The sequence below is a fragment of the Urocampus carinirostris genome, chromosome 4 (genome assembly GCF_059441175.1).
Source record: "Urocampus carinirostris isolate Australia breed hairy pipefish chromosome 4, RoL_Ucar_1.0, whole genome shotgun sequence".
Taxonomy (NCBI): Eukaryota; Metazoa; Chordata; class Actinopteri; order Syngnathiformes; family Syngnathidae; genus Urocampus; species Urocampus carinirostris.
Genome location: NC_142352.1, coordinates 51,939,494 through 52,000,441, shown reverse-complemented (window position 1 = coordinate 52,000,441; position 60,948 = coordinate 51,939,494). Strand labels below are relative to the sequence as shown.

The 60,948-nt window shown below is 42.0% G+C and overlaps 1 protein-coding gene across 2 annotated transcripts; it reads right to left on the bottom strand.

Moving 5' to 3' along the window:
• Window positions 1-904: 904 nt before the first annotated feature.
• On the bottom strand, window positions 905-28,639 carry LOC148368145 (delta-like protein D). Of its 2 annotated transcripts, none has more exons than XM_088333303.1 (12): window positions 28,532-28,639; window positions 7,564-7,872; window positions 6,978-7,038; window positions 6,348-6,605; window positions 5,193-5,253; window positions 4,958-5,088; window positions 4,274-4,443; window positions 3,973-4,189; window positions 3,709-3,885; window positions 2,880-3,618; window positions 2,529-2,790; window positions 905-2,438 (listed from the first exon to the last, which is right to left on the bottom strand). In XM_088333303.1, the coding sequence occupies exons 1-12, from the start codon at window positions 28,589-28,591 to the stop codon at window positions 2,433-2,435; spliced, it is 2,451 nt and encodes an 816-aa protein (XP_088189429.1). In that variant the 5' UTR covers window positions 28,592-28,639; the 3' UTR covers window positions 905-2,432. The 2 variants fall into 2 exon arrangements, with proteins under 2 accessions (XP_088189429.1, XP_088189430.1); XM_088333304.1 differs by lacking the exon at window positions 28,532-28,639 and adding an exon at window positions 7,992-8,361.
• Window positions 28,640-60,948: the final 32,309 nt, after the last annotated feature.

Here is a 60,948-nt window from a genome sequence, read left to right as displayed (position 1 = left end):
TTCCTATTTAAAATTGTGCCACTGATGCAAATACTTGGAAAATAGGTACACTACATCAAATGGCTGCAATATATACCGCATAGCCTATTTGTGAAACCGTTTAAAAAGACAAGCAACACTGGGATTTTAAACGCGTAACATTGAAACTCTTCAAATAAATTTTTTTTTGCATTTTTTTTTAGCTCATCCTTGTTTATTTTTAAGTAATAATGACACTTCATGTCAAATTAGTTTCTTTCTTCTGCACACCCATTGGCCATAAAATTACATTTATAATAAACCCAGTCTTGTATGACACACAGAGACACACACATCATAGTCAGACAGGGGCCACCGGGACTAGATCCAGACAGCGGTTTCCCTCTCCTGCTATAAATATCCCTGCACTTTAAACAAGATCTCACACGGATACACTCACACACAAGCACAGTTGCCCAGACACACACTCTATACTTGAGACAATTTCCGGAAAAACTTTCTTTGACAAATCTGTCAAGGGACTCAGCTAATCGAATCACAAGGCCATCTTAATATCATATGAGTACACGTTTATACAGTACGCACATGCACACACAAAGAGATGACTCTGTTCTTAGAAATTCGTGTATGATTATGGGGTGTATCTTTGTCTCATTTAGTGGTTCAGCAAGGAGACCGTCTTGTGCCCTGTTACACACGCAAACACGCAAACACGCACACACAAACACATACTACGACACTATCACTTTGCAACTAAAATAATCCCTCTATTTCTTGGATTGCATAGACTCAAGACTAAAATATCTTGTGGGAATCAAATTGTTTCCATTTATTTTCCGTTTTTCTTCACGGTTATTCACAAGACTGACTTTACATGATGTCCTGTATTTTGCCAAACGATAACACAAACATTGCAACACGAATGTATTAATATTTCCTCTTTTATTTAGAAAAAATATTGCATTTGATAAAAATGACAAAAATGCTCTGTACATACAACTTCTGTTTTAAATACAACACAGTCACGGTGGTCTCAAGTGCCTAACACATACATAGATACGTACATTCAGTCATCGATATGTACATATGTACATACATACATACATGAATACTTACACACACACAAACACACACACACACACACACACACACACACACACAAAAGTTAAAAAAAACAATCTAACATAAGTTACATTAAAAATCCCGCACATTCAAACACAAATAACAATAATTAAATTAAAATACATCTTTGTTTCAGTGACACAAAAATAAGATTAAAACATGAATCACTTGTTGCTAACCAATATAGAGCAGCGAAAGTTGATGGCCAACAGTTGAAGACACATGTGACCTGTCAATGCTATCACACGAACAAAAACACATACTTGTACATATAACCCCCATAATACGAGAGATATTGGTAGTTCGGACTCCTGTTTAATTTGTCATAGGCACATAACAGCGTCAGACCTTTAGACAAACAACTCAATAGTGGGTTTAAAACATCCCCTGAACCACATTTGATTACTTTTACCATTTTTGTGAGTGCTTGGAGTATGAATTGGCATTATGCCTGTGTATCTAAACCATCAGGGTCAGGGGCCATTATGGCCTAACAGGATCCATGTTTGATTGATTTTTGCTGTCACTTCTGGAGTCTTCAGTTCTGTGTGTTCTGCTAAGAACCAGCTCAGCCGACTGTCAGTGCTGCAGACTTAAAGATGTCCAGTCAAAACACAAAAAACACAAAACACAAGTTCTTAAAAATGCCAGTTATCATTTCGGAAACTGGCTAAAACGAGACTACTGTAATTTGGAAAGACTTTTACCCTTGCCAGGCTTACACTCTGTCCTATTCACAACTGCATAGAACATGCAATGTAATTTTTGACACTGTACTTTAATAGCCATCACACATGGCACAGTACTAAAAAAGATAATTGGTCAGTTTCATTTCATTTCATCAGTACTCCAAAAGTACTACACTGCTCATTCAATTTGTACTCATTGGTACTACTGTATTTCATTCATCAGGACATCCATCTTCTTCATCAAAAGAAAATGTATGGATTCCACCTCGATCCAATTTTGTATATGGAGTTTTTTCCATCATCCTTTAGCAAAAAACACTGGTTGCATGAGTGTGTTTAGTCCATCAATACTTTAAATTTCACCCCTGCCAGCATTTACAACAGGCATTAGAAATATACTTCAGAGTGCTGTGCATCAAGTGTGAACCTGATTTCCTCAATTGAGGTCAGCAATGTCCAAAATTTACTGATTCAGCACTGGTTTAGTAGCACTTAGGTTCCAATGTCCTTCAGTAAATTCCAGGGAACAGCATCAAACCGTAGGAGTAAAACCTCCCAGAGACAAGCTGAGCTGAAATGCTCAGGGTTAACGAGGATCACCATGGTCCAGAGGGACCTGGTGGACCTTAGTCCAGATGGGTATCATACCTGAAAGACAGAAAACATTTTTCTTTTAACAAATGTGAATATCTTTACAAAGCTTCATCGACACTGTTTAGCAAAAAAATTATGCCTCACCTCTGTAGCTATTAAACACTCGTCTTTCTGATTGGATATGACGTACACAGACTGGTACTTGTTGTCTGTTGAGTACTGGTACTTGCTCTCACCATTGGCACTGCAGTCATATTCTACTTCGCATCTCAACTGGTCTTTGCCATCAATGGATGAGCGGTATTTATGATCACTGGCAGCATGGTTGTTCAGATCGCAGGTTAATTGAGTCATGGTTTCGCTGCAACATGGCAACTCTTCCACTTGTTTCATTTCTGATGAATTACTGCAGGAGATAAAAGACTGTATATTATGAATCCTATTATTCATAGCTGAGCTTTATTTTATTTTTTAACATGTTTGACCACAGTGTACCTGTTTTCTATTTTCCTGCATATATCCTCTGTATCTGAATCTTCTGGCAGCTCATATATCAACTGTAGACCATCATGCTCCTCTTGTTTGCGAACACACACCTCTTCAGGCCTCAGTTCATGGACAAGATTGTACTCCGCACTGGAGTAGCGAGTCTTCAAGCCTTGCCTCTCTGATCCACCAAGTCCATTAAGCCCACTAATCCCACTCAAACCACCAAGAGAGCCAGTCAGTTCAGAATGATAATCAAATTTTTTGTTGGTGTTTTTAACAGACGTTGTCATCACTGTTACCAGCTCCTTGTCACTACGGAGGCAATTGTTGGTAGTTGTCAAATTATTCATAGTTTCGTGGCTGTCACTACGGATGCTGTCACTGTGATGACTGTGCCGCTCTTGCACTTTGACACGAGCATAGACGACCAACACTGAACAACCAATGAGAATCAGCAGAACAAGGAATACGCCAGCACACACAGCCACCCAAGGGAAACCGCTGTCGTCCTCATTGACATTATCAAAGCCTTCGCTTTCCAGTGAGGAATAACGTCTGTTAAGTCCTTTGACAACTGGCTCGTCATGGGGAACTCCGGGTAAAAGGAACTGGCAGTTGTGCCCACCATAGCCTGTCATGCAGGCACACACATAGCGGCCACCGCGCTGATGGCAAGTGGCTCCGTTGTGGCAGGGATTGTGAGCACAGCGTGAGATGGGCAAACTGCAGTTTTTGCCGCTGTATCCTGTAGAAGAATCCAGTTTTGGGAGTCTGTTAGTGTACATTACAAATGCAAAAACAACACTATGAAGCCATTTTTAATATCAAAACATACCTGGGGGGCAGGTGCACACGTAGCCATTTACTCCCTCCTGGCATGTCCCACCATTCAGACAGGGAAAAGACAAGCAGTGTCCAGGGAGGCCGCTGCTACTCTTCTCACAGTTGCTACCATAAAACCCCTCAGGGCACTGACAACGGAATGAGTTGACTAAATCCACACATTCAGCTCCTCCAAAGAAAAATGTTTTAAGAACTTAACATTAAATCCACCAATATTTGAGTCGTCAGTGTAGCAAAAAAGCAGAGAAATAGGTACCATTCAAACAGGGGTTGGATGAGCAGTGGTCTATCTTTTTTTCACAGTTGAATTTAGCATACCCCTGTGGGCACTGACAAAAGTAGCCCTCCTCCGGGTTGTCGACACAGCGTCTGTCATTGAAGCAAGGCCCATCCGCACAACTACTGGCACTCAATTCACAGTTGTTGCCATAGAAACCATGAGGACAGGTGCATTTATAGCTACCGTCCTGGTCCTAAATGACAAAGCAAATAAATGTTACTGTTTTGTTTCAGTTAAAGTTTGTTTTGACAGTTATGTACAGTTCGAATAAACTTACAGAGCAGCTGCCACCATTACTACAGGGGTTTCCAGAACATTCATTGACTACAATCTCACAGCTGGCACCTGTATAGCCAGGGGGACAGGAGCAAGTGTAGCTTCCTTGGCCGGTGTTAGTGCATGTGGCACCGTTGAGACACGGTTTGTGGTGTGTACAGTAGTTGAGATCTGTAAATAGCAATAAAAAATGTATATATTAGATACATATTACACATCACAGTTACATTGTAAGATTGTTTACAAGGAGCAGGGTTGGGTAGGGTTACTTTAACTTGATTACTTTCAATTACTTTTGGACTACTCCAATACCAAATATGCTAATAAAAGACAAAAGAAACTAAATATGAATAAAATTACTAAATTTTGTGCAGGCTTGGGGAGTAACGGAATACATGGAACGGCAAAAATGATGTTGGCAAGTTGTTTGATTTATTTTCATTTTGTTTCTGGCCCATTTTATGTTAGTTTTGCCGGAGACCAAAGAGATCAAAGCCAGGAGAAAAAGCTTACCACGTGTTGTGAGTCATAATTTTATTCATATTTAGTTTCTTTTGTCCTTTATTAGCATATTTGGTATTGGAGTAATCCAAAAGTAATTGAAAGTAATCAAGTTAAAGTAACCCTACCCAACCCTGACAAGGAGCTACAATTGCATCTAGATGAAAAAATCGTCGCCACTCGCCCTGGTTGCAGAAGAGGCCACCCCATCCTTCTTGGCAGTTACATTGCCAGGGTTGTTGGCACGTACCATGGAGGCAACCCGGGTAACGGATACAGTCATCACAGTAACGACCACTGAATCCCACTCGACACCTGCACCCCACCATGAATCAAATACTGTTAGAATCAGAGGCAGCGCAGGCAAACACAAATGTGAATGTCTATAATAAGGGATAGTAAGTAATTTCTCAGCTTACTTGCATTCTCCTGGTTTCTCACAGAAGCCGTGATCTTCATCGCAGCCCGGAAGACAAATGGCTGCGGAAAAAAAGAACAGGAAAAAGGTGAATAAAACAAGGTGAATTCGTCCCTTCAGACAAATTCACTCGTTCTCCAGTTTGTTCATTGCTTATCCAGCCATTTCCTTTCCCTGTTCACCTGTCTCCCAATTTGTCATTCTGATAGCAGACTCATAAAAACGCAGCTACCACAGAGCAAAACGGTCAAACTGTGGAACGAATTAGGGTGAGGAGGCCATTCTTTAAAAAGACTACTCACTGCAGAGTATTTAAACTGTAGCGTAATTTACCTTCAGGATTTAGCTGCAACTGTGTCTTTGAACACCCTCCCTGTATCCACTTTTTTGGGGGGTCCAAAGCGACCATAGCAGCCAACAAGCAGTCTGTATTAACATGGTTGCGCTCCAATACAAAAGCATCCCAAACAAAGCCGCCTTTCTCCCTCTTGACTGTGGGCTTCAGTCTTTTTCTTCTCCTCTCACATGCAAGCCACCCCTTTCCAACCGACTGACCACCTACACAACTGTACACCTATGGTGCCCTCTCACATCTGTTTCTTCTCTTTCTCCCATAATTCTGCTCTATTTCTGCTCCACTTCCTCTAGCATTAAGCATCCCTCCTTTCCTCCCACCGTGTCTCCTCTCACCCCCACCCTCTTTTAACCACCTCTCTCCCATGGCCAGCTGGTCTGTGTGGAGCTAACCACCGGACAGCTGCTCCATTGTCTCCTCGCACTGAGCAGCTGCCCTCTAAACAACAATACACAGCCCTGCTTAGCCAATCACCAGCATGGGCTGCAACAATGCAATACCCCCACTTGGCCAATCGGGGAGAAGGGTAAGAAGGCCCCAATGGTCTAATGGAAGGCACGCGGCGTGTAAATTACTGAGGCCGCTGGTGTTTGGGGATAACTAACTGACGCCTGTTGCACACAGGCACTGCATTAGGACATAGAATGGGGCAATAGCGGGGTCCCTGGAACAGTAACAACAGCCAAGTGACTGTTGGAATAGCTAACTTTTTAAGTGACTGCCAAATGGAGATGTCATAGGTCAGATTTTAAAGCATGTTTGAAGTTGATGCTGCATTTAAACAAACTGGTCAGGACTTACGTTCAGTACAGTACTGTCCCTTCCAGCCAGAGTTGCAAGTGATCTCGCCGCGGTCCCCACAGGTGAAGTGCCCAAAAGCATCTTCTCGAGGCCGGCAGAACACAGAGCAGCCCTCGCCGTAATAATGTTCGTCGCACAGAAAGCGGTAAGAGTAGCGCAGCTGCGTCCTGCCGGCTGTCTGAATGTCTTTGGACCATTCGTCTCCAACTGTCAGATGACGCTGAGTGGTGATGCGCCCAATGATGTGTTCAGGGTTGTCTAGGGAAATTAGACACATCTCATTGAGCATTTTGTGTGAGTAACTAGTATGCAAAACCCAACTGTTAATTCAAAGTAGCTGTGTATCAATGTTCCGCATATTGACCAGCACATTTTCACTCATAACTGCTCTTCTACCAAAATTAGACATCGTAGGTGTGTTTTCCTTACAAAAGTAACACAGCATGCACCATGAATTCTTACCTTTAATTTGTTTTTATAGACCTTTGAACCCAATATAAATTCAGTGAAGTGACATGTTATTATTTGCAGTCTGAATGAGTAGGTAAATTAAAAAATTTGAAAAGCAAAACGTCACAATTAGCGTGCTGGTGTGTCTTCAGATTACACTCCTGTCTGGTTGTCACCCACCTGTTGCCAGGTCCTCCAGGGAGTCTGTGTGCAGAGCCTCAATGATCAGTGAAAATGTTCCCTGGGGGAAAAAAGAGGAGAGTCAACAGCTGCTATGCCTGCAAAGCCGAATTAAGAAAAATAAAGAGGGGGGCGGAGACGCCCCTCGATAAACATCATAGCCTCATTGAACGCTTTGATTAGGGAGCAAATAAGGCTTAAGACTACCTGCTTCTCTTTCACGGCCCTTTCCAGTATCGCACTAAGTCTCTGTCACGAAGCAAACGCGGTGGAATTTCACACAGCGCTGCAAATTATATGCCAACTCGGAGGATGTTAAATTTCCCACCACGCCCGGTTGAAGAGAGGTGTTTGGTGAACCCCCCACCCCCATTACCTTCTACCACACAAACACATACACTACATTACAATAGAGCTTCTCACACAATGCTGACAAAGACCCTCGCAATTTTGGGAGCATCTGCTGAGTTTTACACCCAATGTGTTCTGAATGAAGCAGACGATAGAATATTGTTGTGTTTAAATTCCTAAGTGCGTGATCGCACATAATAATGACAACAAAAAATAATTTCAACTATTTTCTCACCGGCCACGTGAAGCCAAAATTGAAGCGGATCGGGTTGGTGAATGTGTCTGCGTTGGTCTCGGGCACTTGGAAGGAGTTGGAACCCAGAACTGGGGTCACTGCTCCGCCATATGTGCATGGTGGCTCAGGGGACACGTTGGCCTGATAATGCTTGAGACAGATCCGGAAAAAAGTCTTGCATTCGCACTGCTGGTGGCTTGGAAGATGCGTTGAACCTACTCCGCCACGGCAACAGTTGCCGTTCCCCGCCACCCCTTTCTTGTTTAGAAACTCCTGCAGCTTCAGCTCAAACACTCCCGAGCACAAAACCTAAAGTAAGGTGGTATTAGAAACAAGCAGGCAAACAATCATCATGCTGTCGTGCAGTGGGTGCGCGCGTAAAACACGCAGCCAATGCGGGTGACGCAGACAGAGGACTGCTTCAATACCTGGCAGGTGAAAAGCGTGAGAATGACAACCAAGGGCAGACACAGGCGTCCCATTGTGTTGACAACCCGTTCAAAATAAATGTGCAAAGCTCCACAGGTTACTTCGGCTCAATTCAAAAAAACATAGAGAAAGTTTGGTGTGTTCTTCCTTGAGTAAAACAATTCTTATGATCGTATTCTATTTTCCCATAAGAACCTCTTCAGATTCAGATTCAGATTCTGTTGTCTATTTTCAATTTTTTTGTCAAAAAATAATCCAAAACAGAATAGTCCTTTTTAGAAATCCTTGTTTGAAATAATTCCAAATGATCTTGTGCAAAAATGTGGGCGTCCTTGCTGACTTGATTGATGAAATCCCGAGTGAGTAAAACAAATCTCTTGCGGGTAAACAGTGCATGTGTATGAACGCTCTACGCTCCCGTGCAAGCTTTTATATCAGAGAAGTACACGCAGGGTAATAAGATGCAAAAAAGCCCCTCTGCTCCTCTTCATCCCCTCCCTCAACCACCTCAAGTCCGCCCCGGGGACATCACAAAAAAAGTGGGGGCTTTTTTTTTAGGTCCACCCCCTCCTCGCTTTTCTCTCAAAGGAACATACCAAATGGCTATGGAGAGCTGTTAAATGTACAACAATCCTTTGCTTCTCCCTCCTGTTAGCCCACCTTCTTTCCATTTACATTCCAACATTTTGTAGTGCTCTCGAAACCAAAATGTATGATAAGCCGACCCTGAATTTAGGTTTATACTGTAGCTGGAGCCAACCTGGTTGCACCCTCGGGGGCCAGGCGTTCACCATCTGCCGGGCCACATTCCAATAGTGTAAGCCCGGGCGCGGCTTTAAAATGTTCACACTCCACAAGGCCTGCTTTAATGGGCTTAGCTTTCGTTTGTGGCAGCTAGATGTGTAAGTTTTCACCTCGTCAAGTGCATTCACCCCGCTGACGGATGATATCAGCTAACCAGGCTTTTATTTGTTTAACCGATGAAGGGTCCCATAGATAGACTCCAAAAAGAGCGCAAAATATGTGTCCGGTATCTGACTGCGTCAAACCCTTGGGTGCAGGCTGTAAAAAGTGACTTGGTGGTGTGTCACTCGTGTGGCTGTTATTAAGGGACATGGAAGAGGGAGAAGGGGGGAAGCGTGTGTGAGAGTATGGAGGGGGTTCATACAGGGAGTAAATTTTTTTTTTCTGCTTTCAGCTGTATGGTAATCAAGCCAGCAGCACCTGCTCTGCCACAATAATAAAACACCAGAGAGAGGGTCTGATCTGATCAGGTTGGACAAAATTCCCGTTTTAGCATTCAATCAAATAATACGGCCCCTACACTCCATTTGGAATGAGTGTGAGGATGTGTGTGTTTTCCCGAAGAATTTGCACGTGTTTGCATATTAGTAAGAGCTTACGGTGGCAATTTTTCACTAAAGACTTCATTGTACACTGGTTTTCCTGTGAGGGCCACGTAACTTTTTCCTTCATACGTGTGTATGTATATATATATATATATATATATATATATATATATATAATGCTCGGTGGGTTCTTCATTAAGAAAAACAGTGTACTGCACAAATTTGGCCTTTATGGAAAAGTGACAAGAAAGAAGCCATTTCTTAAAGATATCCATAAAAATTGTCGTTTAAAGTTTGCCACAAGCCACCTGGGAGACACACCAAACATGTGGAAGACGGTGCTCTGGTCAGATGAGACCAAAATTGCACTTTTTGGCAATAATCCAAGACGTTATGTTTGGTGTAAAAGCAGCACAGCTCCTCACCCTCAACACACCATCCCCACAGTCAAACATGGTGGTGGCAGCATCATGGTTTGGGCCTTCTTTTGTTCGGCAGGGACAGGGAAGATGGTTGAAATTGATGGGGAGATGGATGGAGCCAAATACAGGAAAATTCTGGAAGAAAACCTGATGGAGTCCATAAAAAAACCTGAGACTGGGATAGAGATTTGTCTTCCAACAAGACAATGATCCATAACATAAAGCAAAAGCTACAATGGAATGGTTCACCAAAATCATATCAATGTGTTAGAATGGCCAAGTCAAAGTCCAGACCTCAATCCAATTGAGAATCTGTGGAAAGAACTTAAAACTGCTGTTCACAAACACTTTCCATCCAACCTCACTGAGCTCGAGCTGTTTTGCAAGGAAGAATGGGCAAAAAGATCAGTTTGTCGATGTGCAAAACTGATAGAGACATTTCCCAAGCGACTTGCAGCTTAATTGCAGCAAAAGGTGGCGCTACAAAGTATTCACTCAATGGGGCTGAATCATTTTGCACACCAACCTTTTTGTTTTTTATTTGTGGCCAGACAGTCGTAGGGCACACAGAAATGGACAACCCACTCGCTCATTTACACTTAGGGACAATTTTGACCGGCCAATTAACCTGAGCTGCATGTTTTCGGAATGTGGGGAGAAACCCACGCAGTTCTCCTGAACATGCAAACTCCACACAGGGAGGCTGCGATACCTGGAATTTAAATTTAAATAATAATAAGAAGAACAAGAATAAGAATAAGAATAACAAAAAAATAAGAAAAAGAAGAGGCTAAATAATAGTAATAGCAACAATAATAATATTAATGATATTAGTGAGAAGTTAAATAACAATGATAATAATAACAATAGTAAGATCCAGACGAAGAAGAGGATAAAGAAGATGATGAGGAATAATAATAATAATAATAATAATAATAAAAAGTTTAATAATCATAATGATAAAAATAATAGTAATCATAATCACAATAATAACAATAACAACAATAACAACAACAGCAGCAGCAGCAAAACGACAACAAAACAAAAAACGACAACAACGACAAGAAGAGTAAGAAGGAAAAAGAGAAGGAAAAGAAGGAAATTGATAATAATCAGATTTAGAAATAAATTCAACTTACATCCTGTTCATCGTTTGATTGGCAGATCAAGAAAGCAATATGTATACTGAAGCATAAAAACATGTCTTATTGTTTTAGCCTAACTTGTAAATGAAGTCTCTTTTCGGCTGATTTTTTTTTTTTTTTATAAATGTTATCGTGTGTTTTGGAGTACGGTAAATATTTTACTCTGTTGGATTCACTGGACAGTTCTGGGTGTAACAAGGCCATGTTCAAGTCATTTGATGACTGCCAGGAGACGTAATTGGTGAGCTACGCTAGCCTAATAGTTTTCAGGTATCTCCTTTTAGACTAATCCTAATGTTTCTGTCATGAGTACTTTTTGAAATGGTCAGCATATCTTGAATCCCTAGAGTTTGGGCTTTCCAATGATAGGTGGCATGACGTATTTCAGTGAAAGGTGACATCAAACAGACACATATTTGTTTTTTAACAGGAACGTTAAGGGGTAAAACAATAATTTGAAAAAGAATGGAACTTTAAATTTCTTTCTGTGAGGCTCAGTACCACATGACCCACTTGTTTGCGCCCCAGCCGCTGGAGATCCCTATTTTATATTCCATAGGTGTAATACCTGAGCAGTATTTCATATGAAAACAAATCTCTTAATATCCTGATTAATGTGGCGTGCCGTGAAAATGATCGCCCTCTTCCTCATTTCTGAGGTTTTTTTGCATATTTATCACAAAGATTTTACATCAGGGCTCTCAAACAAATTTGAGTTGGGGACCGCTGAAGCTGGTGTGCGGCTGACGTTGGGCCAAATGGGGGTTTCCACAAAAACTCCTCTGTTCTTAAAGGGACATAAAGGGACACTGTTTTATAAGTCATGTTTATTTGTATGGCCCTCAATCACAAGTCAAGTCATTTTTATTTGTATAGCCCTCAATCACAAAGAGTCTCAAAGGGCTTCACAGGTTATTACACAGACTATTTTTTTCAGACCATTATTACACCATCCCCTGATCTGGAACCAACATGAGGGCAAGGAAAAACTCAAAAAAACCCTCAACATGAGGAAAATGAAGAAACCTTGAGAAGGGACCGCACATGTGGTATCCCCCTTCCAGGATTACCAGACAGCAAAGGATGTTGCAATCACAAATAATAGAGAGATATTGTCCACGAAAAGTATAGGTTATTCATATGCTATAGCGTAGATGTGAGTCTTAAGCTTAGATTTAAACATTTCCACTGAGGTTGCAGATCGGATCTCAGGAGGAAGAGCATTCCACAGCACCGGTGCCCGGATGGAGAACGCTCTCGAACCAGGAGTGTCAAAGGGCTGCACAGATCACAGACTATTGCAAACTACAGAATGTTATCACACCACCTCCTCAATTAAAACCTAAATGAGGGCAAGGAAGAACGCAAAACCTCAGCTTGAGGAAATGCTCATTGATTTAGTTGTTCCTGTATAAGCCACGCTCCCTCCCACCTGCTGCTTACCATTCAATACTGGTGACACACAACCAATGTTCCCTCTAATTTTCCACGGCTCTGAGCGTTCACACAAAGTCGGTGAGCAACGCTTGAAACAACAGTGAGCAACAGCAATCCCAAGTGTGGCAACTAAGTCATTATCAAACATGTCCAAAACTTGACATCAAGTTACATTTTGCTGAGTTTCCGGCAATGCAAAAAAAAAAATTCACTTTTGAATGAATTGACTAATGTATTATTGCAAAGGTTGTACGGCCTACAGACGTCATTTGTTTTTACAACAATTCTTTCACAAGATTTCCATTTCTTATTTTTTCCTGGTATCTTTTGTCGCATAATACTAACATTTTTGCGGGCTTATTTAGTCAGTTTCACGATACAGAACTGTATTTAATCACATTTTTTAGTGGAAGTACAATGTTGGCAACAAGATTTGCTTGGTCTATTGGAAATTATTTGAATGCAACAACAAACCTTTTCTTCTTTTTCCCTGTTGTTTTTCTATTTTTTTTAACTCCTTTGAAAAAAATCTCATTGTGTTAATTTTTCCTAGCTGTTACATTTTTCTTTTTGTTCTCTATTTACTTTTTTCCATTTGTTTCTTTCTTTTCTTTTTTTCTGTCTTTTTTCTAAATTTTTCCTTCTTTTTTCTCTTCCTTTTGTTTCTATTTTCTCAGCTTTTCACTACTTTTTCATTTTGGTATTTTTTTTCTTTTTTTTTTCTTGTGCGCTGAGAATGTGCGGGCAGTGCGGGCAGTGCGCGATTGCGCAGCTCAGAGGGAACATTGCACACAACCAAATATGTGCGTATAAACTGATCCCTGTTTTCAGGATTTAATTTTATAGTTTTAAATATGGCTTGGATGTGAGTTTATATGGTAAGGATGCCCTTGCAACATCTATTGCAGCCTGGCCATTCTGGAATAGGGGATTACCTCATATCCCTTTTCACGTAACGGAATAAATGTAACGCCGTTACATAATTAGGGTACAAACAAAATGTATGCAATCTCGTACAGTTACATAAAAAAAATTATAGGTACAATTAGTAAAAAGAAGGATGACTTTTCAGGGTGATTCTTTTATTTAAAGTATGTTTACATCTTGACCCCTTTACTTGTTTGTAAACAAGTGTGACTGCCTAGCTGCGTTATAATTAAATTACTTTTTAAATGAAGTAACTAGTAACTGTAACACATTACTTTTCAGTAACTCACCCAACACTGATGAAAACTGTACAGCACACATTTTTGGGCAATATACACATGAGATATATTTTTTCTTCCGCCGGTAAGTATTTTTACATAACTTTTCCCATTTTCTCAAAAAGCAGCTAAGAGCTGAATCAACTCATTTGAGCGTGCAAAACACAGCTGTAACTTTTCACATTTTAGCCCGGTGAATTATTAATGGTTCTTCCCCAGCAATTACATCAGTCAGTTTTGTCTGTGAGCGATTAAGCTGCAAAATATATATTCGCAATAAGTATAATGCAATCTCAATAGAGAGCACTCCCTCTTCAGTCATTGATGAATTATTGAGATTTTTGAAATTACCCAATCAAATGGCGCAGTCAGAAGTTGAGTGAACTGCAGCAATCCAATATATACACCAGGGGGAATTGAATTTAGGGAGAGTGGGAGGTGTGTATTTGTTGCATGCTAGACTCTTCAACCACATCAGTACCTATTCTGATTTGGGGATATACTATTGTGCTATAAATTAAAGTAAAAAATCGTGAAAAGTGACATTTATGACAAGGATGTATTATTTGTTTTTTCAAATTGCAATGCAAAAAAATCATAAATTACATGAAAATACTGAGTGTGTTAATTGGGCTATGAGAAAAGACAGTGCTGGAATATGAAGGCTCAAAACTGCTTAATAATAACATCACTTAAAGTAAAAGTAAAATATATATATTATTTTTCCATCAGACATACTGAGTCCATTTAGGATTCTGCTTGAGTATCCCAAAATTAGTAAAGCCGAAAATGCAACAACTTTGTGCTTGGATGCAACTTCAAGGGCCTTTAACCTTAAGCTTTAACACCGTTAACTTTGCCTGACATACTGCTTCCATGTAGAAAGCAGTATGTGTTTAGCTATAGGACGCTGATTTCATTTAAGTAGTTGATTTTGTCCTGCTGCATTGTGAAGCAGCTCAAAAGATTACACAGCTCCTATGTGGTGTGTCACCAAATCCCCCTCTGAAGTCATTTCATTGTTTCACCTCCTCGCAAATATCAGCGGTGCCCTGTGCACCTCTGCCTTTGTATGCCATCAGTCATTCAACACCATGACGTGCCACAAATTTTGCAATTAAGCCTGCAAAGCGTGAAAGGGATGAAAAGTAGGCACACCCAGTAGAGGTAGGCGATGCTGAAAATTTTGGTATCGAAGTAAATTCACGGTAGTATCAATTTTCTTTGAAGTGTCATTGAACTTATATTCAATGTTCATGAATATACCACATAATGTAAAAAAAACAAGAAATGCAAAAAAATGATGTTACTGTACGGTACAGAGATTCATTAGCAAGAACACCTACGAAAAAAAAAAACAACAACAATCAAATTACAGTGGAACCTTGGTTTTCGAACGCCTCTCAGTTCGAACAAATCGGTTCTCGTCCAAAAATTTCGAAAAATTCTTGCTTCGCTTTTCGTTCAAAAAATCGGAGTTCGAACGCCGGTACGCTAGGGTGCGATGCTGAGCGGCGTACGGGTGTAGATTGCCCCCACTCCTCGTGAAGAACTGTTATGACGTGCGCGCGCACTTCTTTTTGCTTTCGCTTTAGAGTGTTTTAGCCCCTAATTATGCCTCCGAAGAAGGTCGGTGCAAGCAGCAAAGTTGCTACAGATGAAAAAAGAAAGGTAGTGCGTACAACTATTGCATTTAAGAAATAAATAATAACAAATTATGAAGAAGGTGTGCGAGTTCCCCTTCTTTCGAGGGAATAGAGCATGGCATCTGGAAACCTTCACAAAGGTAAGAAATCCTATTCATAATTATTTTCTTTATCCTTTACCCGGGTGCTAAATGACGTGTACACGACCTGATTTTTTTAGTTGTACACGTTTATGTTAGCGTAATCTTTCGTACGGAACAGGGTTCTGGAACGGATTATGGTCGAGAACCGAGGTTCCACAGTACAATCATTGAATGTAAAAGGTAGGTAAATGTCTTAGCACGCTTTTCCACTCATTGTGCCGATACGGTCACTGGACGCAGAATTAGGATTAGAATTTCCTTTATTGTCATTCATATAAACGTGAAACATTGTATGCATCGAAATTTGACAAGGCACTCCAGATAAACATGTAAAATAGAGTCTTTAAAGAGCAAAAAAGATAAAAGACTACTGGATGAAAAGGCAAAAAAAGGAGCCAACTAAGGTTGAGGAATTATTAATATCATATACAAAAGGACAATCAATAAAGGGGGTTATATCAAAACTATATAAAGCCCTGAGAATGGATCTCAGTAATGAGGACATGGCAGTTAGGGAAAAATGGGAACAAGAAACTAATGTAGCGATAAAAGACAACGAATGGGAAAAAACATTGAAAGAGGGACACAAAATAACCAACAGCCCGACTTGGAGGGAGTTTGAATGGAAAGTAAAAATGTGATTCTTCTATACACCCTCTATCACTTCAAAATATAAAAATACCTCAAATCTATGTTGGCGTAACTGTGGGGGGGTCGGAGACTTTACGCATATTTTCTGGAATTGCCCTGTAATATTAAATTTTTGGAGAAGTATCCAGAGAGAAATAAAATTAATTACTGGCTGGGAGTTGCGGTTGGACCCAAAGGCTTACGTAGTAGGAATTTTGCCAGAAGAATTACTATCTGGTCAACAGAAATATATACTAAGGGTAATGCTTCTGGTAGCAAAGAAAATGATCACAGTGTCCTGGCTGAAACCACAACCTCCTGACATAAAACAATGGAGAGACAAATTAAAGCAAATGTACATGTAAGAGCTAATGATATTCAGTTAATTGTGTATTTCTCTGTCTACTATGTTACAAATAATCCTGATGAGTTTGACCTGTATTACAATTAATTTTCTACTATTTTGTACTATTTTTTTAAACCGAAAGACATATATATGACGTCCTTGGTTATTACTACGCATGTGCGAACTTTGAACCGTAGATGTATGTGTGACGTCATTGATATTTTCTGCGCATGCGCACGCTTTTGAACAAAACCCGGCTGCACCGCGGGAAACTTGTGAGACGGGTGAGACTTTTGAATCCGTCCTCCCACTGCGCAGTGAATAAATTCTAAAACTACATTTGCCTCTCTTACTGATCACTTCAGTTTTAACCTATTACGAAAATATTATCCCTAACATTTTTGGTGCCGAAACCCGGGACGGTACGTAGTATTTTGAAGTTGAAAACGAAGAAAAACCAATCCATTCTACTGCGTGGTCTAGAACAAAGGAAACTTTGTTCTTTTTCGAGATCGGCTTCAGAGTCAGCGGCATCGTCAACAAACCAGGATCAAGTGATCGGTAAGAGATACATTTCTAATATAAAAATTTGGAATAATTCTAAGAACGAAGCCATTTTTATAAAAAGATAAAGTTGAATTGGCCACAGAGGGAAAATAGTGTTGGACGGGCGCCATATGTGGGCTTGAGAAGCCATTACAAAACCTTAGCTAAGTAAATACCCAAAAGGAATCAGAATAAAATACGAAGTATTTTAAATACTCAAACTTTTTGTTTGAGACGGAATAGGATTGCCTAGGGACGGAAAATGTCGACACTAACCCCACCGTGGGGTCGGTAGAGTGGGAAAGAAAAGTAAGGGGGAGGGGTACTGAAACGACCCCCCACTTTTCCCATTGTCCTTTTTCAAAAAGAGGACGGATCCCTCTGTGATAAGGTAAAATAAAATAAGGTTTAAGTAAACTGCATGGCTTCATAAAAAAGTGTACACGGTCTAAAATTAAACTAATTTTTTGTGGGCCCACTCTGTCTTGTCAAATGTTTTATGTTTGTTCAATGTGTAAATGTTTGTATTCTTTCCTATATTCTTATTCTTCTTGTCTTATATGTTTGTTTGAGCTAGCTTTTAATCGGCCCACGTAACTGAAAAAAAAATAATATATAGAAAAATACGAAGAAAATTGCCGCAAACGAGAAAGCGCGCGCATTTTTAAAAGGAAAAAAAGGAAGAAGCGAAGTGCACATTGCAACGAGAGAAACGTTTTTTTTTAAGAGTAAGACCGTTTAAAATATGTTGTTTTTGGGTGGAACCGAGAGCACATCGCGTTAGGAATCGAAAACGTTCGTTTTTGGGGAAATTGGCGGTTGACGCTAAGGGTGTACAACATAACGCCTGCGGGCCTAAGGGGTTCCAATAATTTTTTTTTTCGGTCCAAATTTTTTTGGGTGTTTTTTGTTTTTTTTTCAATTGGAAAACGATAAATTTAGGAGTGGTAAGTTTAGAAAACTTATGTTTGAGTTATTTTAGATGCGTTAAATGAAGTTAATGCCAGAATAACACTTACTAAAGATACAATAACAAAAATAAAGATAGAATATTTCGGTTTTCAGTTCAAAATTAGAAAATTAAGGACTGTAAAGACAGGGGGAAAATCAAATTGAGCGAATTGGAATGGATTAATTAGAGATAAAAGGTGTTTTGTACAAAATTATCGAAATAGAGCGAATAATTATTTTCAATGAATATGGAGGGAAAATTCATTGAGTGGAATAAAAATGATAAAATGACTCTTAGATCAATACACGTCATTTTTACATTTAGGCTGGTAAGCTAAAAAGGGTGTTAGAAGGTGCAGAAGGGAAAAGTGTTATGTTGGGAATGGATTGTTGGCAAAGCATGTAAGGAAGTTGTTAGATGATCCAGATGTGAAATTTATGAGTGGAATATGGACAGTGAAAGTTCGAAGTTTTTGAAGAAATGGCTGAAGAAAGGAAGTAGGCACGAAGATCAGATTGAAGGCTGAATTAGTTCACGAAAGGAAAGAAAAGATGAGGAAAGGAAGAGACACAAGATGTGGATTGATCAGAGCGAAAAAAGAAGAAAGGACATTGCAAGTAAACAAGAAAGTAAATCGTTAAGGAGAGGAGCAAGGAGAATACAAGTAAGAGATGGAAGGAATGTAAAAGGGAAAAGTTATTTAAAGAAAAAAATAATTCGCTGAAAATTGGATATGAAAAACTTGAGACAAAAGTATGAAAAACATCACATTAGTGTTTTTGGCCTTCCTCATTGTCTTGAAAAACACTATATAAATGCAAACAATTTATAATAGATTAGAATATACCTTTACCGACATAGTTACAAAATGGGTTAACATATTGTGACTGACAATAATAATTGGCATTACAATCCATCTTCAAAGTGAGGTAAAGGAACAGAGAAAATAAGGTTATAGTTATAATTGATACAATATTTACACAAAAATATTTGCATGTAAAAGGTTACATACAATTGAGGTTTGTGTAATATGCATTTGGTGAATAGACATCGCAGCCAAAAAAGTTGTCAGCATTGTGCAAAACATGTGACAGTATTTTTATAGATAAGCTATAAAAATTAATGGAAATTATTTAAAGGATGAAAATCTATTTGAAGGCAAATGAACATAGATATACTATACAAACACTATTTCGTTGCCATAATGGGAAATATTATAGACTACAGAAATATTGTCAGGGAACTATCGTGAAAACACTACAAAGGAACTAAAGTAAAGTTTGATTTTACAGTAAAAGTGTTGCACTAACAATGTTTTTGAGTTCTAGAATTTTGGTTCTTGTCTCATTTGGACTCAACAACCCGCTGAGGAGAAAATGGGAGGAAGAGCGATCAGGGAAAGGTAGCACTAATAACGCTGATGAAGATATTACATGGGATGAAAGATGGTAAGTGAAAAACCAATTTTTATGATATTAAAGGAATATGTCAAAAATAAAGGCGTTACAGGTGAGATGCAGAAAAGTTTTGTGTTCATATTCGGCCGGTATGAACCATAACTATGATAAGGAGATCTCATCTTGTTGGAGTCCATCACAGCGATCATCGAGCAGCGATTGGAGGACACCCTGAACTGGTTGCAAGCCAATTGCAGGGCACACAAAGATAGACAATTCACTAGCTCATTCACACGTAGGGACAATTTGGACCAGCCAGTCCACCTGAAATGCATGTTTTTGAAAGAGGTAAGTAAACCGGCTAGCCGGAGGAAACTAACGTAAACAATGAGAGCATGCAGGCTCCACACAGGAGCCCAGTGGCTGGCTTGGAACACACACACACCTGTTCCCAGGTCCTTAGTAATGCCGCACACGTGCTGGCCACTGTGCCACCGTGCTGCACACACATATAATATACACATATATAATATATATATATATAAATGAAACTATTTTAAAACTGAACTATAAATAATGATAATATGATAGGGATTTTGAATTCCCTGTACTAGCTTGCTAAAAGATTTATAGATCTTGGCAGAGATCTAAGAACCCCTGAAATTTAGTGATACAAAGATCGAAGTTATGAATCGGTGACATATATAGTAGATATCTGCGTATTCTTTCAGTTTTGATCATCAAATTATTAATTTATTTTCTGCATTTGTTGATGGTAATTGCAAATAACAGGCTTGTCTTTTTTCAATTTTTCTACTTTCTGTACTTCTTTCTTTAACATCTTAGTACAACATAATTCGTGATGTCAATCATCAAAGCAATTGAGCCGTAAAAGCAAGCTCTCTTTGATGAATTGAACAAGGAAAAAAGCAGTTTGTCTAATAAAAAGACTGACCTTCGCTCAACAAGAATTACCAACAACAATGACGTAATCTCGAAGCGACGAGATCTCGTTTGCTAAGATCAGCGTGCAGGAAAATAAAACTCGTACAGCAAAACCAAAATAACGATTAGGCTTGTAATGTGTTAAATCTTTGTTAAAGAGTAACTAAATGATAATGACAATTTAAAGGGAAAAAAGTTGCGTCCCCAGCATAAATGATGTGGGGAAATGAAAACAATGAGTGTATAATACAAGATAACTATACAGAATAGTTTAAAAAGAAAGAATATTTGAGTAACCGAACTAATCATTTCTTGTTGAATATGCGAATAGCAAAAGGGTAATAACTTTAAGACATGTAGTTTTGCTCCTGATAAAGCAGGGACAAAAAAAGCAATGAAGATGACTAAAATCCGTCCATAATTTTAGTGTCCATCTTCTCGTTCGTAAATGGACAAATTCAAAAGAGGCGTAATATGTAAAAAGATTATTTCCTTAGTTGTTCTCTTATTCAATAGTAGATTACTCTCAATGAAATAATGCAGGAACCATTTCAAATAATCAAAATTTTGAAGGAAGTTTGAAAATGACGACAAATTAACACAGAAAAGAAGAATTCGAGACTAGAAATCATTAATAACGTAGCTGAAGCTATTTCAGTCACTGAATCTATTTTTTTCTTTTAAACAGGGAAAAAAAGAAACAAGTATTAATAGTCTGACCAGATCATGTTAATTTGTATAGCCTTAATCACAAGGGATCTCGAAAGGCAGCTTAGAACAAAGACTAATGCGTAGAAACAAAGATTGTTGTGCAGAATAAAGATTATGAAAATAAAATAAATACAACTCAACAAGATAATTCATAAGTGACAAGTATGTATTGCTCTATAGTGAATCAATAAAAGATTGATTATGATTACAGAGAGAACAAAATACAATTAGAAAAGTTATGACATTAAGTTCGATTTGGCATTTTTTGAGATTTTTTTTGGGGATCTTTTGAGATTTTTGATGTTTAGTGTGAGGGTTTGAAATTTTGACAAAGTTAGCCCAAAGGAAATTGGGAGGACAATTGATTACACACTGAATATTTTTTTAGATTGAGTGTTACGATTGACAAGTGATAAACAAATGTGTAGTAAATACTGACTTATGGTTTGGTTAAGTTAAAAGGAAACGGTTTCTATGGAAGAGCATTTTTAGAAGACAATAAGAAACTGATCAATCTTGAAGAGGGTCATAGGAAATAAAAGTAACGGATTAGTTGATTTCGAGACATATCGGGCTAATTTAAGAATAATTGCATGGGAAATAAATGGATAGAAATTGATTAAACTAAGATAATGTCTACTAGTACCTAAATTTAGAGAAAAATTTAAGACATTGAATAATCCGGCCAATTTACAAAAAAAAAAAATCCCACTACATAAGCACAATGGAATTAACGAGACTCTTAAGTGCCAGTGAATTCCACAAAAAGACTCTTTCCTTTCTTTTTGAAAGTCCGTGCATTCTCCAAAGGACATACCAACCTGTCAAAAAGAAATCATGGACAAAAATCATTTGCTGAAAGAGATAAAGACATCAGTCATCCATTATCTGCGCCGCTTATCAACAGCGAGGCCAAGGGAGTGATATGGAGCACATCACAGCTACGCTCATCAACAACGAGATCAAGGGAGTGATGGGGGCACATCCCAGCTGCTTTTCAGACAGCTAACAGGAGATTCCTGCAGTCGTTGCCAGTGGAATTGACAGAAAAGTCAATAAAGTCATTTTGTGTTTGACATGGACACATTTTTGAAAAACTATTTTTGATGGGCCAAAAGCAACATTCAAATGGTGAATGTAATGTGGAATAAGCAAATCAAAAGACTGAAAGACAACAACATTCAAGAATGCATCTGCTTGAAGTTATATAGAGTCTTGTTAATACAAAGTGTAAATGTATTTGAGGAAGATTGATAAATTCATCTTGCAAATTTATAAATGTGTCTACTTTCACTCCTATTCATAGATAGTGAACTTAGGTTTTAACTCAGGGGGGGAATTTTGAGACATTCAGTAAAATATAAGTTAAAACCTAGTTTTTCCGCAATTGATGAAAAATTGTCTTCTGAATAAGCTCTCCATAAAACTTTTTGAAATTCAAATTACGAAATTTGGACGAATAGAAAAATATTACACAAAAGAAATGTTGTAATATAACAAAATTTACAATGTTTGTGAAATTGATTAACAAAAATCAATTAAAATAACCATTCACCATTAGAAAATTGCCCACATTGAGAACATTTTGGGATGGTATTTTTCATTTTTGGCAAAATCTTTCACTTTGAGCGTGAATTACCTGCTTTCTTTGCAAAATACTGTTATTTTGAACAAATTTACTTACTAAAAAGATAATACATAGGTTATGATTTTTACAAAAGGCAAAACAAAGAGTGAATCATAACAATAAAAACGTCTTTTCTTGGGTTAAACTGATAATTTAACAATCTATCCTGGTCATCTGCCTCGAGGGGAATGGCCAACAGCAAGATAACACATTGAAAATCATAAGAAAATGCAAAAAAAAAGTGCATACAAAATGTTTTTTTTTCGAATATGATCAATCTACAAAAGAGAAAACACTCAATCACTCAAATCAGGGTAAATGATTCTGACAAGGATAATGGTTAAACTGATTCAGTGACTGGATTTAGTGAAAAAGCAAAATTTGAAATTTAGAGCTAACAATTTTAAAAATAAATTGTTTATCTTCGAGTTGGAATTTTGGGATAAAATGCTCAAAATGGATAGGGCATCTTATAGTGGGGATTTTGATTTCCACTTATAATAAATATAAAGACAACTTAAGAAAATATACGAATCTATAAATAAATTTGTTTTTTTATTTGTTTTGAGCCACGAAAGTCTCAACAGGGGGCAGAGTAAATTATGGGTAACATAAACCATAAAAAAAAAAAAAAAAGTCCTGACTATCCTTTTTTTCCCCAACTACAGCTTTCCCTGAATATCCAGTTCTATGATATTCATTATGCTTTTCTCATCCATACAGGAGATGGTGACCCCTGCTGAACAGATGACGGAGTTCTGTCAGCCCAGGGAGTTTCAAACCTAACAAGGGCAGTGGTCAGGACTCTGGGGAGTGTGCCAGCACTCGTGCCATCAGCTGTGTCCCCTACACACGTCCGCCACGAGGCAGGAGGCTGTCATCCCAGGGAAGAAGTTAGCAAGCTACATCCGAAAAGAGGAGCAATCCAATGTGGACAACTGGATGGTGTCATCTCATCTACAAGCAATACATCATCACGCCAGGAGGTGTGGGGATCCTTACGGTGGCCATGCTCATGAAAAACAGCATCAAAAGCTGCCAATAATGCCCTAATCTATTCTTCCGAAAGAATAGGCATCAGATTCTACAATGATATCTAGAGAAATGGTGGTCGTAAAAGTACCAAAATAAGATTGTTATGTTGAAAACTTTGGACTTTGCGGACTGCTTTGTTACATTGGTATCAGTTCCCATACACCAAATTTAAATGGACTTAGACAGCATTGTCTAAAAGGACTTAACCCTACCAATAAAGGGAAATCTCCCTATTGCACACGCGAAGATCTGAGCGGGTAAGCTAATCGAGTCCCGTTCACCAAGTCATCCAGGCCCTGTGGAGACCAACGCACAGGCAGGGTCCTTTGTTTTGTGTTTTTAACCATCGCTCATTACTACTACGTTTTCTAGTATAAGAAACACTCTCGACCTCATGGAAATGAGGTGGGAGGAGGGGAATTTTTTCCTTTACGAAGGTTTTTCGCCCCTCCACGAAACTATCAACCTGTTGTATTTCTTAATGATGTGTTAACTTGAAAACCTCTGGTATTATCACTGATGTCCTTCGAAATCCACAACAGGGGGGAAATGTAAGAGCTAATCATATTCAGTTAATTGTGTATTTCTCTGTCTACTATGTTACAAATAATCCTGATGAGTTTGACCTGTATTACAATTCATTTTCTACTATTTTGTACTATTTTTTTAAACCGAAAGACATATATATGACGTCCTTGGTTATTACTACGCATGTGCGAACTTTGAACCGTAGATGTATGTGTGACGTCATTGATACTTTCTGCGCATGCGCACGCTTTTGAACAAAACCCAGCTGCACCGCGGGAAACTTGTGAGACGGGTGAGACTTTTGAATCCGTCCTCCCACTGCGCAGTGAATACATTCTAAAACTACATTTGCCTCTCTTACTGATCACTTCAGTTTTAACCTATTACGAAAATATTATCCCTAACAACATTATGGAAAAAATCACTGCAAGACTTCAACTGAAACTTGACCAATTCGAGAAAAGATGGAAGCCTATCACACAAATTTTACTTGATGTCTAAACACCTCCCCCTATTTATTATGTTTTTTTTTTGGGTGTATATTTTTATTTATTTATTTACAGAGCGTCACATCCATGCATCCATTATCTGCATCGCTTATCCTCAGTAGGGTCGCAGGGGCGCTGGAGCCCATCTCAGCTATCATCGAAACAATGGGCAGGGGACAAACTGAACTGTTTGCTAGTCGCAGGGCACACAGAGACAGACAACTCACTCGCTCATTCACACCTATGGACAATTTGGACCGGCCGATTAACCTGACATGCGTGTTTTTGGAATGTGGGAGGAAACCAGAGTGCCCGGAGGAAACCCACGCAAGCACAGGGAGAACATGCAAACTCCACACAAGAAGGTTCGATCTCATGAATTCAGAATTGTGCTGCACATGCCCATATGTAGCGTCCCATATCAATAAATATACCACTTAACTTGTCGCCCTCCCACAATTACCTATAACCCATCCATCCATCCATTATCTGCACCGCTTATCCTCAGTAGGGTCACGGGGGTGCTGTAGCCCATCCCAGCCATCTCAGGCAGTGAGCAGGGGACATCCCGAACTGGTTGCCAGGCAGTCGCAGGGCACACAGGGACAGACAATTCGTTCGCTCATTCACACTTAGGGATAGTTTTGACCGGCCAATTAACCTGACATGCATGTTTTTGGAATGTGGGAGGAAACCGGGGTGCCCGGAGGAAACCCACGCAAGCACGGGGAGAATATGCAAACTCCGGAAAGGAAGGTTTGTAGCTGGATTTGAACCCATGACCTTAGAACTGTGCTGCACACGCGCTAACCACCACGCTGCCGTGCTGCCCGCCAGAGCGTCACATATCAACAAATATACCACTTAACTTGTCTCCCTCCCACAATTACCCATAACCATTCGGGCTTATTTTGCCCTTCATTTCTTATATGAATAATGGTTTCAAAACAATGTGCAAGCACAGTTCTCTAGTAAAAATGTCAAAAAATACTGCAAATGAGAATACTGATGTATTTACCTTCGGTGCATTTGTCTCAGGGAAAAGTCACTGTGTGCATAGCTCTTCCCACCCCTACTGCTCACCCAATTAAGTTGCTTTGTGTTTTTGGCTGAGGTTTCTGGGTTTTTAATTTTTCTTCTTTGCGGTAAAGTGTCTCAAGAATGAAGCTAAATTGTTATTTTAATTTCCATATAAAGGATTCCATTGCGACTTACAGCCAAAACAGGGTCTGTTGGTGTGACACCTTTACCGTAGACTGCAGTGGAGACTATGCTCTTTATATACTAGACCGGGATTCCCCTACCCTTTTAAGGCCGAGAGCAACTTCATGGATACGAGGTAACACAAAGGGGACCTTGATATTGTACTTCCGAAAGATAAATTAATTAATTAATTAATTTTTCTGTTTTACTCATATTTTAAGTGAGAATGTATTTTTAATGATTAATAATTATTTAGAATGATTTAACAAAGTAGGAAACAGATAGACTTCAACAAGCAATATTTTATCTCTTCTTTCCAATTGTTTTAATTACAATTTTTCGAAAGGTAAAAATTGACAACTTTCACTACATTTTGCAGAAAATCACATTAAATCTTTCCAAACCCTATCATCAGTTTAAGTTTCATGAACTATGCACCATGTTTGTACAAATTATGAAGGAACAAAAATAAACACTTTTTGAATAAAATAAAATATCACATTTCTACTAATTTCTAAATGTGCGGCCATTAAAACAAACCGTGTCTTTTAAACTTACTGACACATTTTTAACAGTTTTTCAACGTTTTTAACACCATCTTTGCCAAGGCACCAAAGTTTTGCTAAAAATTACATAGTAATTTGTTAGTTTGCCTGTTAGTTGGAAGGCTGGCATTGCAAGCTCTTCACCAGTGTACTGTAATCCGGAGTGTACGTTGACACTGCAACCTCAGTGAATCTTGAAGATGTGATTCAGTGAGGCGTGTTCTGTGTTTGTTCTTAATAAAGTTCATGTCAGAAAAGGCTTATTCACACAGATTGAACCAAATATGATAGCAACCTTCATAGGTGCTGTGCACACTGCACTATAATTTTCAGAGCAGACACCCTTCGAGCCACTGTGTTCTCCCCCCAGCTGGACATTGGAGAAAGTAGAGAGGATATTGCTGCCATTCTTTTCATATTTGGGTACAGTGTTGGCAATAATCATGATTAATTCTTTAAGAACCTTCCCGTCGGAAAATGCCTTCTTCCTCTTATTCAAAAAATTGTTTGGCTCTAGGGCGGCACGGCAGATGAATGGTAAGTGTATCCACAGCACAGTTTTGAGGTCATGGGACGAAATCCGGCAACCAGCCTTCCTGTGTAGAGTTTGCATGTTGAAATGAAATGAACTCCCCATGCTTGTGTGAGCTTCCTCTGGGCACTTCAGTTTCCTCCCACATTTCATAAACATGCATTTCAAGTCAATTGGCGGGTTCAAATTGTCCCAAGGTATGAGACAGAGAGTGAGTTGTCTGTCTCTGTGTGCCCTGCCACTGGCTAGGACCCAGTTCAGGGTGTCCCCTGTCCACTGCCCGAAGATAGCTGGGATGGGCTCCAGCAACCCCGCGACCCTGCTGAGGGTAAGCGGTGCAGATAATAGAAATGGAAGGTGAGCTCAACAACAGGCTTTGGTTGCTTTTTGAGAGTTTTTGTCAAAAAGACTGCTGTTTGCCCGAAGTTGCTTTTAACCCTCAGGCCTTTTATGTTTGCATGGAAACTCTTGAGACAAATGCTGTAGTGGGGCTCCACATTGTGCAGCTTTGCCGCAGCCACATTCGCTCTGCAAATGAGACACACATAGTTTTCTTCAGATTAATAAAACAATATTTTTTTTGTCCATTCACTGCAAAAATTATAGGGTTTTTTCGCCCTGTTTCTGTATGTAGAAATTGATTTTGACTCCTTTGCGACGCCCAAGAATGAGGCTGCGATTGTCATGCGCACTTCTCAGATCTTCAAACTTTTTTTTTTTAGGTTTTACATTTTTTATATATACTTCTTTTGTTTTTAATTTACATCACTGTTAATTATATTAAAAAAAAACGCAGCACAATTTAATCACATTTTAGACATTGATATTTCGTGATGAGGTCTATTTTTAGAACAAGCCCTGCGACTGAATGCCAATCACTATTGGTGCTGTAGGCTATGCGCGCACTAGCCCCCACACTTTTAGGATTGGGATGCTGTAGACAAGATTTGAATGAGTTTATTTTATCTCTGAACCATATGCACTCATGCAAAGAGCTATACATGGCTCGTGAGCCACAGAATCCTGACCCCTGGACTAAACCATTTGGCAATTTAATGCAGGGGCATTGCAAGGGTTTCACCTAGATGATAAATCATGCAGGACTCTGTTGGTGCGTGCCTGGGCTCAACATTTAGTGGTAGCGTCACTGATTTCGGATACTGGAAAACTGATCCTATAATGAGGGGAATTATAGTCGGACGCGACTTCGGATACCGGAAAATTCGTTAGATGGGTGGATTGTAAACGAAGTACCACTCTACATGAAAACTTTAATAATATAAAAATATAAACAAAAATGTTTCTATTTCACCTGTTTTGTGGGGTGGACCCAAGTTGTTGTTCCCTTTTGCGCGCGCACTAATGCACGCACGTACGCGAGGACCAGCGGGGCTCTGTGACACGCACCCGTACAACAAAGGGAGAGGTCTCGCGCCCCGCCGCCCATTCATCCCTTTCTCTGGCCAAGTAATTCCCATTGATTCTTATTGAAGGACGAGCCGCGAGCCCCTCGGGGGACAACTGTGTGATTTGTGAAGGGTCGCAAGGACAAGACACGCCCCTCTCAAGCCTGGCCATCTGCTCCACCAAACACCACAGCACCAACTACCAAATGGTAGCACAAGCCCCCAATCCCCACCTCCACTCCACACACACACCTAACATCCTTCTATCATTTCTACAAATAATTTTCCCCTTTCAACTCACCTCTCTTAAATCCGTGTTTACTGTCTGCTCTTCTCCACTTGGAAGGAGTACGTTATGCATGGACGGCAATCAGTTGTATGTTGGGGAGATGACAGTGGAGGCATGCAGTGGTTATTAAGTAGCCATATGGCCCCTGTGTGCGTGCGTGTGTCAAGAAATGGATGGGTGGCTGTCGTGGGAAACCCTGCATCATCACCATCACAGACACTTTGCATGGAAGCCTGCAGAAATCAAAATGGAACCATTATGATTTGACCACAGCAGTGATAGACTGCAACCCGCCTTTATTGTTTTGTTACTTTTGGATGGGTAGGGTCCAGTGTTGGGCGCATTACTGAAAAAACGTAATAAAGTACCGTTACTGGGTATACTTCATTTCAAAAGTAATTCTGTTACCCCCTGACATATGTAGGTATATAATGTATACAGTGGTACAGAAGCTGCCTGACCTACCAGTTCTGGACGATCGTTCTTAAGTTGAATTTGTTCGTAAATTGCTTCAGTGCTGTATTTTGTATGTTTATGGTTTATATAAGTATGTTTAAGGCTTGTATAAGTAACCTGTATTTTTACTAAAAAATAAATATTTAATAAAATAATATGTTCTATAAAGATAAATAAAGTGAGATTTTACTTACTTTTGAGACTTGCGCTTCAAGAGGTCCTCCTCCGTGGTATTAAAAAAAAGCGTTCCGACCATTTTCTCAAACCCATCAAGCTTTCTTATTCCACTTTCGTTTCAAAAGAAACGGCTCGCCTCTTCCTTACACTTTACACTAACCATATTGTTTTTAATTAAACAATTAAAAACGTCAAAGTTCTTACCGCGCTAGCAATACAGTACACGTTGTTATGATTGCACACGAACCAGGAAGTAGAAGCGAGATTTCTTCTTCGATGTGGATGCTTGGTGACCTCACAGCGCCAGGCGGCGGGAAGAAGCACTACAGTACTGTCCTCTACTCGGAAAAAGGTGCACACAATACAAAATCTAACTTACAGCAATGTCCGGGTATTTTTCAACATTCCGAAAAAAATTATGGTATCTGGCGGAATCCGTAAGTCGAATGTACGTAAGTCGGGAGGCGTCTGTCCTTTTTCTTACAGATTGAATTTGTTCTGCGAGTAGCTTCGTAACCTGAAACCTTCGTAAGTAAAAATGCATTTTGAATGTATGCCTTAATCCGTCCCAAGCTTAAGCATCAGAACATGAAACAAATACATGATAGAATTAGATTACCGCACAATTAACAAAAGATGAGAGGTACATAATGTAGAAAAACCAAAGAACAAAGGAAGTAATAAAAATATTAGTTTATCTTTTTGCCTCTGGTTTCTTGAAAAACTGATCCAATGACGTCTGCTTTTGCTGGCTTTTGCCAGTTGGAAATGTGCAAGGCAGACATCATAATGAGCGATAGCCCAACCTGTCAACAATTTTTGCAGGTGATTTCTTTCCACAAATTCCAAAACTTAATGGAACTTTGCTAAAATGTCTTTATCTAAGCTAATTGAAACATGGCTGGGTCCTCCATCCCGCCATCTTGTCCTCCTCCTCTTTGTGTTTGAACATTGAACTCCGAACTGTGATGGTGACACGAAGAGCATGCTGGGATACAAGCATGGGCACCGGGCAACCAGGTAGATTTTAAGCAATAGCCAGTTATTTTATGTTCAGGAAACTCTATGAGCGGCTAATAGCCACCCGTAGAGTTGTTTATTTTTTACTTTGTATCCTGTAACGCCTTTGTAACTGGAGGCAATATTTTCCAGTTCAGGTAATTTGTTACCTGAAACTTTTGTATGTAGAGACATTCATAAGTACAGGTATCACTGTATATTATATGTATTGTGCATATATATCATTGAGTCAAGCACGGTAACATGAATGTACTTCACAGCCACCTGTGGCTGTCAATACTTAAGGAAGTGCCTTAATGCCTATTCAGATTCCATTATGACACGAACGAAGTCTGTTTGAATGCTGCCATGTCTAATGGAAAAAATCCTTAGAATACAAAGTTGTTGTTTGCCTCTTTAATATATTACACTCCCCAGATTAATAATACCCAAAAGTCGCACGTTACTCTAAAGCAGGAGTCTCCAACCCTTTTAAAGCATTGAGCTACTTTGTGTTAGTAATTAGTGCAAGGGGAACCCAGTTTAATATGCATTTTTAAAAATAGAAACTAAAAAGCTTGCTAAATAGCTAAAAAGGTAGCTTGATAGTTACCTAGATAAGTAGATAGGTAAAAAACTAAAAGAGTAAAAAGCCAGCTAAATAGGCGAATAGAAAGCTACAGAAAGCTAGATATCCAGCTAAAAGGAGACAAAAATTTAGCTTGATAACTAGCAAATAAAGAAAAAAACTCTGCACAAATATAAAAGCAATACAATATAAAAAGCAAGCTACATAGCTTGCTAAATAGCTAAAAGGTGGGAAGATAAGTAGCTACAAAGGTTAAAAGGTAGCCTAATAGGTAGCTAAAAAAACATCACATCATTTGCTCATTCACTTATTAAACCAATGAATTCGAATTTAGATTGTAGTTTTTCCTGTAAAATAATTCAATAAAAAGACGATTAAATTATAATATAAATTATAATATCCTCTTAATTAATTGCTTCAAATAATTATCAGTACTGAATAGATTGTTTTTGTCAATGAAGCCCATGAAATGGAATTTATTTATTTGAATTTCTAAAATAACAATGGTAATTTTATTACTTTGTTGTTACTATGTTGTCACTAGGTTAATTATTAAAAAAAATAGGATTAAATAGGGGCAGCACGACGGCACAGTTCTGAGGTCATGAGATCGAAACTCCTGTGTGGAGTTTGCATGTTCTCTCCGTGCTTGCGTGGGTTTCCTCCGGGCACTCCGGTTTCCTCCCACTTTCCAAAAACATGCATTTCAGGTTAATTGGACGGTCCAAATTGTCCCTAAGTGTGAATGAGCAAGTCTGTCCCTGTGTTCCCTGCAACGGGCTGGCAACCATTTCAGGGTGTCCCCAGCCCACTGCCCGAAGATAGCTGGGATGGGCTCCAGCATCCCCGCGACCCTACTGAGCATAAGCGGTGCAAATAATGGAAAGAATGGATTAAATAGACTCAGTCAACCAATAAAAGAAATCATTTTACTAGAAAATCACAATGACCCATCAATGGTGAGCTATTTACAGAACAGGTCTGCAGGCACCTCAACAGTCCTTAGGGAGGACTTTGGTGCCCGTGAGCAGCACGTTTGAGACCCTTGCTCTAAAGTAACTATCAAGTTGCAAATTGCCTGTATACACTCACAACCTAAAACTGCCTTAAATAGCCACATGATAAACAAAATCAGAGAAAACATTTTGGCCAACCAGTGGAAGTGTGATGCCTTCACATTTCTTGTGTAATCTTGCAACAACAAACACTTGGTCAAGACACTCCATATCTTTTTAGTCTATGGGCTTCAAACCACTTAAAGCCTTTCTTATCCATTGCTGAGGACTGTGCAAGAGGTAATCTGTTTTTCCAGGCATGGTGTGATGTATAAATCATTTTACAAATAAAAAAAACAAATTTCATAACACGTTGTTGTGGAATGACTTTTTCCTCGGCGTGTTTTTTATTTCAAATTCAGAAAAGGCGGGTTTTCGAAATATAGGCTGAAAACAGCTCCTTAGAAGGTTTTATTACGGAATATATCCTGGGCATAAATGAACTAACAGACAATGGCCTTTAGCAATTCACTTGTGCAAAGGCTGACATGTTTTACAATCATTCTTATGGAAAAAGAGCTGCTTGTGAGCTGATTGATGATCTATTACAAGTCAAACAAACTATTGAATGGAGCACTAGTCTACTGATGACTGCCACATCATCTTAGGGGAAGTTTTACTCAAGCCGCTCACCCTGACAGAGAAAATCAATTGTACTTTGTTAATACTAGCAATATTGGCTTTCCTACATAGAATGCCCAAAGGGCAGCCAACTGACTGGATTAGTTTTATCCTTGATCTGGCAAACTCGGATGTGAAAATCACAACTCAGTAATGACCCTTTGCATGCTAATGTGAAGGAAGAAATATTTGGTGGGGGCGTAACCAACCGTTTTTTTTTTTTTTTGTAGTATTGTTGTAGTCGTATTTTTGTAACGATTTTGTACTATTTCTGCAGTTAGATGTTTGTAGTGTTTCTGTGGTATTTTATTATTATTACTTTACTTTGATTATTGCAGTATTTTGTAGTATTTCCAGTGTTTTTTGTAATATTTCTATGGGACATTTTTAGTTTATTTGTATTTTTGTATTATATCTATAGTTGTACTTTTGCAGTGTTTCTGTCGTAATATTTCTGCAGCAGTATTTTTGTAGTGTTTCTATCGTAATATTTATGTGACAGTATTTTCGTATCATAGTGTTACTGTATTGGTACTTTTGTTGTCAAGACCAGAACGGAGTCAGGACCCACTGCGTTGCGTTTCTCTCAAGTTTTATAGGAAGAAAGATCCGGTGTTCGCTGGACGCGGGAAGCAAGTCGCTCTGGTACTCGGATTGTGCTCCAAACGCGTAAGTGGATCTTCCATGGTGAACGATGGCGTCAGGGACGGAAAAAGCGGGTCGGTAGCCAGGACAGAGAGCAAAAACATGGTCGGGGTCAGAAGCCAGTCGTGAGCCAGAATAGGAGAGTAGACGTAGTCGGGGACAAAAAGGTCAAGAGCCGGGACGGAAGAGCAGACATGGTCAGGATCAAAAACGGGTCGAAGCTGGGGACAGACGGGAGTTAAAAAAGGGACAGGTGGGAGTCAGGGTCAAAAAAGGCTTGCCTAGTGTTCACTGAGGTTCGCTAACTGACTGACAAAAGGGGACAGACAGGACTGGGTTCAAATACTGATCGGGAGCCAATCAGAACCCGTGGCAGTTGGCGCCAAAAGAGCTGGCACAAGTGAGTCACATCAGTAATCATGACATTTGTAGTATTTATGTAGAAGCCAAGTCACATACATAGTCAAGTCACATTTATTTGTATAGCCCTTATTCACAAAAATGTCTCAAAGGACTGCACAGGATTACATTTACACAATCGCCTGATCTGAAACCAACATGCAGGCGAGGGAAAACTCAAAACCTCAGGAAAAAAGAAATCTTGAGAAGGGGCCTCACAAGTTGTTCCCCCTTCCAGGATGACCAGGGTGCAATAGATTTAGCATTGAGTTACAGTACACGAACATAGTAAACATCAATAAAAGAGAACACTAGGTAACATGTTAAAGTTTGTCCGGAAATTGCATGACAGCAACGATGCCTCAAGCCCGTAAACTAGTCCAAATAGTCCATAACAGCAATGACGCAGCTTCCCATCTCTGCCGGCTGGACAATGCAGGCGTTGACATGCTTCAGTTCTGGACGCTGGTCCGCTGACTCATCTCAAATCGTCTTTCTCCCTCATATCACCACCAGCCAGACACTCGGAAAAAGACAGGACAATACAAAATATGAGGTGGGGATTAATCATTAGCTTTTGAATAGAAGTATGTCTTAAGTTTAGATTTAAAAACTTCCACTGAGGTTGCAGATCTTATCTCCAAAGGCAGAGCATTCCATAGCACCGGGGCCCAGGTGGAGAACTCTCTTGAGCCTGCGGACTTCTTGGCTCTCGGAGTCACAAATAGACCGGCATTTTCTGAGCGGAGGCTCCGTGCAGGAACATAGGGGGAAATCAAATCAGAGAGATAAGGGTGCAATTCCATGCAAACATTTTTATTTAAATAAAAGAACCTTAAAGTCACATCTTAAGTGGACTGGGAGCCAGTGCAGGTTGGCCAATACAGGAGTAATATCCTCAAACCTTTTTTGTCTTAGTCAAGAGTCCAGCTGCCGCATTCTGAACCTGCTGCAAATTTTTGATGCTAGACATCGGGAGACCAGAAAGCATACATTACAGTAATCAAGGCGAGAAGTAATAAACGCATGAATTGAAACCTCTGCATCTGATTGGGACAGCATCGAACTGTAGAAGTATTTCAAAGTATTTCCATAATAACACCTGGGAATATGGATGTAACCTATTCTTGTTTAGATTTTGAGCGCTGCTCCAGTACTAGACATAAACGCAGCAGGCTCTTTATGGATGGATTGATGGGTTGATGCATAATGTACATCTATAGACATAACTTTAAGAGCCCGATCACACACCCAATCTTCTCATATTTAGGCCAAGAAGTTAAGCTCAGTTTTTAATTAGATATCTGTTATATTTGTTTACTTAGCTTTATTTTAATTATCGCTATTGTCTTACGATAGTGGTGCCCGTAGCTCTCAGGGACTCTGTTCTAAGGGCATGCCACAGGGGAGCTGGCTTAGGGCACTTCGGTAGAGCAAAAAACCCTCCGACGACTGCGGCAGCAAGGGGATGGCGCACCCATGGAGAGGGTTGCTGTGGACATAATGGGTCTTTGACATTTAGCGCCAATCCTTGCAATTATTAAAGCCACTTTATTTTCATGAAACTGCAATCACCAACTTGGCGACCATGAATGAAAGTCCTGGCTCTTTCAATTATGATCTATGCATCCTCCAACTCTGTTGCCAAACGTTTTTTTCATGACAGCAAGTTTGTTTACGTTGTAGCAGGACGTAGTTGAAAATTATCTGTTCTGATTGGCTATAAGCGCAAACCATTGGTTTGATTTATCCTTCACTGTACCTTCAGCGGGCGGGAACCGGTGTTTACCACTTGACAGTTGCACCACCTGACAGGTGATTGCACCCGCCCGTGCAAACTACACTGATTTTATTTCAAATATTTCCCCTCTAAGCCCCGATTCAAGTTCAGTGCAAAACGTAGCAGTTTCAGTACCACAACAATAGCTGAAAAAAATATATATTTTTCTTTCTCTGTGTCCTATTATCGGTCCACGGCCCGGTGGTTACCAACCACTGATCTACACTGGTTACCAACCACTGAGCAATAGTAGTTACAATTTTCAGTGCCAATTTAAAAACAACAGCTTCATACAGATGAATATTGTTGAATCATTTATTGTGTATAATAAAGTGATCCGGCCTGTTTGAAAATAGCCACTTTGTTTTTAGTTTTATTCCTCTACAACAGGGGTCGGGAGTGACCCAAAAAGCCATAACATTGAATTATATATGCACAGTGAAAAAAATACATATTTGAACACCCTGCTATTTTGCTATTTCTCCCACTTAGAAATCATGGAAGGTTCTAAAATTTTCATCGTAGGTGCATGTCCACTGTGTGAGAGGGATAAACTAAAAGGAAAAATCCAGAAATCACAATGCATGATTTTTTTAACGATTTGTTTTTGTAATATAGCAGCAAATAAGTATTTTAAAATGAATGTTAATAATTGGTACAGTAGCCTTTGTTTAACATTACAGAGGTTAAACGTTTCCTGTAGTTTTTCCACCAGGTTTGTACACACTGCAGGAGGGATCTTGGCCCACTCATCCACAGAGATCGATCAGTCAGGTTTCTAGGCTGTTGCTGAAAAAACACAAAGTTTGAGCTCCCTCCAGATCTCTGATTGGGTTTAGGTCCATTTCTGGGACCATGCACCATGGAGCAAGTGCTCAGTCCGTCGGCGGTTCGCCTTCGCCTGCCTAGCACTATGATGGTCAATCTGACGTTCCATGTCTCCAGCATCAAGCTGGTCCGCCAGAGCCTGTTGACGCCGGATGCGCCGCCGCCTCCAGCCCCTCATCTGCTGGACGAGGGTCCCGTCTACGCCGTGTGTCGCCTTCTCTGCTCCAGGTGGAGGGGGCGGGTCTCCAATATCTGGTGGACTGGGAGGGTTACGGTCATGAGAAGAGGTCCTGGATTCTCACCAAGGAGATTTTGGACAGTACCCACATCAGGGATTTCCATCAACTACTCCCCGACCAGCCTATTCTGCGCTAGAGCCATCCGAGGGGTGCCCGCCCGTCTGCTCAGCCACCTCCTGATCCAGCTCCTGCCACGCCTCCATCTGCTGATGCTGAGCCACTTTATTCCGGGGATGAAGCCGGGCATCAGACCGATCTGAGGAGTTCTGACCCCCGCCTTTTGCCTCTCCCTCCTCCCACCTGGTTGGTGGTGTCTACTTTTTCTTTTGGGACTTCTGGAGCTGTCCCTTGAGGAAGGGGGGGTCCTGTCATGATCTTTTCAGTTGCCCTCTGACCCTCACCTGTGCTTACTCCTTCAGCCCCAGCGGCCACTCGTGTCCTAATTATCCCTCTCCCTATTTAAGTGCTTCCTCTTCGATCACTCTTTGTCAGTCCGTCAGCATACTTCAGCTCATGCAAGGCTAGCACTTTTGATTTTGGCCCCCGGTTTGATTCCCACCTGTTCCTGCATCCCGCGACCCGCTTTCCCACCTACTCCTCCTGCCTGATTCAGTCCCCTGATTCCTGCAATCAGACCCTGTCCCTGTCCCAGCGAGCACCAGATCACTGTTTTTTCCTCTATCCCTGATCCCCTCGTTCCATTAATAAAGTTTTGTGTGAAACGTTAAGCATTTTGGCCCACTATTTATTCCAGTCGTGACACTATCAATTGATTCAAAATATTATTATTAAATCACAATTAATCTCATGAATATGATCGTTTACTCGTGATAATCGTACATTAATTGCCTATTTGAGTCTGTAATGTCCCTTTAATTATCATTTTAATACTCTTATCAACATATAAAAGTGGCTAGGCTTGTCTGTGCAATTTTTCTTTATCTAAAACAATGTGTAGCGTTATATCTCACAATCTATTCTGAACAGTCATTCACATTTGAAAGAACACTTCACAAAATTTAACACTGTCAATAAACAATTTATAAAAAAATAAATAAATACTTGCAGTTTCTGTGTGCCTGTGTCGAAAGCCTGTGCCGACAGGTTTGTACAAAGAGGAGGTGGAGAATTCGCATTTGCCGTATGTTTGGACATAAAGTGATATTTCAGACTGGATGTACTACGGTAATACCTCACACCGACAGTACACACAGATTACTTAGGTCTTGTCAACCGATCCATCTTGCAACCTTTTGAAACAAAACTTTCCGTTCAGAATTTGTTTCGAATTCATTTCAGTGTTTCACACATACAGAATACAGCGAGTGAAAAGGCAAGCCGCAAGACCAAACAAATGTATGGGTCGTGCCTATTGTTTTGTTTCAAGGTTACAAGCGGAACCTGTAGTTTTCGTAACGTAGCTGCCAGTGGCCACAGCTTATATATACCTCAAGTTCACTTGGTCCTAATGAACAATAATCTTGCGCTAAAATAAATTACACCATTAAAATGGATATGCGTTAGCATGTAAAGAACGCGATATTTTTAACAGAAACAATTATATGTATGTATATATTTTCTAAATTTGTTCATTTATTTTTTGGGAGGGAGAAAGCCACATTATATATTTTATGACAAAAATAATACAAAGAATAAAACACCAAACCCGCTCTCCAGACCAAAACGAATTCTTCAGCTCATTTTATTTCAATGTGTGACATTTGATCATTTGCTAAAATCTATGAAATATTAATAATCCCAGAGCCTTTGTCCCATATAAATATAAATATATCACTTAAAATATGTTTCCCGCCTACAGTTACTCAAGAGTGTTTAGCTCATTTTTGCCCTAAATGATGATTTAAATAAGCAAAGCAAAGTGATTTTGTAAAAATGTCACAAAATACTGCAAACGAGGATACCAACGTATTTACCTTTGGTGCAGACGGCTCTGGGCAAGTGGAATAAGCAGTGCATGCATTGTGTTATAGCTCCGCCCATTCCTGTCGCTCACCCAATCAAATTGCTTTTGGTGCTTAGCTAGAGTTTTTAGTTGTTTACGGTTTCTTTTGTAAGTTTTCATCATAAAGTCTCTCAACAGTGAACATACATTGTTTAATGAGCTTTTATAGAAAGGATTCTTTAGCAACGTACAACAAAAACGGGGTATGTTGGTGTGACACCTCTACTGCAAACTGAAGTAAAAACTGTGCCCTCTATATACCGGACTGAACACCATATAACAGTGTCGTCTCGGCTTTGCACATGCTACACTTGGTTTTGCATGTATAATTTAGTAAGTAATTTCTCACATTCTATTTCATCTCCAAGCCAGATGTATTCATGAAAAGAGCCATACTAGGCTCACGAGCCATATGTTCTCGTCCCCTGCTCCACAAGTTCGTAGTTTGTATTATTTGAACCAGTGTTTAGCAATGTGCTTTTAATGCTATCGTGAAACTCATTGATTGAAATTTACCCCACGTGACATCATTTTGCAGTCTCTCCTTGGATATGTTTGATTTGAATCCATAACAAGCCAAAAACAAACAAAGCCCCCCGCATTGTGAACAAATCGCCCACTCCCTCATTTCTCTGAGATCTGTGCCTTGCAGCCCCCTGGGGCTCCTTTGCATTTAGTTTGAGAAGCAGTGGCCTTCAGCAGCAGGATTAGCCAGGCCAGCTGCCTAGAGAGACCCCAGGCCTTGGACGCTGACATAAGACCTGACCCCAGGGTGGCTACTATCAGGGACTCTGAGGGGGGTTTTGGAGAGCTCTCGGTGTGTATGTATGTGTGCTGTTCATTGAGTCGGACAACTGTTGAGCCAGCGCAGATTTGGGCAGTGGTGGTCTTTGTATGTGTGTGCGTGCTTGTATGGTCAGTTCTTTCTGGGGGTTAACTGCTGATCCAGTACAAATGGGAAGTGTGGGGATGGGCTGTCGTGTGCTACTGGAACATCTGCCTCTGTTTCTCTTGAGTCAAGCCATGGTCAGGAAGGAGGAGGGAAGTTGGAAAGGGGGCACACAAAGGAGGGTGCACCAAAAAGTTCTTTCTTTCTTTCTTTCTATGTATTTTTTCATCTATTTATTAAATAATTCATTTTATTGCCAACCAGTGTTTTTTTTGCAATGTGTCATTTATTGTTGAAATATTTTGGAAGAAGAATAAGAAGCTAAACATGATGATCAATCTCAATCGGAATGGAGCCCCATGCAAAATATCTCGTCGTGGGGTCTCAATGATTCTAAGAAAGTCCGAAACTACACAACAGGAGTTGGTCAATGACCTGAAAAAAGCTGGGACCACTGTTTCGAAGGTTACTGTAGGTATTACATTAAGACGTCATGATTTGAAATCATGCATGGCACGAAATGTTCCCCTGCTTAAACCAGCACATGTCAAGGCCCGTCTTAAAGTTGCATATGGCCTTTTGGATGATGCAGAGGAGTCATGGGAGAAATTCTGGTGATCAGATGAGACCAAAATACAACTTTTTGGTCATAATTCCACTAAGCATGTTTGGAGGAAGGAAGAAGAATAAAGAGTTCAATCCGAAGAGCACCATCCCTACTGTGAAGTGTGGCGGTGGTAGCATCATGCTTTGAGGGTGTTTTTCTGCACATGGGACAGGGAATATCTATCGATCTATCTATCTATCTATCTATCTATCTATCTATCTATCTATCTATCTATCTATCTATCTATCTATCTATCTATCTATCTATCTATCTATCTATCTATCTATCTATCTATCTATCTATCTATCTATCTATCTATCTATCTATCTATCTATCTATCTATCTATCTATCTATCTATCTATCTATCTATCTATCTATCTATCTATCTATCTATCTATCTATCTATCTATATATATATATATATATATATATATATATATATATATATATATATATATATATATATATATATATATATATATATATATATATATATATATATATATAAAAGGGGTATATATGTAACGGGTGTAATAATAACTTTTGTTTTGTTGAAATTCCTGCAAAAATATGTTTGTATAGTTTAGGTCGCTGGTTCGCGCCTCGGCCGAGACATACCTAATTGGTATAATGGCGGCGCCCTCTGTTGGCTGCGGCTGCATCGACTCGCTACAACGGGTCAGGTGTATCGACATTTCGTTCTGTGTACATTGTTACAAAGAATGACAATACAAAGGAAATTATTATTATTATTATTATTATGTGTGAGCGTCCTGCAATGACGAGTCCAACAGTGCCACCTGCTGGTATGAGGTAAGGCTTGGTTTGGCTTCTGATTTTGCGACCGAACGCCGGATATTGTTCGCAGTCTGCAGCGCGCTGCTAACGGTAAGCCACGATCTTTTGGTGCCCCAAAAAAAGTTAATTTTAAAAATTAAAACCACAGCTGACAAATCTCTCAACATGCACAGTAATGTGATTGATGTTGTCAAGCTGTTTGGATTTATTTTTGTTTTGTTTCTGTCGCCTTTTATATTAGTTTTGCCGGACGTTGTACGTTGTGCTAAAATGCTAATTCCCCTTATAGTGTTGAAAGCCAGCGGAGGTGCTAACCACATGTGTGGATATCTTGTGACTCATTGCAGGTAAAATGTTCCCGTTTTTTACACTCGTTATTGTAATTATTTCTATTTTCTCATATATATAAAAAGAATAATGTTGGTTAAAATTCAGGAATAAAAATATGTTGAATTAAAAAAAACACTATACGATCACTTCTCAAAAGTATCTTGTTGAAATGGATGTAAAAATAATTTTCATGGTTGATTCTCTGAACTTGTATCGTATCTCAACTGTAAAGAAAATGCTTTGGGCAGTCTACAGTGCGCTGCTAATGTGTTGAAAGCCAGCGGAGGTGCTAATCACATGTGTGGATATCTTGTGACTCATTGCAGCAACTGTAATAAAAGCCTCATCATCCAGTCCAGCGTGAATGTGGATCTTTGGTGGGACGGGTACACCGCAGTTACATATATATATATACATAATGATTGGATTGAAATACATTTGCAAACCAAGAACAACACTTTCTTGAAGGAAAAGAAAACATACAGTTATATATATAGAATATATATATATATATATATATATATATATATATATATATATATATATATATATATATATATATATATATATATATATATATATATATATATATATATATATATATATATATATATATATATATATATATATATATATATATATATATATATATATATATATATATATATATATATATATACATTTGACTTTGTGATGTGCTCAAGAAAATTTCTTGCGCCCTATAAAATATCAGTATTTGTGCTATAAATTCTTTAGACTTTAAGCAAAAAAAAAAACTACAGTATAAAATTGGACTAACAAAAAGTTAGAACTTTTGAATGACATAAAACGTTACAAGTCTTGAATGTTAAAAGTTCAAACTTTTTTTTTTCTTGATTATTTTCTTCCTTGGTCACCCCTCTTGAGGGATATGACCAAGATAGATAGAATAGATTTTCCTTCTTTATGTAGATAGCCTACATTATTGAAGTCTTGTAGTTCACAGGGGCAATTATTAATTAAACAAAAATGCAATGAGATCATATGATTTATTAGAAAAAAATGTTCTCAGGATATGTCAGTATGGCCATAACTTTAGAGTGCATGCATGGCGTCAGATTTACTACCGAAATCCACCCTCCTTGAAGACCAGTTGACTGTGTGAGCTGAGGATTGCTCTCCTTGTCCACTGAGCATCTGGCTGTGGAACAACAGATGCTGACAGCTGGACTGACAGCCAGCATATGCCGCTTCCTTTATTTCTTCTGGGCTCAGACAATAGAATAAGAGTATGGGGGGTGCAGTGTGTGGAAGGCAGACCTAATAGCTTGTGACTTCAGAAAAGAAGTTCTATTCCTTTTAGAGGGCAATTTGTCTGTCTCTGATCCCAGCCTGAAGAGTTTATGGGCGGACTGAGGCCACATGACCACATTGGTCTATTCATATTGATGCAAAAATTGAGAAGTTTGTGTATTTTTCTAATTTAATCTTTTGCATCAGATGCTGAAATATTTTACATGGAGTGTTTACATTTACACTTGCATCAAGTGGATTGGACGTGCATCAAGATTTATAGTTGATTAACCTGAGCAGTGTGGCACCTTGTGCCAAGCACGTGCGCCTTGTTTTGCAGCGTCGTGACGTCACAAGCGCTATGCAGTAAGTGGTGGAGAACCAAAACAACCAGGACGCGTTGACTGAGATTCGTAAGTAAGTAGTTTGCTATGTGCTCCAAAATTGTTTGGAACAGCAAGCACAGAGGGTGTACCATAACGAATAAAAGATGCAGATGATGGCTAAGCTAACCAATAGCATCAAGAAAAGAGAAGCGGCTCTTTTCTATCTGACATTACAACATCCAAATGAAGCTTCGTTAACGCCAACACACAAATGTCTTGTTTGCTCTCTCTCTGTAGAAATAGGGGTTAAAGCTCTCCAGTATTTCATGGTGCGCTGCTGTCCTGCGTTACAATCAACCTGAGAGAGATGGCCTGGAAACATATTGCAACGAGTTAAGTGCTTCTGGGCAAATATAGAGACCAATATCCGAGGAGAATTTTTCACAATCCATACAATAGTTAATGGTGAAACAATTAAGGTGGTATGCTTAACTACAGTGGCGTGGGGTGAGGCACGGTCAGATTTACAAAAAAACCCCACCATATGGGAATTCCAGCTATTTAGAGCAGGGGTGTCCAAACTTTTTGCAAAGGAGGCCAGATTTGGTGTGTTAAAAATGTAGGGGGGCAAACCTTGGTGGACGTTCTTTACATACAGTATAACAGCAATCAATTTAAATATATTTCAGCGAGCCATTCTGTGTTTCACATTTGTTTTTTTTATTTTAATTTCAGCTATCTTAAGCATATGTTTTAGTTCATTTTAAACACTTATATTAAAATTCAATTGACATTGAAATTGAAATTAAATATTCACTTAACTTCACTTTTTTTTAACACTTTAATAAACTTTTTTGTAACAGTTGAAGAGAAGTAATTGTACTCTTGGGTGCAATTACATTTGAAACATAAAAAAATATCTCACCATGGCAGTTTAATATTTACAGAATTTTAAACACAATAACAGAAAAATTGTCATATCAACAAGTGCAGGGCTCATTTAAAATATGACAGTAACTATATATGTTGATTGGCACACCTCTCTCTCCCTCTCGCTTGGTGACCCGGGGACAGGACGCGCGGTGGTGATGTGCGCACTAGCGGTGTAGCGCGCTTTTTGCGTACCTTGCAGTCCAACCCTGCAGGCTTTCACTCCAGAATAATAAACAAACATATCCCCCCTCAATGAAAATGATGACTTGTCCGCATTAGTGTGATGGTTGAAACTAATATATGGAGTGCAGGACAAAGGCCAGGTCTGGCTCAATGGGAGTAGTATTGATGCGCAAAATGTCTTTTGAGTGATAGTCCGATAGCCGTATCCTCACATGGCTCTTATTTAAGTTTATAAACGAGAATGTCTTCTCACACAAATGCGTCGACCCAAACAAGCTTAGCATTTTCTTACCAAAAGATCGAATCTCTGGAAACCTGTCCTTATTCAGTTGTCGGTAAAAGTTGTCGAGAGTAAGGTTAGGGTTAGGTGGTGCTGACCGCGGATCTCTGCGTCACACTGCAGCTCAATGACCTCCAGCTGCAAATGGTCTGGAACATCATCTGTGTCCACGGAGAAAGGTGAGGAAAAAAGAGTGATCTTCTCGATTGCTGCAAAGTCCTGAAAGCGTTGTTTAAACTCTTCAGCCAGAGATGAAATATCTGACACGCACCTCCTTATTTGCACACTGACATCGCTCTGTGGGAATCTGGCCATGATTTCTTGCAGCGCTGGAAAGTGTGCAGTGCTGGGCTGGGTCGACGACAGGTGTCTTTCAAACAGTTGCAGCTTGATTCCAAAGGCCTTGACATGTAAATATAGTTGGCTTATGGCTGCATCTGGTCCTTAGAGACTGGTGTTGAGGACATTAAGATGCTTTGTAATGTCAACTAGAAACCCCAAATCAGCCAGCCAAATAGGGTCACTTGGTTCTCCCATAGGTTGTCCTTTTTCAGCCAATAGCTCACTGATGGTTGATTCTCTGAACTTGTATTTTATCTCAACTGTAAAGAAAATGCTTTGGGCAGTCTACAGTGCGCTGCTAATGTGTTGAAAGCCAGCGGAGGTGCTAACCACATGTGTGGATATCTTGTGACTCATTGCAGCAACTGTAACAAATGCCTCATCATCCAGTCCAGCGTGAATGTGGATCTTTGGTGGGACGGGTACACCGCAGTTACATTGGTGCCGTGACCTGTGACTTCTATCAAGCTCTCCAAACCAAGGACTGTCCTACCTGTCACATCGCTTCATGAAGCCATCAGCTCACAGTATTTGAGGTTTCAGTTACATGAACATTATCGTTAAGCTCATTACTGTGCATTGTCACAGTGACGCAGATAACTAAGTGTGCTGTACAGTGACGTGTTACTGATGATTTATTTTGTGATTATGACTTATTTACATTTTTTTTTCTGTTGATGAAACATTTTTGAAACATGTTTAATCAGAGTAATGCGTTGTCTCCACGTTTTGACACACCTATTCAAATTAGCAGGGGCAGGGGCATGTTTACCCCCATCCCCTTTGTTGATAGTTCTACCCCAGGTCTTGCTACACATAGAGTAGAGGCAGTTTCTAGTGTCAGCACCCACAATGCAGCTGACCAACATGCCAGCCTACCTGCACCTCAGGTCAGACCCACATCTACGCCAAATCCCACGAGTGACATTTCTGAGGGTGTAGCTGATCAGATGACAAATATTATTCAGGAGATAGGACATAGGTTGGCTGATAGCATCTTGTCCCGTATACAGTCATACAGTATAGTAGCTCCTAGCGCTGCTGCCACACAAAATGTAGCAAATGTATTGAGTCAGCCTAGTCATGTGTCAAATGTATCACAGGTTCGGGTGGTTACACAGAGAAAGGTTAAGGAACCACCGTCATTTATTGGGGATGGCTCAGACCCAATCAAAGTACATGAGTGGGAAGATCTAATGAGGACATTTATTAAGAAGAGTAATGTGAGGCTTGAAGAGCAGGCCGAGGAAATCTTTGTGCATTTGAGAGGAAAAGCTAAAGATGTAGTTAGGTTTGGCATTAGAAACAGTAATATAGACGTCCATGACATGATTTATAGTCTTCTCAGGAAACACTTGAGCTGTACCAAGTACTCTGCTGTCCCTTTGGCTGACTTTTACTCAACCTTGCCCAAAGACCAGGAAGACCCCTATAACTACTGGCTGAGACTAAACAGAGCAGCTGACCTTGCCTCTGACTGCTTGAGAGAGCAGGGCAAAACACTGGACAACCCTGAAATTGAAGTAACTCGCATGTTTATTAGGAACTTCTCCTGCAAAGAACTGGCACTCACTTCTATATCCAAAACCATCGAAAAGTGGTCAGTATGTGAAGTACTGGAGGTGCTGAATGAATACCACGCTGAAAAGAGCTACAAAGCAGCTTCCGTACAACAACCTGCGAAAAGGGCGGAAATTGCCGTATACAAATCTGAGGCGAGCCATAGTCCAACCCTCATGCACGAGCCACTTCAGACTTCGAGCCCACAGTATGTCCCTCTACGGACGTTATTTGTCTATTGGAGAAAGTTCTGCTGTGTGTTGCCTCTAACCAGTCTCAAGAGAGAAGGCGAACTCCAATCAGGCGACCTGAAGACAGAATTAATGGTTTCACTGACAAGCCATGTATTATTAAAGATGACGAACACAGTGCTCTCTCACATTGCCGAGAAAAAAAACTTTGCTTTCAGTGCCATGCCCCCGGGCATTCTCGACGTGACTGTCCAGTGAAGAAAGCTGTCCCACTGCTTCAGGGAAACTGACTGGTCTGTGCATAGGGGAGGACAGTGCAGACCAGCAGAGTATGCCTCTCACCACTAATGTGATGCCTGACATGAAAGATAATCGATCCATCTATGAGTTATACAGCAACACGATACCTCCATCGAAGAAGCTGATCTTTCAGGGGTTTCAGAGAATAGCGGAAACTGACGAACTGTTTTACACACCTGTACTTGTGCAAGATGGCCCCACTTTCAGAGCGCTGTTGGACAGTGGGTTGATGGCTTGTACAGTAAGTGAGGCAACTGCCAAGTCCCTGCTGCAGCAATTCCCTGACATGGTGAGTTACACGGCTGATAACTATGTCATTGTAGGCTGCGTTTCTCCCAGAGACATGTATGACATTCACGTCACCGTTTACGGATGCAAAATGATAATGCCAGTAATGGTTGTGCCAGGCAAGACAGAACAGTTGATCCTTGGCAGCAATGCCATCAAACATATTATGACTCAATTGAAGAGCACTGTCGGCTATTGGAGATTAGTTTCCACTCTTGACAATGGTCTGCCTGATAACCACAGTCAATTCCTGTCAATGCTTTCTAACACAGAGAGATGGAGAGGTGATTGCATTTCAGATAGGGTAGGGACAGTGAAGATCAAGAGTTGCGTGATGCTGAATCCACAGACCGACTACCTTATTTGGGGCAAGTTACCTGAGTCAGCTGGGATGTCAGCGGGCAGCACAGTGGTCGTTAAGCCAACTCAATCTTAGGCTGGGCCCAGACAAGTCCTTGTCGGACGAGTTGTTACTCCACTCTGGGGAGATGGGTGGGTGCCTGTTAAAATCTTTAATCCTACGGACAGAGTTGTGGTGCTGAGAAGAAACAGAAAAATAACAGATGTGTCTCATTGCATCGCAGCGGAAGACCTGCCCAGTGCAAAGGAGGTCAAGTGCAACGTGCAGAGTGTACAGAGCAAAGAGGTCCAACCCAGGTCGGAAGAGGACATGATGCGTACATTGGAGGCTCTGCGAGGTTTCACTGCAGTGTAAAGAAAAGCTCCTTCATATCATCGGACAATTTGAGTGAATCTTTTCTCGCCATAAGATGGACTGTGGAGAGGCTTAAGAGTTTATACATCATATCTACCTTGTTGATGATAAGCCGTTCCGCCTACCCAACAGACGCATACCACCAAGTCAGTATGAAAAACTGAGGACGACTCTGAACGAGATGGAAGAGAAAGGAATTATTCAGAAGTCGACTAGTGAATATGCATCTGCGCTTGTTCTCATATGGAAGTGGAATGGAGAACTCAGAGTATGTACTGATTTCAGATGGCTTAATGCAACAACCATAAAGGATGCCTACCCACTACCACATCAAGCTGATTCTTTGGCCGCACTTGGGGGAAATGCCTTTTTCTCCACGATGGACCTGACATCAGGCTTCTACAATGTCCCCTTGAACCCTGATGACAAAAAGTACACGGCATTCTAATCACCCTTCGGGCTTCACGAGTACAACCGGCTCCCTCAGGGACTTTGCAACAGCCCAGCAACATTTATGAGGATGATGATGTCGATATTCGGCGATGAGAATTTCATGAGCGTATTATGTTACCTCGACGACCTGATAGTGTTTGCCTCTACAGAGGAAGTTGCACTCCAACGCCTGCAGATGGTGTTTACTCGCCTCAAGGAGCACAACCTCAAGCTCGCACCCAATAAGTGTTTTTTCCTCAGACGGACTGTGAAGTTTCTTGGGCATGTCATCAGTGAGGATGGAGTTCGGACTGACCCCGAGAAGGTGAGAGCAATAAACGACCTACAAGTCGCTGACCTAATGAAGTCTGACGGTAGGACGCCGTGCCCTAGTAAAATCAAATCTTTTCTAGGCATGGTGATGTATTACCCAAGCTTCATTGAGGCATGTTCTGCAAAGGCAAAACCTCTGTTCAGGCTCACATCTGAATCTGGTGCTCAGCATAAGTGAAAGAGAGGCCGCAAACTAGTGAGGAAAGGTCAAGTAAAGCTGACGCCTGCTGATTGGTCCGATACATTCCAGAACGCGTTTGAAACACTGAAACACGACACCTGACAAGTGTCACTCTGGCCCACCCAGATTTTGATGTGCCGTTTATTCTGGCTGTCGACACGTCCTTTGATGGGATTGGAGCAGTCCTGTCACAGCTGCCACCTGGTGGAAAAGTAGCCAGACTAGTCTACTTTGCAAGCAAAACGCTCTCTCGCTCCCAGCTCAACTACCCTGCACACCGGCTTGAATTTCTTACCTTGAAATGGGGGGTATTTGATAAATTCAGCCATTGGTTGAAAGGAAGACACTTCACCACGTGGACCGACAATAACCCACTGACATACATTTTGACCAAACCAAGACTTGATGCGTGTGAACAGCGGTGGGTGGCAAAGCTAACTGCATACAATTTTGACCTGAAGTACATTCCCGGCCCAAAGAACATCGTAGCCGACGCTCTGAGCCGTGAGCCATTTGTACGGTCATGTGTGGGTCATCGTCTTGTTACCAAGCCTTATACCTCACTGTTGGACCAGGTCAGCAGGGTGAACAACAGTACTGTGCAAGAGGTGTTCAGAGTATCCAACAATTGTCACGCTGTTGTAAACGAGAGTGCTGGGGTTTGCACCATTCTACCTAGTGTTTGGGATGATCCCTCGTCTCCCTGTCGATGTCATGTTTCAACATACTAGTACCAATGATGTTGTCAGCTACTCTGACTTTGTAACCCATCTGAAGAAGGATCTACATGAAGCTACGAAGGAACACTCTTAGAGAACAGACTCGCTATGCCAAGCTGTACAACCGTAAGGCCAAAGGATCACCCCTCGTGGGAGACCGGGTGTTGATCGCCAACAGAGGTGTCCCAGGGAATTGCAAGGTTGCAGATAAGTGGGAGTTGACCCCGTACGAAGTCATATCAGTCAATGTCTATAGAGTCAAGGATTGCCTGACGGGCCGAGAAGGTAGTTCACAGGAATTTGCTCACTGATTTCTTGCCTAAGTGAGAGGAAGCGTGACGGTGCAGAACCCCGACTGAGCCATCTCACGTCATTGCGATAGACAACATCTCCATATTCCGCATGAATCTCGCTGAGAAACTGTTGGAACTGACGGTGGCATAGCGCTCTGGAGCGCATATAGTTAATTGATTTTATCACCGGCCCCATAACATGTTCGTATCGAAGATGTTTAGCACACAAAATTTGCTGATGAATGATGCAATTGAGTTTTACAGCTTTCCCTCCTTTTCACTTACTTTGTTACTTATTGGTGTTGCTAATCCGCTTTGTTTGCCAGTCATCGATGGCGCGCCATCCGTAATTATCCCAGAAATCTTATTCCACAGGAGTTTCATGTTATCCACGGCAGCGCAAACAGAAGAGAATAAATCTGCTCCTCTTGTTTGGTTTTTCAGGCTCTGAGTTTAAGTAGTTCTTCAGTAATATTCATTTCGTTGTCCACTCCTCTCAAAAAAATAAGTAACTGAGCAGTGTCAAGGCTGTGCTTTCGTAGCAAGCTAGTGAAAAAAAGTCAAACTCCTTTCCTCTTTGATGTCCGATGACACCTCCTCAATCCTGCGCGCCACAGTGTTACGTGCCAGGCAGACTTTGGCAAACTTTTGCTGTCTCTCAGGACAGATATTTTTGACCATTGTCATCACACAGTCTTTGATAAATTCACCCTCGGTGAAAGGTTTGCAATGCTTCGAGATCAGCGCTGCTACCTCGTAACTAGCCTTTGTAGCATTCTCGTTTGACTCTCGAGCTTTTGTAAAATATTGCTGCTGTGAGATTAAGCTAGCTTCAAGATGTTTCAGTTTCTCGCTGCGTTCATTACCTGTGATCTTGTCATATGCATCTGCATGTTTTGTTTAGTAATGTCGCTTCACATTGAAGTCTTTAAAAACAGCCACTGTCCCTTTACAAATAAGGCAGACACAGTTGTTACGTATTTCAGTGTAGAAATAGTCCAATTTCCACCCATCCTTGAACCGTCGGCCCTCGCAATCAACTTTCCTCTTTTTGTTAATTGCCACCATTTTAGAAAATTGGGGGGCCTCACATACTAATTTGCTGTTCCTATTTGAGCCTCTAGATGGCAGCACTTAGAACATGCAGGTAACAGCGCTGCTGCTCAATGTATTACCAGTACATAATTCTACAGGTGTTATTGATTTTATGACGGAGGCTGCGGGCCGGATAAAAATTGACCACGGGCCGCATTTGGGCATGTCTGATTTAGAGAGAACTATTTTTTTTCCCAGCTCACCTCACTAAAAAGAGCTCCCTTGTAAAATCTGACTCCCCTTCACGTGGACTTTGCTTCTCAGTCCTGCACTTCCGACAAAGCGTGTGTCGTGATCATAATCTGTGCAGTGGCTTTCTAAGGAATACTTATTGGTGTGATTAAAACAAAAAAAAAAATCGTAGTCTATATAATGGGATTATAAAGACATATGCAAACGTCACCAACATCGGAGGCTAAACGCTATGACATCCAATATCATCAGTAGTTGTACACAGGTAGGCTTTATTTGGTGTACTATAGTAGCTTTTAATCAATGATTTTGAAGTGTTTCAGACTTCTCTCTCAAAAGTTAGGGGTGTCAAATTTTGGAAGAAAAAGAAACAAAAGAAAAAATACAATAACCAAAGGAAAAAAAAGATAAAAAGATGAAAAAAGAACAAACTACAGTGGGACCTCGGTTATCGCGGTTAATGGGGACCAAAACCACCCGCGATAAGTGAAAATACGCAAAGTAGCGGCGCACCTTCCAAAAAAAATAAATAAAAAAAATCTCATCTCTTCTCATTATCTGCACCGCTTGGCAAAGACACAGTTACGGGGGTCCCGTGCATGTCCGCCGCCTTTCGCCCACCGTGCGCGGACGGCCGCCTGTCGTCGCGCTGCGCTACTGGGGTAGTCGGACGACCGGGCTCCCCCAAGTTACGGGGGTAGCCCGATCACGCCCGCGGCCTTTTCTTGCGTCGCACCGTGTGACGCCGCGTCCGCCGAACTCGCTCCGTCGCGTGGCCCGGGAGTGACCAACCGCCGGGCCCCCCCACCGTCCCGTCCCATCCAGCCGGCCGCCTTATCCCGCGTCCGCTGACGTTCCGCCGAAAAAACCCGCAAAAAGTGAAAATCTGCAAAGTAGCGACGCACCTTAAAAAAAAAAAGCCGCGAACGACGAACCGCGAAGTAGCGAAATCCCACTGTATACATTTTTAAATAAACACATTAACACTGAAAAACAAAGGAAATATAACTAAAATATTCATAAATCTACAAAAAAAGATTCATGCAAAACAATTTTCAACCTTTTTTATGCTTAACAAATTTATCAACATGGAATCCCCAAAAAGTGCATATTGACCAACCCTAAAAAAACAAAGGTGTCTCGGAGGGATCAACATCCGTCTGTTCATTGGCCCGCTTTGTTCACTTCCAAGAGCCAGCTCATAGAGACGTTTAATTTGCAAACACATAAGTCGGTGTGCTCAATTTTTTTGAAAATCAGCCCTCATCCGCCTTTTCTTTCGGCGCTTAAGTAAATACTATATTCATAACCGCTAACTAAGAAAATTGTATTCGTTATTTTGAATGGCATGGGCCTCAAAGATGTCACATAAACAACACAAAGGAGAGCGGAAACTGCGACCCTGAAAACAACGTCAGGTGTGTGGGGACACGCCATTGTTTCCATTCTGCAGCCAAAGTAAGGACCTGCTTTTGACCAATGGTAACGGTAACAGCGTTGTTACTGCAGAAAAAAAAAAATTGTTCTATTAACACGTTAATGAAAAAATATTGTCGTTACGTAAAGTCGTTATTTATAACTGTGATTCCCAACACCCCAAATAAATGAACCTACATCTCGCTGGAAACCTTAGAAGTGCTCTAAAACCCTGGTTGCGGACCAAAAATATTGTTTGAAACCCTAACTGGAAACCTCACGATTGCTTTAAAACCCTAGATGTGGGGCTGAAACCCTTGCTTGAAACCTTAGCTGAAAACTCTAGAAGAGCTTTAAAACACACTTAAGACAGAACTCGCATTTGCAATTTAATGTTCTTGTTTTTTATTTTCGCCCCTGTAATTTTAAGCTGCAATTGCAGGTGAATTAATACCAAGACCTGCCTAACATAGTTAGCATTGAGATATCATCCATACCAAACTTTAGCCGCACCGACATAAAAATTGTAAATTAAAGCGGAGGCCTCAAACTGTCACTACACAGGCCGCATATGCCCCGCAGGCCGCAAGTTTGAGACACCTGTTACAACGGTACTGGAAAAATTGGTCACTTGGCTTAAAAGTCCTTAAATAGTACTTGAATTTGGCCATGAATAAGGTGTAACAAAACGCTAGTAACTTTAAAATTGAGTGTCTCATTTGAGTTTTTGCATCATAACATTCTTTTGTCAAAGATTTCTTATGAGTGCCAATAGCAATTGAAGTTGACTTTAGAAAAATGAAGGCATTTGGAGATAACGTGCTACATTTGATCATATATTTTTTATCTTTTCACGTAGTCCTTTTTTGTCAGTGGCAAAATTGCACTTAGGCAGCCTCCCCACAATCCTACATAACAGCCATCGAATTGGATGTTTTTCAGTTACCGCTGCTGTCTTGTGTCCTGGGTAATAATGTGGTGCCGGAAGAGTGCCTGCAGGCCTTCAGGAGCTATGCTATGGCAGAATACAGGTCTGTCTTGATGTTTAGTTGCCATTACATATCATATATATAAGATTTTCAAAGACATAAAACATCCATCCATCCATCCATCCATTGTCTTCCGCTTATCCGAGGTCGGGTCGCGGGGGCAGCAGCGTTAAAAGGGAAGCCCAGACGTCCCTATCCCCAGCCACCTCCTCCAGCTCATCCGACGGGACACCGAGGCGTTCCCAAGCCAGCCGAGAGACATAGTCTCTCCAACGTGTCCTGGGCCGCCCCCGGGGCCTCCTGCCGGTGGGACATGCCCGGAACACCTCCCGAGGGAGGCGTCCAGGAGGCATCCTTATTAGATGCCCGAGCCATCTCAACTGGCTCCTCTCAACGCGGAGGAGCAGTGGCTCTACACCGAGTTCCTCCCGGATGACTGAGCCTCTCACCCTATCTCTAAGGGAGAACCCAGCCACTCTGCGGAGGAAACTCATTTCAGCCACTTGTATCCAGGATCGAGTTCTTTCGGTCATGACCCAAAGTTCATGACCATAGGTGAGGGTAGGAACGTAGATCGACTGGTAGATCGAGAGCTTTGCCTTTCGGCTCAGCTCCCTCTTCACCACGACAGACCGGTACAGGGTCCGAATGACGGCAGACGCTGCACCGACCCGTCTGTCGATCTCCCGTTCCATCCTACCCTCACTCGTGAACAAGACCCCAAGATACTTGAACTCCTCCACTTGGGGCAAGACCTCCTCCCCGACCCGGAGGGAGCATACCACCCTTTTCCGAATGAGAACCATGGCCTCGGACTTGGAGGTGCTGATCCCCATCCCGGCCGCTTCACACTCGGCTGCGAATCGCTCCAGCGAGAGCTGAAGATCATGGCCTGAGGAAGCCAACAGCACCACGTCATCTGCAAAAAGCAGTGACGCAATGCTGAGGCCCCCAAACCGGACTCCATCCCCGCCAAGGCTGCGCCTAGAAATTCTGTCCATAAAAGTTATGAACAGAATCGGTGACAAAGGGCAGCCCTGGCGCAGCCCAACCCTCACCGGGAACGAATCCGACTTAGTGCCGGCAATGCGGACCAGACTCTGGCACTGGGCATACAGGGACCGCACAGCCCGGATAAGACTGTGCGGTACCCCATACTCCCGAAGCACCCCCCACAGGGCCTCCCGAGGAACACGGTCGAATGCCTTCTCCAAGTCCACAAAGCACATGTAGACCGGACAGGCAAACTCCCATGCACCCTCAAAGACCCTGAAGAGTGTATAGATCTGGTCCAGTGTTCCACGGCCAGGACGAAAACCACACTGTTCCTCCTGAATCCGAGATTCGACTTCCTGGCGGACCCTCCTCTCCAGTACCCCTGAATAGACCTTACCAGGGAGGCTGAGAAGTGTGATTCCCCTGTAGTTGGACCACACTCTCCGGTCCCCCTTCTTAAAGACGGGAACCACCACCCCAGTCTGCTAGTCCAGAGGCACTGTCCCCGATGTCCACGCGATGTTGCAGAGGCGCGTCAACCATGACACGCCCACATCATCCAGAGCCTTAATGAAGTCCGGGCGGATCTCATCGACCCCCGGGGCCCTGCCACCGAGGAGTTTTTTGACAACCTCGGTGACTTCAACCCCAGTGATACGAGAGCCCAACCCAGAGTCCTCAGGCTCTGCTTCCCCAGAGGAAGACGTGCCGGTGGCATTGAGGAGGTCTTCGAAGTACTCCGCCCACCGATTCACAACGTCCCGGGTCGAGGTCAGCAGCGCCCCATCGGCACTATACACAGTGTCGATGGCACACCGCTTCCCCCCCCTAAGACGTCGGATGGTGGACCAGAATTTCCTCGAAGCCGTTCGGAAGTCGGCTTCCATGGCCTCACCAAACTCCTCCCATGCCCGAGTTTTTGCCTCGGCAACCGCCAAAGCCGCATTCCGCTTGGCCAGCCGATACCTGCCAGCTGCTTCCAGAGTCCCACAGGCCAGGAAGGCCCGATGAGACTCCTTCTTCAGCTTAACGGCATCCCTCACCGCCGGTGACCACCAACGGGTCTGAGGGTTGCCGCCGCGGCAGGCACCGACTACCTTGCGGCCACAGCTCCGATCAGCCGCCTCGACAATGGAGGCGCGGAACATGGTCCACTCGGACTCAATGTCCCCCACCTCCCTCGGGACATGGGCGAAGTTCTGCCGGAGGTGTGAATTGAAACTTCTTCTGACTGGAGATTCTGCCAGCCGTTCCCAACAGACCCTCACAACACGCTTGGGTCTGCCGGGTCGGGCCGGCATCTTCCCCCACCATCGAAGCCAACTCACCACCAGGTGGTGATCAGTTGACAATTCCGCCCTTCTCTTCACCCGAGTGTCCAGAACATGCGGCCGCAGGTCCGACGAAACGATGACAAAGTCGATCATCGAACTACGGCCTAGGGTGTCCTGGTGCCAAGTGCACATATGGACACCCTTATGTCTGAACATGGTGTTCATTATGGATAGACCCTGACGAGCACAGAAGTCCAATAACGAAACACCACTCGGGTTCAGGTCAGGGGGGCCGTTCTTCCCAATCACGCCCCTCCAGGTCTCACTGTCATTGCCCACGTGAGCGTTGAAGTCTCCCAGCAGTACGAGGGAGTCCCCAGGGGGCGCGCTCTCAAGCACAACCTCTAAGGACCCCAAGAAGGGTGGGTACTCCGAACTGCTATTTGGTGCATAAGCACAAACAACAGTCAGGACCCGTCCCCCCACCCGAAGGCGGAGGGAGGCTACCCTCTCGTCTACCGGGGTGAACCCCAACGTACAGGCGCCGAGCCGTGGAGCAATTAATATACCCACACCGGCTCTGCGCCTCCCACCACGGGCAACTCCAGAGTGGAAGAGAGTCCAACCCCTCTCGAGAGGACTGGTACCAGAGCCCAAGCCGTGCGTAGAGGTGAGTCCGACTATATCTAGTCGGAATTTCTCAACCTCACGCACCAACTCGGGCTCCTTCCCTGCCAGAGAGGTAACGTTCCATGTCCCAAAAGCCAGTTTCTGTAGCCGGGGATCGTCACGCCAAGGACCCCTCCCTTGGCTGCTACCCAGCTCTCTGTGCACCCGACCCCTTTGGCCCCTCCTACAGGTGGTGAGCCCATGGGAAGAGGGTCCCACGTCGTCCCTTCGGGCTGTGCCCGGCCGGCCCCCGTGGGTAAGGGTCCGGCCACCAGGCGCTCGCCAGCGGACCCCACCTCCAGGCCTGGCTCCAGAAGGGGGCCCCGGTAACCCGCGTCCGGGCGAGGGAAATCGAGGACCAAAGTTTTGTCTCTCATCATTAGGGGTCTTCTGATCTGCGTTTTGTCTGGCCACTCACCTAGGACCTGTTTGCCACCCATCCTTGAACCGTCGGCCCTCGCAATCAACTTTCCTCTTTTTGTTAATTGCCACCATTTTAGAAAATTGGGGGGCCTCACATACTAATTTGCTGTTCCTATTTGAGCCTCTAGATGGCAGCACTTAGAACATGCAGGTAACAGCGCTGCTGCTCAATGTATTACCGGTACATAATTCTACAGGTGTTATTGATTTTATGACGGAGGCTGCGGGCTGGATAAAAATTGACCACGGGCCGCATTTGGGCATGTCTGATTTAGAGAGAACTATTTTTTTTCCCGGCTCACCTCACTAAAAAGAGCTCCCTTGTAAAATCTGACTCCCCTTCACGTGGACTTTGCTTCTCAGTCCTGCACTTCCGACAAAGCGTGTGTCGTGATCATAATCTGTGCAGTGGCTTTCTAAGGAATACTTATTGGTGTGATTAAAACAAAAAAAAAATCGTAGTCTATATAATGGGATTATAAAGACATATGCAAACGTCACCAACATCGGAGGCTAAACGCTATGACATCCAATATCATCAGTAGTTGTACACAGGTAGGCTTTATTTGGTGTACTATAGTAGCTTTTAATCAATGATTTTGAAGTGTTTCAGACTTCTCTCTCAAAAGTTAGGGGTGTCAAATTTTGGAAGAAAAAGAAACAAAAGAAAAAATACAATAACCAAAGGAAAAAAAAGATAAAAAGATGAAAAAAGAACAAACTACAGTGGGACCTCGGTTATCGCGGTTAATGGGGACCAAAACCACCCGCGATAAGTGAAAATACGCAAAGTAGCGGCGCACCTTCCAAAAAAAATAAATAAAAAAAATCTCATCTCTTCTCATTATCTGCACCGCTTGGCAAAGACACAGTTACGGGGGTCCCGTGCATGTCCGCCGCCTTTCGCCCACCGTGCGCGGACGGCCGCCTGTCGTCGCGCTGCGCTACTGGGGTAGTCGGACGACCGGGCTCCCCCAAGTTACGGGGGTAGCCCGATCACGCCCACGGCCTTTTCTTGCGTCGCACCGTGTGACGCCGCGTCCGCCGAACTCGCTCCGTCGCGTGGCCCGGGAGTGACCAACCGCCGGGCCCCCCCACCGTCCCGTCCCATCCAGCCGGCCGCCTTATCCCGCGTCCGCTGACGTTCCGCCGAAAAAACCCGCAAAAAGTGAAAATCCCACTGTATACATTTTTAAATAAACACATTAACACTGAAAAACAAAGGAAATATAACTAAAATATTCATAAATCTACAAAAAAAGATTCATGCAAAACAATTTTCAACCTTTTTTATGCTTAACAAATTTATCAACATGGAATCCCCAAAAAGTGCATATTGACCAACCCTAAAAAAACAAAGGTGTCTCGGAGGGATCAACATCCGTCTGTTCATTGGCCCGCTTTGTTCACTTCCAAGAGCCAGCTCATAGAGACGTTTAATTTGCAAACACATAAGTCGGTGTGCTCAATTTTTTTGAAAATCAGCCCTCATCCGCCTTTTCTTTCGGCGCTTAAGTAAATACTATATTCATAACCGCTAACTAAGAAAATTGTATTCGTTATTTTGAATGGCATGGGCCTCAAAGATGTCACATAAACAACACAAAGGAGAGCGGAAACTGCGACCCTGAAAACAACGTCAGGTGTGTGGGGACACGCCATTGTTTCCATTCTGCAGCCAAAGTAAGGACCTGCTTTTGACCAATGGTAACGGTAACAGCGTTGTTACTGCAGAAAAAAAAAATTGTTCTATTAACACGTTAATGAAAGAATACTGTCGTTACGTAAAGTCGTTATTTATAACTGTGATTCCCAACACCCCAAATAAATGAACCTACATCTCGCTGGAAACCTTAGAAGTGCTCTAAAACCCTGGTTGCGGACCAAAAATATTGTTTGAAACCCTAACTGGAAACCTCACGATTGCTTTAAAACCCTAGATGTGGGGCTGAAACCCTTGCTTGAAACCTTAGCTGAAAACTCTAGAAGAGCTTTAAAACACACTTAAGACAGAACTCGCATTTGCAATTTAATGTTCTTGTTTTTTATTTTCGCCCCTGTAATTTTAAGCTGCAATTGCAGGTGAATTAATACCAAGACCTGCCTAACATAGTTAGCATTGAGATATCATCCATACCAAACTTTAGCCGCACCGACATAAAAATTGTAAATTAAAGCGGAGGCCTCAAACTGTCACTACACAGGCCGCATATGCCCCGCAGGCCGCAAGTTTGAGACACCTGTTACAACGGTACTGGAGAAATTGGTCACTTGGCTTGAAAGTCCTTAAATAGTACTTGAATTTGGCCATGAATAAGGTGTAACAAAACGCTAGTAACTTTAAAATTGAGTGTCTCATTTGAGTTTTTGCATCATAACATTCTTTTGTCAAAGATTTCTTATGAGTGCCAATAGCAATTGAAGTTGACTTTAGAAAAATGAAGGCATTTGGAGATACGTGCTACATTTGATCATATATTTTTTATCTTTTCACGTAGTCCTTTTTTGTCAGTGGCAAAATTGCACTTAGGCAGCCTCCCCACAATCCTACATAACAGCCATCGAATTGGATGTTTTTCAGTTACCGCTGCTGTCTTGTGTCCTGGGTAATAATGTGGTGCCGGAAGAGTGCCTGCAGGCCTTCAGGAGCTATGCTATGGCAGAATACAGGTCTGTCTTGATGTTTAGTTGCCATTACATATCATATATATAAGATTTTCAAAGACATAAAACATCCATCCATCCATCCATCCATTGTCTTCCGCTTATCCGAGGTCGGGTCGCGGGGGCAGCAGCGTTAAAAGGGAAGCCCAGACGTCCCTATCCCCAGCCACCTCCTCCAGCTCATCCGACGGGACACCGAGGCGTTCCCAAGCCAGCCGAGAGACATAGTCTCTCCAACGTGTCCTGGGCCGCCCCCGGGGCCTCCTGCCGGTGGGACATGCCCGGAACACCTCCCGAGGGAGGCGTCCAGGAGGCATCCTTATTAGATGCCCGAGCCATCTCAACTGGCTCCTCTCAACGCGGAGGAGCAGTGGCTCTACACCGAGTTCCTCCCGGATGACTGAGCTTCTCACCCTATCTCTAAGGGAGAACCCAGCCACCCTGCGGAGGAAACTCATTTCAGCCACTTGTATCCAGGATCGAGTTCTTTCGGTCATGACCCAAAGTTCATGACCATAGGTGAGGGTAGGAACGTAGATCGACTGGTAGATCGAGAGCTTTGCCTTTCGGCTCAGCTCCCTCTTCACCACGACAGACCGGTACAGGGTCCGAATGACGGCAGACGCTGCACCGACCCGTCTGTCGATCTCCCGTTCCATCCTACCCTCACTCGTGAACAAGACCCCAAGATACTTGAACTCCTCCACTTGGGGCAAGACCTCCTCCCCGACCCGGAGGGAGCATACCACCCTTTTCCGACTGAGAACCATGGCCTCGGACTTGGAGGTGCTGATCCCCATCCCGGCCGCTTCACACTCGGCTGCGAATCGCTCCAGCGAGAGCTGAAGATCATGGCCTGAGGAAGCCAACAGCACCACGTCATCTGCAAAAAGCAGTGACGCAATGCTGAGGCCCCCAAACCGGACTCCATCCCCGCCAAGGCTGCGCCTAGAAATTCTGTCCATAAAAGTTATGAACAGAATCGGTGACAAAGGGCAGCCCTGGCGGAGCCCAACCCTCACCGGGAACTAATCCGACTTAGTGCCGGCAATGCGGACCAGACTCTGGCACTGGGCATACAGGGACCGCACAGCCCGGATAAGACTGTGCGGTACCCCATACTCCCGAAGCACCCCCCACAGGGCCTCCCGAGGAACACGGTCGAATGCCTTCTCCAAGTCCACAAAGCACATGTAGACCGGACAGGCAAACTCCCATGCACCCTCAAAGACCCTGAAGAGTGTATAGATCTGGTCCAGTGTTCCACGGCCAGGACGAAAACCACACTGTTCCTCCTGAATCCGAGATTCGACTTCCTGGCGGACCCTCCTCTCCAGTACCCCTGAATAGACCTTACCAGGGAGGCTGAGAAGTGTGATTCCCCTGTAGTTGGAACACACTCTCCGGTCCCCCTTCTTAAAGACGGGAACCACCACCCCAGTCTGCTAGTCCAGAGGCACTGTCCCCGATGTCCACGCGATGTTGCAGAGGCGCGTCAACCATGACACGCCCACATCATCCAGAGCCTTAATGATGTCCGGGCGGATCTCATCGACCCCCGGGGCCCTGCCACCGAGGAGTTTTTTGACAACCTCGGTGACTTCAACCCCAGTGATACGAGAGCCCAACCCAGAGTCCTCAGGCTCTGCTTCCCCAGAGGAAGACGTGCCGGTGGCATTGAGGAGGTCTTCGAAGTACTCCGCCCACCGATTCACAACGTCCCGGGTCGAGGTCAGCAGCGCCCCATCGGCACTATACACAGTTTCGATGGCACACCGCTTCCCCCCCCTAAGACGTCGGATGGTGGACCAGAATTTCCTCGAAGCCGTTCGGAAGTCGGCTTCCATGGCCTCGCCAAACTCCTCCCATGCCCGAGTTTTTGCCTCGGCAACCGCCAAAGCCGCATTCCGCTTGGCCAGCCGATACCTGCCAGCTGCTTCCAGAGTCCCACAGGCCAGGAAGGCCCGATGAGACTCCTTCTTCAGCT

Coding starts and splice junctions, on each gene's coding strand:
- LOC148368145 (XM_088333303.1), bottom strand. CDS start 28,591: ATGCATAACGTACTCCTTCCAAGTGGAGAAGAGCAGACAGTAAACACG. Junction 4,190..4,273: donor GTAATGGTGGCAGCTGCTCT/GTAAGTTTATTC, acceptor TTTGTCATTTAG/GACCAGGACGGTAGCTATAA. Junction 3,886..3,972: donor ATCCAACCCCTGTTTGAATG/GTACCTATTTCT, acceptor TTTTCTTTGGAG/GAGCTGAATGTGTGGATTTA.